Raw genomic sequence first — 72,089 nt, 5'->3', positions numbered from 1 at the left:
GCCCTCCTTCCTTCTTTCACATAATGGTATGTTATTGTACGCGATGCATACAGTTATCAACAGAGTTCTCTATGCAATAGGTGCATACATTTTACTCTGCAGTATTGGAGGTTCAACTTTCTGGCTATTTACTGGTGCATTCAAGAATATTTTAATTCAGTTCAATTCAATTTTATTTATATAGCACCAAGTCACAACAACAGTCACCTGAGATCATTCTGGTTGTATGCCATCATCAACTGGTGTTTCATGGACAGTGAAAGCAGAATATTGTGAAAGCTGTGAGTGTGCCTAACAATATGTTTTTTAAAAAGCTGTGCTTGGCCTCAAACAACATGTTCCAAAGCAACACAAGGGAACCATAGGCCCTGATCAGCTGTTGATAATGCTCAAGGTAGTAATGTTTAGGGATTAGTTTTTCCTGTGGGAAAACCTGGAGAAACCTGTCTGGGTTTAGGGATTTTACTGTCTAGGTAACAAATACTTTGTGTGAACGTGACTTAGAATAAACTTAGCTATGTCTTTGAGCACTAGAAGCAGAATCAAGTGGTTATCCTGAGAAATAACACTGACGTACTTCAGAATCTCAATAAGTGGACACTACCTCTTGACTCCACAGACATGTGTCAATGCAGGGTTCTCCTGCATAATCTGGACTTGCATTTGATGCTCTTCTTTAGTTTTGGGTTTTTCTTACTTCCTCCACCTAAAATTCTGATTGGTCAGCCAGACGAGATCTACAAATGTAAGAACTGGAGAAGTTTTCAAACTTTTCTACTTAATGCTGAGACATACAGTTCCTTCTCCTCCAAGCTGACAAGGTCTTTCAGCAGTGGCTCCAGCGCAGGACTCTATCATTTTCACATCATCAGACTTGCAGAGAATTGCTAAGATGGAAGCAGGATGCTGTAAACGGACCAAACTTCAGTCAGGAGAAAAACTGAGATAATCCATCCACAATACGAGGTTAGTCATTAATATACTGCTGCATGGGCTGGGCTATAGTTATATCATAAGGTTTGAACAACTGAGCTTTAAAACAGAGGCACCATAGAGAGCATCCTAACCAGCTGCATCAAGGGTTGGTATGGAAACTGCCATGCGTCTGACCACAAAGGCCTCCAGAGGACTGTGTGGACCACTGAGCACATTACTGGCAGCTCTCTACCCTGTCAACATGATATTTACGCCTCATTTGTAAAGCCACTAGCACCATGGCTAGGGATGGGTACCGGTGTCATGGCACCGGTTCTGACATAAACGGTAGTAACCAGACTGAAAAGCAGCGCACATTTCGGTGCTCTATTTCAGTGCTTTTTTTTTCCTGAGCCAATTCTAGCCAATCATTTTACGTTTACGAGGATAGTAGGCGGGGCCAGGTACGTACGTTCTTTTAGAGCAGAGCTACAGATTAAAAATGCCCAAGGCGAAGCGGTCAAAAGTCTGGCTGTACTTAACAGCAAAAGATGCAAACTCAGCAGCCTGCAACAAGTGCTTTAAGCTGATACTGTGATACTGTCAAAGGAGGTAACACCTCAAATGTGATAAAACACCTGGCGACGCATAGCGTTTTTTTTTAAGCCGAGAAATGCGCCGTGTTTGATAGCTTGCAGCGAGACCTCACACCGTGCACATCTACTGCGGGTGTGGTGCCTGTTATCGGACCCGGAGTTAGCAACATCCCCCCAAAGACCCGAAGAGTAGAGTCCTGGCCCCTAGCCCTGCCAGTGTAGCAGAAATGATGACGGATGATGATGGCAGCAGCAGCCGTTCTCCTCTGCGTGAGTAGCTTAATGTTGTTCATGTGTAATTAACGTTGAGTACGCTAACCACATTATTACATTACATTGCATGTAAGATGAACTAGCAAACACCGTCGTAGTTACATGCGGCTGTCTTCTTGTTTGATGGCAGATACTCCCTTCACCCTGGCCAAAAAGGCTAAAATGACCAAAGAAAAAGTGGAAAACAGTTAAACATGAGAGGTTTTTGGACAAAGTTTGTGTTTTTTCCATTGTTTAAGCACTGCTTCCAGCCAAGAGTGAGACCATATATGCCCTATAGCTGCAGAAAAGGCTAACATTGCTATCTTTTTACAAAAAAACAGCTGAACATGAGAGGTTTTTGGACCAATTTTGTGTTCTCCATTCTTTAAGCACCGGTTCGAGCACCGTTTAAGCACCGGCACCGTTTCAAAAGTACCGGTTTGGCACCGGTATCGGATAAAACCTAAACGATACCCATCCCTAATCATGGCTGACCCGCATCACCCCTCCCAACAACTGTGTACTCCTCTTCCAGAAGACAACTTTGCAGCATCAGCAACAGGTCGGCAAGGTTGTGCAAAGTTGTGTAGCATTTTCCCCCAAGCAACCCGGCTCCTGAACACCATGTTGCCTTCCTCCAAACTGGACTCTCTTCTCCACACGCTTCTTGGACTACATAACACTACATAACACTGTACATAACACTCTCCTCTCACCTCAAACTATTTTTATAGCACTGTTTGACTCTGTGTACTATTGTATTTATTTATTTATTCTCACTCTATTTCTTATTCTATTTCTTTTCAAGTACAATAATGTTGTACTTATTCTTAGTTTTTCTTATTACTGTATAGTTGTATATATGTGTCTTTTAATGTTTTCATTTTTACTTTTACAGTTTGCACCTTTGATCCAGGAGGACGATATTTCATCCCATTGTATACTTGAGTGTATGTTGTTGGGTTGACAATAAAACTCGACTTGACTTGGGGAAAGGCTGCAATCACAGCATTGTAAGATGGTGAAAGACGTACCCTTAGGCCCCCTCCTCGAATCAGAGATGTTTTTTTCCTTTTAACGTAAATAGCCTCCTTGACTCCCCGCTCAAACCAACATTCCTCCCGGCGCAGGATGTCTACAGCCTCATCATTGAATGAGTGGCCACTGGCCTGTAGGTGTAAATAGACTGCGGAGTCCTTGCCAGAAGTTGTTTGCCATGATTTTGGGGGAAACCAATCCTCCTGACACTACATTACTCTGTTTGTTGGGGAACCCGATTCTCGGTGTAGCTCCGAAATGACAACACAGGCACGGCTTCTTCAAGGCGCCATGAAAAATACAAACATTAGACACAAAAGCTTTAGGATCTTTAGTCAGTTAAAAGTAACACATCTGCTTTAATAAAAATTAACTCATGGCCGCCTGCACTTCGGAGGTCCTAGAAAAATAACCCTATAGTCTTGTGCATTCTAAATTAAGATATAAAATAATTAGAACAACATATATTACAGATTTGCACAATATTACATCATAATTATAACAAATACCTAGGACGGCTAGTAGATAAACCAAACTTCTGCAGATGGCTCACTGAAATTCTTTGCATGTTTTACAAACGCAGTCCTCACAGTCTATTACACCCAAACCTTGCGATAATAGCAGTGCAACAAAAAATAGTTTTTTGTGCCAAAATAAACATGTCTTGTACACAAGATAAAACACATTTGACAATATGGTCCACAGCAATTTATGAGCAAAAAGATTCTAACTGCTGGAACCAAATATTAACCTCTTTTATACATAAGCCATTTCTGGGACACTTACAGTCCCACCGAAATCATTCATTGTGTCTCAATGTGATTTTCTAATGAATGTCAACATTAGAGTCCAGTTTTCTAGGCATGTCAGTCTCAAGTAAAGTCACTACCTTGTGAAAAGGTCTTTCTAGAGATATCAGCCTTGTCAGTGGTGTTCCTTTGTCAAAGGCAGTTTCACTGGTCTTGAACTTCACCTTTGGAACTATGCCATCTGGGCTCTCTATAGCCTCCAGATGTGGGGTGCACAAATTTTTAGCGCGGCATGTTTTGGGGTTTAAAAGCCACAGAGAAGTGGGGTTTTTTGTCTTGTTTTTAAAAAAAAAAGCATCTCCACTGTTCCAATACCCCTGACACATAAGGGATCACTAAGGGTTTTTCCTTAGGAAGCAGTTGTACTTCACTCCTCGAGCTTTCTTTATGCGCCTTCCCAGCTTTGACAAATGTCCAGTTGGGATAACCACATTTACTCAGGGCCTTCTTAATATGATATTCTTCTGCTTCCCTGGCCACTGTGTCTGTGGAGATGGTGTTTGCTCTGTGTTGTAGCATCTTGATGGCATCCAGTTTGTGCTCCAGTGAATGATGAAAGTCAAACCGTAAATACTAATCCATATGCGTAGGTTTATGGTACACTCCAAATCAACGCCGACAAGACAAAGGAGATGGTCATAGACTTCAGGAGGAAGTCACCCCCTACAACACTGGTGAACAGCCAAGGGAAAGACATTGAGATAGTGGACTCTTACAAGTACCTGAGTATTCACCTCAACAATAAACTGGACTGGACTACAAATACAGACATCCCGTATAAGAAGGGCCAGAGTCGACTCCACCTGCTGAGGAGACTGAGGTCCTTCGGAGACTGCAGGACTATTAAGGACATTCTATGACACTGTGGTAGCATCTGCCTTTTTCTATGCACTGGCCTGCTGGGGGGGTGGATGCACGGACAGGAACAGGAGCAGGATTGACAAACTGGTGCGGAGGTCTAGCTCCGTGCTGGGATGTCCTCTGGAGTCAGTGGAGGTGGTTGGTGAGAGGAGGATGTTAGTAAAGCTGACATCCATCATGAACAACTCACATCACCCACTGCATGAGTCTGTGAGTGTGCTGAGCAGCTCCTTCAGTCAGAGACTGAAACACCCTCGCTGCAGGAAGGAGCGTTTTCGCAGATCACTCATCCCAACAGCAGTTAGACTCTATAACTCCTCAATCATGATGGCATAAGTCACGGGACACTGTGAACATCCATGGTCACCACTTCATGCATAATGGACCTATGTGTATGGACGTGTGCAGGTATATATGTATGTATATGTATACATATGTATATTTAGTGTGTACGTGTGTATGTACATGTACATGTACATTTGCTATGATTTGCTATTTGTCAAGTAACATTGCTGCACTCACTATCCCGGGTTTGTTTGTGTAAGCGTTCGGTTGCCGGCAAATCAAACATTCAGCAAATTAAGGCAAATACTCAGTTATAGTGATGGGTCCAGCAACACTGACGCACCGACGCATGTATCAAGCTCACCCAGCGAAGCCTGTATCGGTGCGTGCGTCGCTTTAAGAAAAAGTCACGTGATCGATACAGCTACTGTATCGCTCATTGCCAACGCGCCAAACTGTGTTTAAAAGGTACCACATCCGCATCTGCCAACGGAATGAGTCGCCACCAAAAAACACACAAAAGTACTCTCGCAAAGATAAAAAAAAATACATATCTCTCTACAACAAATAAAAATACACATCTCTCCGTTACAAAATGGAGCCCGAAAGAAAAAGAAATGTTTCTGCTGTGTGGGATCATTTTGATCTTTTAACTGCAAATAAGGTAATAGTTTGTCTGTCTTTGTTTCAGTGTAATCTATCAGAACAGGAAAAACAGCAATGTGACTTGCAGTGTAAATTATTTATTTCATTTTATGCAGGTTAAATGTCGCATCTGTTCTGCATTTCTTACACAAACAAAAGCACCTCCACAGTGTTTAGGCATTACAGAGCCAAACATGAAAATGAGCTGACAAACACACCGAGAATGAACACAGGCCGGCCTATATAGACACTGAACAGCTGTATCATCATTTTTTTTTTTTTTATTAATATGTGTTTTATTATTTTGAAATCAAGTATCTATGAAGATTGTTCTGGGCCAGGCAGTCCTGAATTGTATTATAAAGGACTGCCAACCCCTTAGTATTGTGGAGAGTATCGGAGAGAAACATTCCAAGATTAGAGGATCCTTTAACGTACTGGGGGAATAGGAAGACATCTTATCAGAAACTTTTCCACCTGGCTTTACAGTTTTTGTGTACCCCACCTTCATCTGTGCCTGTGAGTTTTCCAAAGCTGGGGAAATGGTGTCAAAAAACGCAATAGACTGAATGCAAAAACAATGGATAAACTTATTTTTCTGAATAGAAATTTATAATAAACTCTGAGTCAATTACATTTAAATGGGTAATAGATGTTTACATCTGCGCTGTAACTGCAATAAGTTAATCAACCGATTCGCACTACAACCTGGTTTGCCTCTTATCTGTAGTTATTTATATTTAATTTAATAACTGTACAGTACTCTGTTTATAGTAACCATTGTCCTTAATGTAAATATGTAAGAAAAATTGTGTATGTTTCTGTTCTGTGTCCTGTGTACTGTTTGTTTGTATATGTGTCTTTCTGGCTGCTGTTACAACCAAATTTCCCCTTGTGGGACAATTAAAGGATTATTCTATTCTATTCTATTCAATTCTATACTACATTCACAATACTTTCATTTTAATTTTCACTTAATGTCATTCACAATATATTTTAAAGATTTCTACAATATTTGCAATGTAAAAGATATAAAATGATTCCATGGAAAGTACAATACCTTACAGTGTGTACAAGTATGACTAGGTCATTGAATCAGTGTCTGTTGTGAGTTTTAAGTAAGTTGCCTGTAATGATATTTAAGGTCCAGCAGGTGTCAGTATGGAGCAAAACAGCAACACTGTGTCGACACAGTATCGATACAGTTTGAGGAATGTGCTGAAACGCTTCACGAGGCCTCATCTACCCATCACTACTCAGTTACATGTTTCTTTATATTTTATTATGTTACAGATTAAGTCATTTGTTCATGCTTACTTTGTTCTTTCTTTTCAGTCTTCATGTGGGTCAGGTGTGGGGAAATGCCCGCCTAGCACTTCCTCATTTTAAGTCCTGATGATGTCACACATGACATCAGCAGGTCGAACCAAGTGGAGGGGTTTCTTTTTCCATAGAAATGCTTCCTTTTGTTTGTTTCAAGGTCTGAAGGGGTTTGTTGAATCTTTTTTTTTTTGTAAATAGAGCTGTTTAGTTGTGTAAATGTGATAATTAGAAGTGTGAGGTTTTGTCTTTTTTTGATCATCTGTGTAGAGTTTTAGATTCCTCAGTTCAAGTGAGTGGTACTGGCTGGGCTAATTGAAGGGAAATTGATGGCTCTATTTAAAGCCAGTCTCTGGCAGATTCAGGGGAGAGAGGAGAGGTGAGCTATGTTACCAGATCCATGTGCTGTTGAGTTTTGTTAACTGAGTTACTTTGGGGGGGAAGTTTTGGTAAGTTACACATTAAATGGAATTCACTGTAAATAAAATGCTCATCTCTAGAAACCCGAAATGTCTGCTGAGTCTGCTTCCCTACCACCTTCTTTGACGTTCGAGTCTGACTACCTCACACTGAGGCAACGCAAAAATTTCCCCGTCATGGGATCAATAAAGTCTTATCTTAAATGTCCCCCATTACCGATGTAACACACAGTCTAAGAAAGCTAGCCTGCCACTTTTCATATCCTCCCTAATGAATTTGATGTGTTGGTCCACCAAGTTAATGTGATCAGTGAATTGTGGTACGTCCTGAGAGTTGATTTTCACCCAGGTATCATCCACATACCTGAACCAATGACTTTGTGGTGTCCCAGGGTAGGATAACAAAGCCCTCTTTTCCACTTCTTCCATGTACAAGTTGGCCACAATGGGTGAAACTGGGGAACCCATGGCACACCTATATTACTACCTGTAGTACTGTCCATTGTATGTGAAACAGGTGGAATTAAGATACAGGTTCAAAAGCAAACACACTTGGTTGGTGCTGAGAGTGGTCCTGCTGCTGAGGTTGGGGTCATCCTGTAATCTCTTACGAACTACCTCCACTGCTTCAGTGACTGGAACACAAAGAGAGATGTAACAGCTAATGAGCCCATTGTTTCATCTACATCCACAATGACATTTCTCACCTTCTCAACAAAATCCAAGGTGTTCCAGATGTGGTGATCAGAACCGCCTACCAATGGGTTGAGAATCGAAGCCAGAAACTTTGACCGAGTTGATCACTCAGACAATTGGTCTTAAAGGTACACCCTGTTTATGCATCTTTCGTAAACTGTACAGACTTGGTGTAGATTACCTGGGTATGAGGCATTGTCTTGTTCTAACTCAGGGGTCTGAAACCTTTAACACCCAAAGAGCCACTTGGACCCGGTTTCCACGCAAAAGAAAACACTGGGAGCCGCAAATACTTTTTGAAATCTAAAATGAAGATAACACTGTATATATTGTTTTTTTACCTTTGTGCTTTGTGTGAACAACTAAAGTAAGTAAGTAAAGTTTATTTATTATGCGCTTTTCACAGACAGGCAGTCACAAAGCGCTGTACACAAATATTAAAATAAACAATACAATCAATAGACATTATACACAATGTAAAAGATCAAATGTAAATAATGTAAAGAATATAAAATACGTAGATCAACAATAGGCTTGTTTGAACAGAAAAGTTTTTAACTGCTTTTTAAAAGAATCCACAGAGCAACTAAGGTGTGTTGCTTATAAAATCCATGAAGTGCTACAGAGAAAATTACATTTTATTTATGTAATTAACACATTTTGAACTCTTAAAGAAATATAACAAAAGGAAAGACACCCAGCTGAACTAAAATGATCCATGTAGCAAACAAAAACTGTTGTGAGCCACCACCCTTTTAAAAAGTAATTGGAAAAAAAGCACTATGCCGCTAAAAAAAAAAAAAAATAGATATTTGCAAAATTCTGCCTAAATATCTATTTTACCTTGTTAATGTGTGTGGCGGGGCGTGGTCTGCAGTGCCGCTGAATGGGAGTCGGACGCACCTGAGCGGCACCCGCAATCACGCCTCGCCGCCTTAAAGTCTGTGCTCTCTCTGCTGTTGTGTTGTCGGGCTGTGAGCTGAAAAGCTGCAGCCGGCTGTATGCGTACAGCAACCGTGTGTGAAAAGTGGTCAATATAGAGATGCTGAAAAGCATGTTCATGCAAACATCGTTGGGTCTGCCGTGATATGTTTACAATGAGACTTCTGGTCCCGAACCTCTGCTCACAGCGTCTGCAAATCGGGGCTTTCATCTTTAAGCAGGACTGTAAGCTGTCATCTGTGAGGCATGAGCGGTGTTTGTTTTTAACATAGTTCACGGTGGAGAACAGCTGCCGACATAATGTAGATCCGAAGATCCATAATTGGCCTACCTGGGGTTGAAAGTCTCGATAAATGCACGGCGTTTCGGCGGGTACACCGGCTTCCCCAGTGTAACGCTTATTTTGAGCGATGAAAAAAATAATAAAATATTATTTTATTTTTATATTTCAAAATCACAACAGTCTTCCAATATAGAACTACAAGTTTTTTTTAAAAAAAGAACTAAACACAAATAAAATGCACTTCAGCTAAATACTTCTAATTTATTTTCCCAAACCACGCGGAGCCGCAGTATAAGGACTAAAGAGCCGCATGCGGCTCCGGAGCCGCGGGTTGCCGACCCCTGTTCTAACTGCTTCAGACAGTCTGCCACCCTCTTCCTGTAACCACGTCCTGGGTGTCGTTTCAGGGGTTCATAGGGGTTTTTTTCTGTCAGTGCGCCCCAGGGTGGCTGTGGCTACAATGTAGCTTACCATCACCAGTGTATGAATGTGTGTGTGAATGGGTGGATGACTGGTTGAGTAAAGCGCTTTGGGGTCCTTAGGAACTAGTAAAGCGCTATACAAATACAGGCCATTTACCATTTACCATTTTTTTTTGTTTTGTTTTTTTGTTTTTTTAAAAAAACACACTCAGCAAAATTTTCTCATGATAGTCTTTCTGGTTGAGCTAAACCGTGCCCCTATTGTCTGCTGGAAGGATGATAATGTTGTTGTCATTACTAAGTTATGTGAGTGCTTTACTCTCCTGATGTATGTGAACCTCCACATAAAACAAAATGCCAAACAGGATAACAATTCACAGAACAAATTAAACTGCAAGTAGAAATTGAAGGGCTCAAGTCAGGCTTAATAACACAAAAATAATTAATAATTCAATGTTACTACAGCAAAACAGACAAAAAAAAGGGGGGGGGGGGGGGGGGGCAGAATAGAAATGAGATAAATATGTGGTGAGAAAAAAATCTAATCTAAAAAAAAATCTAATTACATGAATAAATAAGTAAACTATTATAAAATTTAAATAAAGTGCAAATGAAAATATAGCCTTACAATCTGTGGGCAAATTTGAAAGTTGGTTCAGCAGTAAACCCATTTTCATTGGCAGAATCAAAGGTTACTCTTTATATTTGAGACAAATGAACAACAACAAACAGTCACAATTGTCAATTTTTTTGGCAAGCTCCAACTCCCCTTCTATGTTCAGCTCTTAATAAGACACTTGAACCTGCCTCTGAGACACGATCAGATCCAGTCTAGGTGGAATGGGTTGCTCACTCTCAGAGTAGCTTCCAGTGTTGCTCTGAGTCCCTTTCGGGCTTTGGTCTTGGTTGTTGCCACAATGGAAAATCCTGATTAACAGAGATATGTAGCTGTGAATGGGAGAAGGAGTTTCACAGCTCTCAGTGCCAGACATGGGTACTCCTTTGACACAGTAATCCAGAAGGAGCCCAGGTCCAGTTTGCCCCACTGCTACTTTACAGTACTGCCGGTGGAAACTTCCAGAAGCTGGGATTCCAGATGTAAGGGCAAAGCAACATCATTTTCAGTGTAATCCACAGAAAATGGATCAAAAATCCACGTGTCCTTCTCTGGGCTCCTCAAGGAAATATTCATGAAATTTCTTTGTCAATTGTGAGAGGTGCTGACAGAGAGTCACTGATCTTCACCTGAGGGGAGTTTTTCAAGATGTGGAAATATGTCCATCCTCTTTTCCTGGGTCCTCTTATTCCACAAAGCAAGTTTCCTCTTGAAAGCTTCAACTGTGTCTGCAACAAGAAACATGTTGCAATTTCTCCCTGTGAGATGTTCAGCTGGTTCAGCAGTGAAAAAAAGTCAGAGTTAGGCAAGCTTACCTGTGAACTTTGAGTTGGCATAATAATGTGCAAGAGGAGATTTTTTTTCTGGGTGACAAAAGAGATGACCTCATTTGTCAGTTCAAAAAACGCTTGAGGACCAGTCTTCTTGAAAGCCATCTCATCTCAAGGCTTTCACAGTGGAGAAAACAGTGGGTCCATTTGTCTTCTGGTGTACGAGCAAGAATCTGCCTAATGACACCGTGATGCCTGCCAGTCATGGAAACTGCACCATCACTGCACACCCCAACACAGTTCTGCCAGTCCAGGTCATTCTCAGTGTTACTCCCCACACAGAACACTGTCCCAGAACAAACAGTCAATGTCTTTGAAGGTGAAGGGAAAATGTCATTGTTACTCACTCCTCCCAGAGCTCCTCAGATGGACTGAATACCACTGGGTCCATTGTCTGGTCGGTCTTTACTGTCATGTCTGGTGAGGCAGACAGCATGGTGTGATGAGATAGTGGACCCAAATGCAGGCACCAAGGTGAGGACAGAATGATAACAAAAAAAACGAGCCTTTATTGTGGCTGGTAAAAATACAAAGGAACAGGAAGGCAACTTGAGATACAAAGATACTAACAAAATCAAAACTGGGATGAAACTAACAAAAGAAGGTGAGCAACACAGAAAATATTACAAAAACCTGAATACCGGGAATGAGAAGCTGAGAAATGAACACCTCGGAGGAAACGCAGAAGAAACACCTGGGATCACAAGCAGAGGCAACATGGAGGATACATGCAGACGGACCAGTAAGGGACAGCACACACGTTGGCTGTATCCCAATTCAGGGTCTGCAGCCTTAAAGGCCGCATTTTAAGGCCGATTATGTCACAGCGACGCAAACGAAGGCTGTCCCAATTCGAAGGCTGCTCGAAATGCGGCCCTCAAATGCGTCCTTCATTTCCCTGAATTTTAAGGATGTGGTGGTGTAGACTTTGTGGCCCAACATATCCCAGACTTCATAGCGCGGCGGTGGGTGTGGATAATTTTGCCGGAAAAAATGGTGGAAGCGGAGCGGCCAAAGAGTAAACTTTTAAAAGTAAGTAATGAATATTATGTCACTTATTTATGTGCAAATGTTTAATAATGAAGAACATTAAAATATTATTGTTGGCCACATGTCGGCAAAGTTATGTGACGTTAGTGATGTTTGTACTTTCAGAGTTTACTTGGTTTTTAAAGCCTTTATTTTAAAATATACGCTGTTCAATAGTTGACCTTAATCTTACAGAGAATGTGATGATTTTATGGATAATTAAAGTCAGTCATATATCCACAAACACAACAAGCTGAAAGTCAATGAATGCTGCTCAGTTTGCAGTCCTGAATATCACGGCACAAGCAGGATTCACTGCACTGTTAATGTTAGCTATGTTATATTGCTGCCTCTGTTCGGTGGTGTCGAGCCAAACGGACTTTAACGTGTGTTTGAACAGCTGACGGTTCACTCGTTAAGCTGAAAGAAAGATGCTTTAATCACAGGAGTCACACATGTGTCCACTGTACCATCTGGAAACTCTTCTTGTTTAGCACTCGTAATAACACAAACACTAAATCCTCCTTCTCTTGTGCTGTTTTGTAGCAGTGTATACACCTGAGACTGTCACCTGTCTGTCTGTCCTGCACTCCCTCTCTTTTTCTTTCTCTCTGATTGTGTAATAAAAGTATGAACATGTATTTATAAGTTACACTTGTGTTTGAATTCTGCAGCTCATCACACATTTGATTTCCACATGTGACGACTGCAAGTGTCCAGAGTGAGGACAGACTGAGGGACCCACTGCTGCACATCATCTGTGAGGCTTTGCACCCCTGATGATCCACCAGGACAAACTCAGCAGTGTGTGAGGAAGAGGAGGAGGAAGAGCTAGCACCAGCTGACAGAATGAGAGAATAGACAGACTGTTCCCTGTTTGTGAAGGACTGCTAGAAAAGTTTAAAATAACTAATTGTCTGTCCTGAATCAGTCTTATTAGGTAATGTTCAAATAATTATATCATTCCAGTGTTTTCAGTGAGCGAGAAAGTACTCAGGGCCTTCAAGTTAAACACTGTGAAAGGCAGTAACTAGTTTAATGTTCAGAAACCAAAGTATGTATCAGCAGCAGAATGGACCTAAAAATAAATGTTTGTTTCAGTTCTATGAAGCTTTGAGTATTTTGGATTAGTAGTACTGGTGTGTTTGTTGCATCATATTGCTGTAATTGTTTATATGCTTTATATATTCTGAGGTAAGTTGATCTATAGTGTTACATCATATTCTATAAGGATGTTATGTGTTTGTATACTTTCTGCCCAGTTTGACCCATTTAGCAGAAGTCAGCCTGTTTAAGGCTCTGATATCTATTCTGTATGACTTATGACATGGTATGATTTTCTCACCCAATACAGGAATATTTAATATATCAGTCTACTCTGCATTCTATGAGAAACAGTTATCACACCTCGTACATTTTCTTTTTACACATATATGTAAGCACTGAGCCAAATTTAGTAATGCCAACATATTAAAAGAACAATATTTGTCTCTTATATATAATACATCTATATATACACTGTCAAAGATACTTGTCTTTGAGTGAAGATTTAAGGTGATAGGACATATAAATAAATGCAACTTGAATCTTTACTGAAGCTCAGTATTTGACATGGAGTTCAAACTCACTGCTGTAATAACTAATAATGATTAATATAATAACTATAATATTGGCCATATTATATTTACATTACCAAAGTGAGATGACTTTAGTCTCATGAACAACATTAGCTAAATGTTATTTACTAACTAATCTTAAAATGACTGTTCAGTACAGAAATGAAGCCCAACAATCATGTTTTACAGTCCTGTGGTCTCAGCCTCAGATACTTATCAAATCACACAAAGCTCATGTAGAAACAAACAAACAAATGAACAAAATGTGTTCTCCTTCATTTCTGTCAAACAAAGCTGTATGACACGTTTCCAGCGGTTTCATGGTTGCTAGGCACCCTGGGCAGCGCGACGAAGGCTAGACCGTCCCATTTCAGAAGCCTCGCACGTCCGGCCTTAGCGGTCTTTGAGTACGCGGCCCTTGAGGACCGTTAAGGCTGCGTACTTTAAGGCTGCAGACCCTGAATTGTGATACAGCCTATATATACACACCAGGTAACAAGGGGGAATGCACAACAGGAGGAAGACACGGCTGGGATTAATCTGACATAATGAGCCACAGGAAGCAAAGCAGGAAACACTGACATAAGACACAGACTACCAAAGTAAAACAGGAAGTACAGGACAATTCACAAAGACACAGACTAGACACTGAGACGTGAAAACATGTGTGAGTACAATAAAACAATTATTAGAATATAATGTGTTAAATTTGCTTAGATGAGAGGGCCCAGCAGTAGATCAGAGGAATAGGGAAGGATTTGTCTGTGTGTTTCAGTTTGGTTTAGCTATAGGCCTGAGAGTGTGTGTAATTGTGTAGAGGGAGAGGAATTTATGAACACTGGGGGTCTTTCTGCCTATCATAAAAGGAGACAGGAAGCTACAGTTGGGGGATGCTGATGCTGATGCTTGTACCTGAATGTAATAAAAGCTCATAATTGTCATTACTTAGAAGTAGGTTTGCAGGAGACTCTCCACATGCTTAGCTGTAAAAGTAAGACAACAAGAGGCCAATGGCCCAGTGGATGCAAAGTGGGGGTCTCAGTGCTTGTAATCTGTTAACTATGTTTTGTATGTTTTGTAGAGGAATTTGGTGTAGCTTGGGTGAGGGGAGATGGACTTTTATGACCGGCAGGAACTCACATACACAGAGACACACACAGCGCGTCTCTGTTATGACTCACACACACCCACACGCACACTCACTCACGTGCACTCACATACACACACAGGTACGCGCATAGACAGGCACTCACGTGCTCGCACTTACATACACAAACAGAGAGTTTACAACACACCATGTGGGTTTTACAATGGGGTCACTTCTATAAAACTGGTTGTAACAAACAAAGAAGTGAAGATCTGCAGAGGGACACCGGCCTTGCACGTCTTCCCTTCTAGAAGATGCATGCGTAACTGAAGATGAATAAAGGTTTTGTGAAATGACTACTGAGTCCGGTGCCGTCTCTGGATGCCCAAGGAATAAAAAAGAACCGGGTTGAAACTGCTTTATGTTAACACATGACAGACTCTGGAACAGAGGGAACATGAAGCACAGAGACAAAAGTAACCAGACATGGAACATAGGGAAGACATAAAGACAGAAAACTTTATTGTTTAACAAATTTGCAAAGTTATGTGTTGATGTACTTGTTCACTTCATCTGCACATTTGTTACACTAATTCCAGTTGCTTTAATGCTATGATATATTTTTTAGTCCTTACTATCAGCTTGCTAAACATAAGGATACCCCTCAGGTCCTGATTATTTGGTCTTGTTTAAGTTCTGAATATTGTGGGGCATTTGTTTGCTGTTTTTTAAAAATTATTTGTGCAGTTCTGAGGTAAAACAATTATTTAATTATAAGAATGTATAGTTTAATAAAAAGCAGATTTGATGGTTCGCTTGATGTGGATTTCTGATTCCCTTTTGCTCTTTTTTCCAGAATATATATTGGATGGGTGTGTGTGTCATAGGTGTTTCAACACACTTCCACACAGTATTTCATTCACAGAAGTATGATGGAACAATACAAAATATATAATGATCATGTTTGATCTCTGAAATCCTAACTTTATAAAGAATTGCAAGAGACTTTGATATTTTCCCTTTAACTTAAATAATGTGTCAAGAACTGGGCAGAGGTAGGACTCACGTGCAGCTCTCCCTCTCAAAGTAGAGTGCTTTTGTTTACGGTGAATAATAACATTTTTAAAATGATAAGAGTAGTAGTGAGATTCCCAGACTCTCTCTCAAAACCAAACAAAGACTGCTCATCGCTCAGCGACAGGGGGTTCTCCAGGCAAACCTGAGTACAGGAAAAACTCGGGTATCTCTCTCACAGGTAGGTGGAAACATTAAATCAAGGCTTGGAACTGGATTGCACTAATTGTTGAAAAAAAAAAAACAATCCAGGGAGGAATGAAGAGCTGCCACTCCCTTAAAAAGAGGTCGCAATGAGGACATCAGGAACAGGTACATGACTAAACCAGGTGTGTGGAGAAACCAGAGAGTCCTGCTTCTGCACCCAAACCAGAATACACCCACAAAACAGAGCAAAGAGAGATTGGCGAATTAACTGGTAAGGACAGAGGGACTGTGACAATGTGGGGTATTCAGGTTCGGATGTATCATCACCTCCAAGAATTTTATTTCAGCTACTTTTTCTAATTCTATGTTATTTATCATCCATTTCCTAGTGATAGAATTTCTAAGATTCCTGAATATTATGAATTTTTTTTTTTTTACTGAAATTCAGTGTTAATTTATTGTAGTCAAACCAAGGCTTTAGTTTAGTGATACAATTTATTATAAAATATTTTTTTTCAGTATCTTAGACTGTGGAAGTAGAGAGATGGACCCTTAATTTGTGAGATGTTCATCTCCAGCTTCATATGGCACAACCCTTGCAATCTATGTCTCACAAGGAAATAAGACAGTATGTAATGACAGATTTCAAAAGTAGGTAAATGGTTTCAAAGTACATTTGATTATGTTTTTGATGAAATCCATGTAAATGCCATCACAGTGATTTAATTTCTCAGAATTTTATGATGTCACTATATGGATAATTTCTTCTTCATCTGTTGCCTTGTAAACATTGAGTTTGCTACACTTATATTTTGGGTTAAATGGTCTGATTCTTATATAGCGCTTTTCTACTCTCCCGGAGTACTCAAAGCGCTCTATACAACACGCCACATTCACCCAGTCACACACATTCATACTCCGATGGATGCATCGGAGAGCAATTTGGAGTTTGTATTTTGCCCAAGGACACTTGACATGCAGACTGGAGGAGCCTGGGATCAAACCTCCAACCTTCCGATTAGTAGGTGACCTGCTCTACCTCCTGAGCTACAGCCACCCCTTATAGACTTTTAGAAAGGTTTATAGACTCTTAGCCCAAATATATTGGCTTTACTGAAAAAAATGCTTTGCATTAAATTAAGTTTTTACACAAGGAGAAACTACATTTATTAATTTGTATCAACACAGTGTTAACCAATTCAGTATAAAAATTAAGATTACAATAGTAGTCTTTGCTCAAAATAACATATATATATTTATATTTCTTTCTTGGAGTCTAACATAAAACTCTCATTATATGCACCTTGATTATTTATCTCTAGGTAAAATAATTTGTTTCTACAACTTTTCTTGTACTTTAATTATACTATATTTATTTGTGATTACACTATTAAAAACACTCTTTCAACAAAACTAAAAGAAAACACATTTCAGTGTTCCAGTATATCTTTTTATTTTTGACAAAACATTCAAGGGTAATACTTGAAATGCTCATCCATCGATCCATCTATTTTCTTCCACTTATTGAAGGCCTGGTCTGCGAGTTAGGAGCTCAAGCAAGGATGCCCATACCTCCCTCTCCCCAGGCATCTCCTCCAGCTTATCCCAGGGAACACTGAGGCATTCCCAGGCCAGCCAAGAGATGTAATCTCTCCGGCGTGTCCTGGGTGTGCGAAGGGGCCTCCGCCTGGTGTGACATGCCGCTGTGCCGGGGGCGTGGTATTTGGCCTGCTGCAGAGGAGGGATGACGCAGTGAGCTCACAGGGCGGCACGGAGGTAGGGAGGAACAGGTGCACAGGACTGTTTGATTAGAGAGACCTTTCTTATGTCGTTGCAGTGAGAAGGAGCGAGACACAAACTGGGAGTGACAGAGTGGCTGCGTCTGGCTGGTGCCAGAAACCGCAGGGGAAAAACGTTACATTAATAAAAGCACAACTGTAAAAGCAACCCAGAAGTGTCTGTGTGTGGGTCCTGTGTCACAGCCAGCTTGCCAAGTAAGCATACTTCAAGATGTTCAAACCACTTCAATTTGGAGGAGTACTGATTCTACTCCAAGCTCCTCTCAGAAAGTTAATCTGTTCACCTATCACTAAGGGTGAGGCCAGCCACCCTTCAGAAAAAGGTCATTTCTACACAGATGCTCAGTTCTGCAGCTTACTGCAGCCATAACCCCAATCTGTCTATCAATCTCTCACTCCCCTCTTTCCTTACTTGTGAACAAGACCCCAAGAAACCTTAATTCCTCTGCTTGGGGCAGCAACTCGTCCCTGACCCGGAGTGGGAACTACATCCTCCTCCTCAGACTTGGAAGTTCTAATTCTCATTCCCACCACTTCAACATTGGCTGCAGGGCAAGCTGAAGGCCACTATCTGACATAGCTAGTATCTGCAAAAGGAAGAGATGAGATTTGGATGCCACCAAAGTAAAAATGTCATTCCACCAAATGACAGTTCAGAGTACCCAGCTTTCTTGAAATCACTGAGTCAGGGGCTCAGGGGTATTTCATTTGGTGAATCTGTTGTCCTGCTGGGAGACTTTAATGCTCACTTGGCATTGACAACAAGACCTGGAGCGGTGTAACTGGGAAGAATGGCCTGCCTGATCTGAATATGTAGTGTTCCGTTTGTGGTCTTCTGTGCAAAAAACAGCTTGCCCATGGTATATTAGCTATTTAACAGTCACATCAAGGCAGGCTGGTGACATTGAGTCTGAATGGACTTTGTTCCACACCTCCAATGATGAGGCTGCTATAAGGAGCTAAATTTGTAAGGTGGTTGGTGCCTGTCATGGTAGTAAGCCCTAAACCAAATGGTGGATAGGAAGGAGCTGGAGGTGAAGCGATCAATCAAGCTTGAGGAGGAGCCCTTTCGGGCTTGGTTAGCCTGTGGGACTTCAGCAGAAGCTCACGAGTACTGTCAGGCCAAGTGGAATGTGGCACAGGCATTCGCTGAGCAAGAACTCAGGTATGGGAGGACTTCTGTGGGGCCATGGAAAAAGACTTTGGTCTGCCTTGAAGCGATACTGGCAAACCATTGGAAGACTCTCTAGTTGAGTGGAGTGCTGCTGATTTCAACTGAGGATAGTCAGGCGTTATAAGGAATACTTATAACTGAAAAATATCTCAGTAAAAATAAGAAAAATTATTTCTTTTAATATTTTCACCTTCAGTTCTGTCAAACAATGATGCACACTAATGTAAATGTTCCTCGCCATTAGTGTCATGTTCGCTAGGCAACCTAAGTATAGATTGCTTTGTCCCAATGTTTCATATACTTTACCAGTTGACAAAAATAAATAAATACATGAAAAAAAATTTGGGACCTTTTTCTTCTCCTGGGTTGCCACTCATTATTGTGATCAGTTTTTTGTTTTGTTTTGTTTTCTCCTAAAAGGCAGGCATACTTGTTTATATGGGTATGAACAAGCCCCTAAAAATAATCTGTGTTCAGTGTGGGCCTAATTACCACTCGTGTTATGAGTGTTAATTAGGCCATTATTGTCACTGCTGAGCCAGCAGTTGTGTGATGTATTGAAGGAGGACCGAAGTTGCAGACAGTGTTGGTGATGCGAGTGAATTTTATTTACAGTGTGGCAAAGCTAGAAACCAAACCTGAAATCATAATATATGGAGACACACGGGATGAGGAGCAGTGAGACGCTGAGAACACCAGACTATACAGAATTACACAGATGAATCCACGAGGAGCAGAGGTAGACGCACACTATAAGTACAGACACAAGGTAATCAGGAAACAACACACAAGAGGAACACACAGCTGAACTTATTGGGCATGACGAGACACAGAACTTCAAAGTAAAACAGGAAATCACAAACTGTTTTACAAACAAACTCAGGAACACGAACACCGCATCGGGAAAGCACACAGGTAGGAACAACAAAACACTAAGAACCAAAACCCTAAGAACTGTTGAACAAAATACCAAAATCAGAATAAACTAGAACACAGGATAATAATAGGAACAGTAAACACAAAACGCTGGGTCTGACGACCCAGGACCATGACAGTTATGTTATGAGCAGATGCTCATAATCTGTGGTTGCAGTATTTCAGCATCTACCTAGCCCCACAGAAGGAGCATAAGTGGAGTAACATTTTTTTAAATGACAAATAATTTCAAATGCAATGTTTCTATCAGCTTAGCAAATATCAGCAAACACACAAACTGTTTTTGTGCAGTTTGTCGCACTCTGCGTTTGCTAGCTCAGGTAGAGCTGCTTCCCAGAGAGAGAAAAACAGTGCAAGCAAACTTTACTCAGAGATGTAGAAAGATGGGAGAGGAGAGAAAGACGGGAGAGGAGAGAAAGACGAGCGGTAATATTTAAAGGAAGGACTGCTCAGTGGTATTTGATAAACTGGAAATCTAAAGTTTACATGTAAGTTCTCATTTTTAAATCAGATATTGGATTTGACTATGATGTTTAGTTATGTTAATATGAAAAAAAAAAGTTAGTTTTTCATATTTTGAAAAACATTTTCAAACTGAACATGATTTTCATTTGGGATAAACAGGTTAGCTTGTGATGGATTTAAAGTAAAGAATAGTGTGCTGGGTTGGTGTACAGCAGCTGTGGTGTTCCTGCTAAGAGGTTGCATCAAGGGTAGCAAAGACTGATTTGATGATGCTTAGATCGATTCACTCAATACCAACTTTATACGTTCTGGTATAAAGACAGCAACAGTGTACTGTCAGTGTAGGGGAAGGAAATCAGCCAAGACAGCTCATGAAACATCTTCTTACACCTCTTTAAATTCAGACATGTAAGTCCACAATGAACAGCAGCAGCACAAATCAGTTGATCACAGCCTGTACAGAAAGAAAACCTCATTAAGTTCACAATAGAAATTCTTGTCAGCTGGCGTTCTTTCCCCCACGCTTAGTCAACCCCTGACTGTACTCATTTTCTGTTTATATATGGAGGCAAAGTCAGCATCTACAATATAGGCAACAGAAAACAGAGCCCTTTTGAAAATTCTCCTTATTTTTCGGTACTCGTGTTCTATATAATTGACTGAAGCTGAATGAATTCATTAGAATTAAAATTTAGACTGAATTTTTTTTAGGTTTTTCTTACCTGTTAGAAGACAACTAATAATGGTCATGAATATGAATAATGGCAAGGTGTTCTAAAGACAAGATATATAGATATATAGAGAAATACCTATCTATCTATGAATGTTTTTAAATTACTTCTAGTAGTTACCCGTGTTTCCATTGTAACTACAGCCACTGCAATAAATCACTGGAGCTGAGCTGTGATGTCATCATGCCCGCGCCGCAGAATGACTGAGCTGCGTCCTCCCATGGAAGTCTACACTCCCGAGTGAACTTATCAAGTACAAACTAGCAGGGCTTTGGAGTTGACGTCACGCCGCAATGCATTGTGGGAGCGCGGCGCCATGTTCGGGGTCTACGAATCAAAACGGACACTGTGTTGGAACGACGATGACAAGAATCATGCTTAAAAGCAGCTCCAAAGAAAACGGATGGTATAGAGACCGATTGCGTCCAGAGGCGAAGCAGCGGTACTTGCAGAAATAGCGTACATTGGAAATGTGGACCCGAATGAAACACAGCCGTGGAGTAGAAACCCTGAAGACCAAACCGCTATTGACGTAGCCTGACATATTTTCGTACCTTATCTGTGGAGTCAGCGCTTACAAGTCGTCATTCAAACAAAGGTAAGTCAGCTCAAGTACTGCGTGTGAAATGTGTTTGATTTCCCTGCAAACATTCAGATTAGTGCAGCATAAATTCATTCATGAGGGGGAAATTACAGTGAGAACATGTGGAGGCTGTTAGAGGGATAACATAGTGAGTTCAGTGCATTGATGTGACATTGTCCTGAAGGATTTAGTTATTCTTTATGGTCAAAGAAATTGCAATGATTTATTCATATTTATTATAAATAATTCTAATTATAGATCTTGCTTCAATATTTGTATCTTGTGTCACTAAAAATACATTTTATTTTAGTTTCATACATTGATTAATGACCTGCAGAATCTCCTTATCATATTAAGTGATTCATAATTGTCACTTTATGCTTTCTCCATCTCTAAAGTGATGACATCCTTACATTACATACTTTAGGTTCATTTTCTGCAGGCAGGTTTCTGAGAGAGAACAGGCAGATTTAGAATATAAAATGCAGCGTTCTATAGATGGATGCATAAAGAAATGAAAAATTACATGTATGTGCTAACTTTCTAAACACTGTTACATTTATGATAAAGTAGACAAAACACATTTATGTCGGCCTTGGCTCATTAGTTCTTGTCTTTAAATGAACTTTGTCTGTGTGTGTTTCAGGTGCTGCACTCTCAAAGACTGAATGAACCAGCATTGCAGCCATGGGTCACTGTGAGCATCACAGGGAAGGTTGAAGCCGCCCACTGCAGCTGTATGGCCGGAGTCGTGGAGACCTGCACCCATGTCGCTGCTCTCCTGTTTAATGTAGAAGCAACAGTGCGGATCTGTGGCACAAGGACTGTTACAGATGAACCTGCATACTGGGTTTTGCTGGGTTATGTGACCAAGATACAGTCAGTGGTTGGCCATAAGATAGACTTCTCCTCTTCAGCTGCCCAAAAAAAGGCTCTTGATCAAAACATAAACAGACCATCCGTATTGAAAGGTAAAAGGAGCCGTCCTCAAAAAAGAAAAATCCCACCTGCTACTGTGGAGGAGTTGTCACTGCTATAATGCCATAATGTTTTATATAGGGGTCTAGATTTATACCTGTAGTGCACTGCCATGTAAATAATTTGCATTTACTGAATATGTACTGACTGAGTACCACTGTTCAAAAGTTGAATAAAGAAACAAACAAATTTTTGCCTCTTTTTTTTATTATTAAAACCACTTTATAGAACATCACATCAGTTACAATGTAGAATCCATGTCATTTATAGTTTACAAAAGACAAAATGTTTACATAAAAATCACCCACTACTAACATTATTTACTGTATCTTTTTGAAAAAAAAACCCCCACTATTTATACAGCAAAAGACTTAAGAATATTTAACAGGAGCAAGTTTCATTTTCCCTGGTTTTACTACCACACTGTTCACCAAACGCAGCAAACCTTCACCATCTTATCCAGAAGGGTCACCTCTTCACCCTCACATGGAAGAAGTAATCTGATTGGCATGGTGGTATGTTTGAAGCAGGTCCCTTATGTAGCGCTGGAACCCAGTCACGATGTGTTTCATCCATTTCATAGGCTGGTTTGCTGCAATAATGCCAAATAATTAGAAACTCTATAAAGAGAAGGTAGTTCTGCAAAATCACTCAGTAGGATGTTTGTTCTAATTTGCTATGACCTCAGAGTGCATCGAAAATAAAACTAATAGGCTATAAAGAGTGATATGAACATATTTAGAACTTACCGGAATGAAAATGTCTGGAGCACACCAACAGATATTTGGAGATGGAAGAGAACTGGATATCAGCTCGTCTCACAGCTGCTATCCAGGCTAGACGCCTTCGTTTGGTAACATCGATACACGAGCTGCCTCATGTTGCTTCCAGGTTGGGAAAGAATGAAAAGACAAACCCTTTTCAAGCTTATTCTCTTGCCGGTCGTGCGATCACACATTGCAGCCGACCACACAGCAAATACGAACCATGGCTGTTGTGTGTGCCTTCGCTCCCTTTTCACTTGCGCTAGACCCCCAACATGGCGGATCGGGCCAAAATCCTTTCCACGCCCACCCCTGTGACATCACGTCACGCGACATCACACAGGGGTGGGCGTGGAAAGGGTTTTGGCCCGATCCGCCATGTTGGGGGTCTAGCGCAAGTGAAAAGGGAGCGAAGGCACACACAACAGCCATGGTTCGTATTTGCTGTGTGGTCGGCTGCAATGTGTGATCGCACGACCGGCAAGAGAATAAGCTTGAAAAGGGTTTGTCTTTTCATTCTTTCCCAACCTGGAAGCAACATGAGGCAGCTCGTGTATCGATGTTACCAAACGAAGGCGTCTAGCCTGGATAGCAGCTGTGAGACGAGCTGATATCCAGTTCTCTTCCATCTCCAAATATCTGTTGGTGTGCTCCAGACATTTTCATTCCGGTAAGTTCTAAATATGTTCATATCACTCTTTATAGCCTATTAGTTTTATTTTCGATGCGCTCTGAGGTCATAGCAAATTAGAACAAACATCCTACTGAGTGATTTTGCAGAACTACCTTCTCTTTATAGAGTTTCTAATTATTTGGCATTATTGCAGCAAACCAGCCTATGAAATGGATGAAACACATCGTGACTGGGTTCCAGTGCTACATAAGGGACCTGCTTCAAACATACCACCATGCCAATCAGATTACTTCTTCCATGTGAGGGTGAAGAGGTGACCCTTCTGGATAAGATGGTGAAGGTTTGCTGCGTTTGGTGAACAGTGTGGTAGTAAAACCAGGGAAAATGAAACTTGCTCCTGTTAAATATTCTTAAGTCTTGTGCTGTATAAATAGTGGTATTTATTTTTCAAAAGATACAGTAAATAATGTTAGTAGTGGGTGATATCATGTAAACACGGTCATGATTTTATGTAAACATTTTGTCTTTTGTAAACTATAAATGACATGGATTCTACATTGTAACTGATGTGATGTTCTATAAAGTGGTTTTAATAATAAAAAAAGAGGCAAAAATTTGTTTGTTTCTTTATTCAACATTTGAACAGTGGTACTCAGTCAGTACATATTCAGTAAATGCAAATTAATTACATGGCAGTGCACTACAGGTATAAATCTAGACCCCTATATAAAACATTATGGCATTACAGCAGTGACAACTCCTCCACAGTAGCAGGTGGGATTTTTCTTTTTTGAGGACGGCTCCTTTTACCTTTCAATACGGATGGTCTGTTTATGTTTTGATCAAGAGCCTTTTTTTGGGCAGCTGAAGAGGAGAAGTCTATCTTATGGCCAACCACTGACTGTATCTTGGTCACATAACCCAGCAAAACCCAGTATGCAGGTTCATCTGTAACAGTCCTTGTGCCACAGATCCGCACTGTTGCTTCTACATTAAACAGGAGAGCAGCGACATGGCTGCAGGTCTCCACGACTCCGGCCATACAGCTGCAGTGGGCGGCTTCAACCTTCCCTGTGATGCTCACAGTGACCCATGGCTGCAATGCTGGTTCATTCAGTCTTTGAGAGTGCAGCACCTGAAACACACACAGACAAAGTTCATTTAAAGACAAGAACTATGAGCCAAGGCCGACATAAATGTGTTTTGTCTACTTTATCATAAATGTAACAGTGTTTAGAAAGTTAGCACATACATGTAATTTTTCATTTCTTTATGCATCCATCTATAGAACGCTGCATTTTATATTCTAAATCTGCCTGTTCTCTCTCAGAAACCTGCCTGCAGAAAATGAACCTAAAGTATGTAATGTAAGGATGTCATCACTTTAGAGATGGAGAAAGCATAAAGTGACAATTATGAATCACTTAATATGATAAGGAGATTCTGCAGGTCATTAATCAATGTATGAAACTAAAATCAAATGTATTTTTAGTGACACAAGATACAAATATTGAAGCAAGATCTATAATTAGAATTATTTATAATAAATATGAATAAATCATTGCAATTTCTTTAACCATAAAGAATAACTAAATCCTTCAGGACAATGTCTCATCAATGCACTGAACTCACTATGTTATCCCTCTAACAGCCTCCACATGTTCTCTCTGTAATTTCACCCTCATGAATGAATTTATGCTGCACTAATCTGAATGTTTGCAGGGAAATCAAACACATTTCACACGCAGTACTTGGGCTGACTTACCTTTGTTTGAATGACGACTTGTAAGCGCTGACTCCACAGATAAGGTACGAAAATATGTCAGGCTACGTCAATAGCGGTTTGGTCTTCAGGGTTTCTACTCCACGGCTGTGTTTCATTCGGGTCCACATTTCCAATGTACGCTATTTCTGCAAGTACCGCTGCTTCGCCTCTGGACGCAATCGGTCTCTATACCATCCGTTTTCTTTGGAGCTGCTTTTAAGCATGATTCTTGTCGTCGTCGTTCCAACACAGTGTCCGTTTTGAGTCGTAGACCCCGAACATGGCGCCGCGCTCCCACAATGCATTGCGGCGTGATGTCAACTCCAAAGCCCTATAGGGAAATTGCGTACTTTAGTTGGTCAGATTCTCTTTACGTTGCACTTCTTAGCCTTTGTTATTTTTCCAACACACCTTTCCTCGACCTTGAGCTTTCTTGATGTTTTTTCGATCGAGGTCATGGAAAGGTGGATAAGAAAAGGAGATAAGAGTTAACGTTTTGGACTGCTTGTCGTCGGTACTACCGGAAGTTGAAACACGAAACTCCTCGACAGTGAAGCGGAAGAATGACAGTCGGTGTGAAACATATGTTTCTGTCTGTCAAGTCCTTAATGATACTGGACAAGTTTGAAAATTTGAAAACCTAAAAGGAAACGACATACTGCATGCATTAAGCTACTTTCCTGGACAACGTGTCGTCGGGAGACGAATGATAAGACGGTGGTATGTCTTATTTTCCATTTTATCTTATTTGTAGTTTGCATGATTGTTAGCTATGAGACAGTGGCATTTGCAGAAGAGACGCAGACGCTACGTGTAGTCTAAGTAGAGCTGCCTGGAAAACATTTCGACACTCAAACCAACGTTCCAGATCAACTGGCGTTTAGATCAACTGGCGTTGGTCGAACAGATGTGTGGCAGTCTTGCGTTTCAGGAGCTGCTACCGACAAACCAGCAAAAAAAACGCCAAATGTGTCATCTGTGACACTTGTGAGGTTATCTCAAACACACTCCGTCAGTCTTGATGCCGTTGAACAACAAAATGTTTAAAAATGACGCGAGTTTACCTGGTGATATCCTCATGCGCGACGCGATCGCGAAAACAGCAAACAATTAATACCACGCCGGTGTTGTTCACAGGACAGGAAGAGTAAACGATCGGGAGCAGTAGCGGTTTTTGATACGGGCGACACGGGCGGTTGCCCGGGGCGGCATCACGGGCATGGGGAAAAAAAAAAAAAAAAAAAAAAATTGCTCGTACTCATGCTGCCCCGACATCAGCCAGCGCATATTGGGAATGGCATAGGCAGGGGCGGATCTAGAGAAATTTTCTTAGGGTGGCATGAGGGTGGCAAAGAAATCAAATGGGGTGGCAAAATCAAAGCCTTTTCCCCCCCCCCAAACACATATGCAGGTGGTTACATATGGTTAAAATAATTCAAATGCACTAAGTATACACGTTTTTCATATAAACATAGTCTATAACTTAATTATTGTCTGTAGCCCACATAATTACACACTTTAGTTACATAAAACATGTGAGTTTTGATGCTATGTACTGTATAGCCTGTATGATAAATAAATATGTAGCCCAATAAGTATAAAATCCAGAAAGCTACACAACATGGGGCGGTTCATTTACAAACACAAGTCTAACTTAAGTTTCACACTGTTATTTGTTAGAAAACAATCACATTGTTACATGCTTAAATTACACAAAATGTCAGAAATCTGCTCTGTCATGAACAAAAATTTAAACCTAATTTTTCATGATTTGGTGGATTAACCCACTGAGGTCTGAAATACAACCGGCCATTTTTGACTCCTTTTGAGTTTACGTTTGTATTTCACCCTCAGATTGTTTCATTTTATTTTTTTCCCCTTGCCTTGTTTGGTATCATTCTTTTCAGCTCAACTGAATTTAGCTGTTTTTTTCACTGACATACTGCATTAGTATTACTGATCTGAAATCACACAAAGAACTTAAAATCCTAGTAGTATTTTTTTACTGTAAAAAAACCCACAGGCATGTTGACTAAATTTTTATAACTTGAAATGCAAATATAAAATGTACATTTTGTAAACATATACAACTATTTATCTAAAAATGCAGCCAATACACCTGCCGTTTTCTTCATTTTGTACAACCATTTAAAAATATTACTAAAACTAAAATGAGAGAACAATCAGGTTTCGCAATAAGATGCCCGACAAATGATGTGTGCCAGTAAAGAAAAGGTTGTCCACCAAACGACAGAGGAGAACAGCACAGGGATAAACCTGCAGGCCTGACAACAGGTGGTGTATCACTCCGCTGGTTTTCTACTTAGTGACAGTGTTTACACTGCAATGTGCCTTAGTGACGTTCATTAGTGCCCTCACTGACACACAAAACAAAACGACTACACAACAGAACAACTACACAAGACCACACAACACACTAAGTATACACTCCACACTAAACGTCACAAATCTCCCATATCTAAAAACTCTCCCTCTCTCACTCGCTCGCTCTGTCTCGCTGCCGTTACCGTCACTCCCAAAACTCTCCCCTCTTCCTAAACAACCAAATAACTAAATCTCACGTGTTGACTTTTTTTTAATTGGTCGACATGGTACATTTTTTCCACTGATAGGAAAGAGGTGCCTTTTTTTCCTTTCTTTACTGTTTTTGCGCTGTCCTTAGAAAACGCTTAAAACACACAGACAAAAACGTGACTACAGTAGTTAGAAAAAAGCGTGGCTTATATATATTATCATAACTCTGGATTTACTGGCCTGTAATTAAAATTTAAAAACTTTGAAGTCCGAACTTTTAATGTGGGCTGAAACAGAGACTCAGCGTGGCTGCAGCTTGTTGCTATGTCATCTTACATTAGTCATGTGATTTGGAGGTGCAGCGTGTCCGTGGACCACAGAGGGTTAATAACACTCACCTTCCTTCCATTTCCAGAGTGTAACATCCAACCATCTGTGTAAAATCTGAAATTACCATGGTGTTGTTCAAAATGTGCTCTGGCACAATCATAAGCATCACTTGCTACTGAAAACAAGCAAAAAGCCGGTCCCTGCTATGGGCTGAACCATTTGTTAATGGTGGAGGGGGGGAACACTTTGCAATATATTCAGTTTTTATATTTATATTCACTGTTGACTGTAACTACGCTCAAACTGTTAATGCTATCTTATTTTAACAAACAACACTGTCATATGCAAAACTGGGGTGGCACTTGGGGTGGCAAGGGATCATTTTAGGGTGGCACTTGCCACCCCATGCCACCCTTCTAGATCCGCCCCTGGGCATAGGCACCGATCGGTTTTCTATCGCCCATTTGCTGGGAGTAAGGGCGCCCTCCGTTTGCGAGGTGCACCTGCTGCTTGCGGCACAGGGAGGAGAGGGCGGGGCGGCGGGGGATTCTCTGGCTGGCTGGAGCAGCATCTAATAATCAACTCGCAAAATAAAACAAGATAAAAACAAACCAACAAACACGAAAACACCAGACATTATGATACAGACTTATAATTTGCACCGGTGTTTTTTCCAAATTCAATACGCGAAAAGTGAGCGCGAGAGCCCTCGGTGCGCCTGCTTGCTGCTGAAGTCAAAGTAAACTTTATTGTCATCTCCGCTACATACAGTACAGTATATAGAGAGACGAGACGACGGAGCTCCAGTTACAGCAGTGCAAGTAAACAAACAATAAATATAAGAAGAGTAAGAAAATAAATATACACTTTAGGACTAGGGGTAAAGGGATCAATGACAATTTAAAATTTATAATTTACAGTTTGATGATTTAAAGTCTCACACACAACGCGTCGAAAGGGGAGGGGGGCTGGCTGCTTCCAAATAGAGCACATTTCATTCATAATGATGTAAATCCAAGCCCATTATGTATTCATGATTTGAATCCTGGGTTGTGTGAAATCCCAGAAATACACCTTAGACAAAGTGAATCTGTGAACTAAGGTGTAGGTCTGTTAGGTTATGTTGTGGTGATCCTCGGGTTGGGGGATTTGTGTTCATACTGGAGTGCAAAATTAAAACTAATGGAAGATGGACAAGAAAAGTTCCAAGCCATCAAGTGCTTAGTTTAGAAAAAAGAGAAAAGAAGAGGAGGAGAAACGAGCAAAAGATACAGATAAGCAGATCTGTGATTGGATAATGGCAGGTCATCCTGAAACAATCAGAATCAGAATCATACTTTATTAATCCCTAAGGAAATAATGTGGATTACAGTTGCTCCAATAAGAAATGGTAAAAATAGTAACAGTAACAGACTAAATTCCAAACAATACATTATGTTACAGATTTTAATATTAATTAGTCATTGTCAATTGTTGATTTGTCCTGTTCTCATTGTATGATGAATTATGATGGCTGTTTGGTAGCTGTTTGCATACAATGCATACTCTCTCTCTCTTCATATGTGTGTGTGTGTGTGCGTGTGTGTTTCTCTGGCGAAATTCAGTATGGTTCCGACAACAGTTTTATGTTAATGTTTAATCCTTCATATGTTTTATGTGTGTGGGGGGTGCCAGAGGGAGTGTTCGCCCGGGGCGCCAAACAGGCTAGGACCGCCACTGATCGGGAGACTCTTGTCGTCGTTATCGTCCCCCTCGCACGTTTTATTTCTCCGGTTTCAGCGTTTTTGCTTCACAACTAAAGCGTGCAGTTTACTTTGTGTGCACTAACATGGACTCGAGTCAGCCAGCGCCACCTCTGGCCAAGTGCCACAGCCAGATCAACTTGTGACACACATCTGCACCACGTTTGAATTCGTTTCATGCACAATACATTTGTACCTTTCAATTGTGTCTGTTTGTGCGTCATGCAAATAAACCTTTGAAAAGAATGAAATGATATCATATATTTATTGTGGCCTACATTTGTACAAAATTCCAAATTATATACACAAAGTCATAGAAATCACCACTCCAATTGGTCATCATGATTTTAATATTCTCTTTTTCCATAACAGTGAAATACGCCTTGGACAAATATGACACATCAATAGTTCATTGGTGCTGTCACATCACATCCTGTAAGCATCTTCTGTCTGTGTCTTTTCTCTGGAAATGAATATTTCCAGCCAATATAGGCAATCCATCAACATGGCTGGAGAGTTGGTAGTTATATACAGTCTGTATAAGTGTGGTTAATCTAATGAACATTTGTAAGGAGATGGCAGTTACTGTGAATGTACAGCAGGTGATTAGTAATAAACAGTCAGACAATGACCCTGACAATCTCATTCAATCTTGCAGATTGAATGCACCTTCTGCGGAAAGTGGTACCACACAGTGTGTGTGGACTTCCCCTGTGCAGAAGGCGACTACAAATGTTGTGGGTGCTAAATAAACAGAAAAAATTGATCCCTGTTGTCTTTGCTTACTGATTGTTTTTAGTGTTGACAATCCACATTGCTGGGATTGCATCTTTCAACATGTTTGTGGGTAGATTTGGATGTACCAGGGGTAAGTGCAGCCACTCAGCCTCTATTCAATGTGATCATGGCAGCAGGTGCAGATGTGTCACAAGTTAATCTAGTAGTAGGCTATGGCACTTGGCCACAGGTGGCAGCAGTGGACTGACCTCCATTGGAGACTGCTCCAGCCGCTATGTGATAGTGGATCTGCTACAAATTGAAGATCATATGCACGTTTTGGAAATTAACCCTTGTATTATGTTGAAAAACAAAAAAATGACATTGATTTTGTTGTGGGTCATTTTGACCCGTACTGTGTAAATCCACTCAGAATTGTCAAGAAACTGCAATATGACAATAGCAACTTTATTTTCCATTAGATAAACATGTAGAACACAGACATACAACAGTTAGACTTTCCATGACTATTTTAGAAACAATTTGGTAAAGGTTTTTCGTTCTTACAAACACATTTCTGGGCAAGTTCTTTTGAACTTGCCCAACGTTCTCAGTTTTTCAATGTTCAACATTTTCAATTTTGTCCACATGATGAACAGAATGTAACTGTGTGCTTTCTGCAGATGTACTTCTTGCATTTCTCACAAAAGGTGCTTGTTTTAAAACAGGAATCTTCCTAACTTAGATTTAAAACAGAAGATTTCTACGTCTCCTCCAGACTCAAAAACAGATGACAAACCAATCGACACACCGGAGTCACTGACTTTCTTCAATCCACTCACTCTCACTGGCTCTGTTTATTACTAATCACTGTGTAACTGCTGTAAATTGTTTATTTGTTACCATTTGTTACCATTTGTTGTTCAACGGCATCAAGACTGACGGAGTGTGTTTGAGATAACCTCACAAGTGTCACAGATGACACATTTGGCGTTTTTTTTGCTGGTTTGTCGGTAGCAGCTCCTGAAACGCAAGACTGCCACACATCTGTTCGACCAACGCCAGTTGATCTAAACGCCAGTTGATCTAAACGCCAGTTGATCTAAACACCAGTTGATCTAAACGCCAGTTGATCTAGAACACTGGCGGTCTTTTCACTACTGCAAGTCATAGTTAAAAAATAGAAAATAAAAAATAGTTAGTTCCAAAATTTACGTTGCGAACGTTGCCTCATTTGACGTTGCCGAATTTCTTTATTTAACACAGTTGATTTCCATTTGCATGGATTTTTGTGTTGATGCAGCAGTGAATAGGGAAAATCTTGTAATTTCTAGGATGTAATAATTTCAAAATGCTGCAGCTAGAAAGCTTGAAAATGACCATGGATCCACCTGAAGACAGCATGAACAAGAATATAGGGTTAATAGCTGACAGTTGACAACAGATTGGTTATTATATTCTTAGAAATACCAAAATATGTCAAAATAAATATGAAGGCTATCACAAAGGGGGGCGGTGACGTGTTAACTAAAGAAATCTTTTGGAATTTGATGATAAAACATTAGACTAGTTTTGAGATTTATTGTTTTGATTTTAGCGACCAGGTGTTGTGCCAAAAAGTGATTGTCTGCCAAAACCTGATTTCCAATGTTTCTGTGTATTTTTTATGTGTAATATCTTTATGTATGTTCGTAAATAGACTTCGGTGAACAGGGTTTACAAAGGGGTTACATATAGAATTAAAAAATTTTCTGTTTTTCAAGTATCTTTACAACTCTGTGTTATTGTACTTTGACTTACATGTATTACATGTATTAAATAATTTCCCCTAGGGATCAATAAAGTATTCTGATTCTGATTCTGATTATAACCAATCCGGTCCTTTATCCCCACTTATCCCCTCTTCTGTGGAACCAGCTTCCAGTTTGGATTCGGGAGACAGACACTATCTCTACTTTCAAGATTAGGCTTAAAACTTTCCTTTTTGCTAAAGCATATAGTTAGGGCTGGACCAGGTGACCCTGAATCCTCCCTTAGTTATGCTGCAATAGACGTAGGCTGCCGGGGATTCCCATGATGCATTGAGTTTTTCCTTTCCAGTCACCTTTCTCACTCACTATGTGTTAATAGACCTCTCTCCATCGAATCATATCTGTTATTAACCTCTGTCTCTCTTCCACAGCATGTCTTTATCCTGTTTTCCTTCTCTCACCCCAACCGGTCGCAGCAGATGGCCGCCCCTCCCTGAGCCTGGTTCTGCCGGAGGTTTCTTCCTGTTAAAAGGAAGTTTTTCCTTCCCACTGTCGCCAAAGTGCTTGCTCATAGGGGGTCATATGATTGTTGGGTTTTTCTCTGTATTTATTATTGTGCGATCTATTGTACAATATAAAGCGCCTTGAGGCAACTTTTGTTGTGATTTGGCGCTAAATAAATAAAATTGAATTGAATTGAATTGAACTTAAAATATTTTTACAGAACTATTGTAATATTTGCTGGCATTTCTGCTGTCCTGTTGGCCAGCTTACTCTTACAAAAGACATTTTTAATGTTAATGAGATTTTTTTTAACTGCATAAATAAAGGTTATATAAAAGTCACTGCCAAAAAGTGATTGCGGCTTCTACCTTGTTACACGAATGTTGTTTGTGGCTCAAGATGACTTTATGTCATCCATAAGGGATGCATTTGACATATGTTTAACATATTATAGCCCAACAAGTTATTTATAGCAGTTTAAATATGAGCGATCAGTTTTTGGCAAATACCGGAAATCAGTTTTTGGCAGACAATCACTTTTTGGCACAACACCGGAAAAGGATAAGCGGAAGAGAATGGGTGGATGGATTTTATTAAACACTGCAACAAAAGGAACAGCAACGTGATTACAGTTATGTTTATCCCAACAAAGGAAAATTAACTCAAGAAAGTCTTTAGAACAATTCTATGTCTTTTTGGAGTGTAGAGTATATATTTACGAGGTGCACATAAAGGCACCATAAATTGCCACCGCATACTGACCGATATATAACCACGTAGGTGCAGCAAAATATTTTTAAGAGTTGGTGGCCGCACTGCGGTACATTGGTTGAGCAGAAGTAATGATACCCGTGCTTACAAAAATCAACATTTTAATTCAAGCAAAAGTGAAAAAGTACAGGCTCTGAAATGTACTCAAAGTAAAAAAAGCAAAAATCAGCTCCTTGAAGGACAATCTACTGGCTGTTTTGATGCAAAGGTAACTTAACCTTGTGGCATGTTAACATGACAATAAAATAATATTAGTAGTTAAGGAAACAAATGCATGTAGATGTATATAGATGTAAGTTTGTTTTTGCATCAGTTGTGTGACTTTATGCTTTAACTGTTAACAGAAAACTTCCCAAGACAAAGAAGCAGCAGAAAAGGATGAATCTCCTCCCCCGCAGGTTGGTGATTAACTGAACCTTGATGCCTAGTGACTTAAAGGCCCTGGCATAGTAGTAGGGATGTACGATATACTCGATATATTTCTAGGTACAATGGTTTACTTGGAAAATCATAAGCTGTCCTGCAGATAATTCACTGTTAGTTATTTTTCCCACACACCACAAATGCATCATTTTTTCCCCCCTCCCAACTGGAAAACTTTTCTACCTGGCACACTGTTTATATACTATGCTTGTTTATATACTACCATATAGGGAAAAATATGGCGATAGCGGGGGTTTCAGAGCGAGGGAATGAGACTCACTGTCGTTTGGATTCACTGCTAAAGGTAACAGTACCGTGAATTTAGAGCAGGTCACTTACTAACCGGAAGGTTGGTCGTCCAATCCCAGTCTACTCCAGTCTGCACGTCAAATATCCTTGCTATTTGACATGCAGACTGGGCTAACCACCGGGCCACCGTGCTGCCCTAATCAGGGCTATCTTATCTTAATGACCTTATAGTACCATATCACCCCATTAGAGAAATTGGCTCTCGCACTGCAGGCTTACTTTTGTTGTTCCTGGAGTATTTAAAAGTAGAATGGGAGGGAGAGCCTTCAATTTTCAGGCCCCTCTTCTTTGAAACCAGCTTCTAGTTTGGATTTGGGAGACAGATACTATCTCTGCTTTTAAGATTAGGCTTAAAACTTTTTTGCCATATAGTCATATAGTCAGGGTTGGATCAGGTGACCCTGAACCACACTGCGCAGAGTCAACGCAGCTGGTCCTGACGGTGAAGCCGTCGGTGTAGAACACAGTGAGGTGGTTGAATGACTACTGCATTAACTTTAACACCCATAATTACCAAATGCGTTGAGAAACTCATCATGTTGCACATTAAAGCTGCCATCCCTGCAAACCTTGATCCATACCAGTTTGCATAAAGGGCAAACAGGTTGACAGAGGACACTATAATAACAGCTCTTCACACAACCCTCACACACCTGGACACACCTCCTCCACCCTCATTCTGAACGTAGGAGTCGCACAGAGGTGTGTCCTCATTCCCCTCTTATACTCACTTTTAACCCATGACTGTTCTCCAATCCACGCCAGTAACACCATTATAAAATTTGCTGATGACACCACTGTCATAGGAGTGATCGACAACAACGATGACTCAGCCTACAGACAGGAGGTTCAGCATCTGAAGCAATGTTGTGACAACAACAACCTGCTTCTGAACATAGCCAAGACCAAGGAGATGGTAATCGACTTCAGGTGAACAAGGCGATCTGAGCACTGTACCCTCTACATTGATGGGTAGCAGGTAGAAAGCTTTAAGTTCCTCGGAGTCCACATCTCGGCTGACCTTACCTGGTCCACAAACATTTTCCACCAGGTAGGGAAAGCACAACAAACGCTGTACTTTCTCAGGAAGCTGCGTCAGGCCCAATTACCCCAGAGACTGCTAGGAAACTGCTAACGCTCCACCATCAAGAGCCTTCTGACCTACTGCTGCACACTTTGGTTCAACTGCTGCACTATAGAGGACAAGAGGAAACTGCAGTGGGTGGTGAGGGCAGCAGAGCGGGCAATTGGTATTCACTAATCCCCCTCAGAGACATTTATAGTGGCAGACTTCAGCGGAAAAGCAGTATCATCATCAAGGACCCTTCGCACCCTGGACACTCACTTTTTCCCCCCTTCCCTATGGTAAACGCTACAGGTCCATCAGGTCAAAGACAAACGGACTCAATAGAAACTACTACCCATAGGCAGGCTGTCAAACATGCCCTATATCCACCCTGATTGGAGGGTAACTGAACTGCCAACATTCATGGACATTACACTTTATTTATAAACTGTATTTTTATTTATACTATAATGCAACCAACAATCCTACCTCTATAAACTGTATTTATTATAACTGTATTTATTATAGTAGCAACAGCACCCCCCTTTACTCAATGTGCAGTATCATTGATCACACTGCACCACACATTGCGCGTGCGTGCGTGCGTGCGTGCGTGTGTGTGTGTGTGTGTGTGTTGCCAAAAGCAGATCAACAAGCTACTGAATCGAGTGTACTTATGTACTTACTGATTTACACGCTGCTTCTGCATTTTGGCTTGTTAAATAAGTAGTGGAATGTGTGTAAACTGCTAGAACTTGTCATGACTTAGGACCTGTGGCTACACTCATAGAAACAGACTTTGCTAAATGTTTCTGTTAAGTGTGTGAAAAATGTGCAAGAAATTGAGTTATATTAGGCTGTGTAGAGACATTGTCCATACAATGGTTGATATGACTATTTTCCACAATGGGATGTAGTAAAGAACCACCATCTACTTGTGGCAAATGTAAATGCAAAGTATTATGCAGAATAATATTAATATACTGTTAATTTTCATTTTATGAATTTCACCTTTTTTGTAAATGACGACTGGTGTCATTCATTTAAACTGCTTCATATTTCCATTGTTTTCTTTGTGTATAATAAAGACTCAACAGAATTCTTAGGAACCTTGCAGGAAGTTTCTCAGAGCAAAAGTACACAGGTTTCATTTGTGTTTATAATACTTGTGTGCAGCTGCGTAAAAGTCAGTGCTTTGGAGGTGTAATAACTTATATCTGCTGTAATATGCAAACAGCAGCTTGTTCATGTTATTCCTAAGCGTGATTATCAGACTTTGCAGTCGTCTGTCTCTTCCTCAAATACGAACCATGACATAAGGTAAACAGCATAGTAATGAAAGCAAGTTGTGCCCTTTGAAATAAGAGGAATGTTATTCTCTGTGCATTTGTATTTTATTAAAATTGTAAGCAACAGCTAAACTAATCGGCATGATGCATTATTTTTCCAGACAGATGAGTCATCTACTCAAAACATGGATGTGGCAGATGGGAATGGAGGCTACACCCTGGCCAGTCTCTGGTTTTTACTGCAGGAAGTTTACGACCTCAAACTCTTCAGAACCAGGTGCACACCTCAGTTCATTTTCTCAGTTATTGTCTCTTAAATGCAATATCAGTCAGTTGTTTGGTAGTAGTGTCACAGTACTTTGTAGAACAGTGCAATGATGGTATTTCCACGTTGCGAAATAAAGCCTTCAGTACTGGCCTCTAGCCTTTTCACTTTTTACAAAGTTGTTTTCATTGTACATCACTTAGCCGTAAAAGACTGATGGGGTGTTCTCGTGGGAGGGCGACATGAACACCCAAGTTTGTGAATGCATAACTAGGGGTCAAAGCGGCGTAGGAGTTTCAAATGGATACCATAGGTATACAGTACTGTGCAAAAGATTTAGGCAGGTGAGAAAAAATCCTCCAGACTGCGAAATAGCTTTTTCCCACAAGCCATCAGACTCTTAAACTCATTACCGGCTCTCCCACTCCCCCCCACCACACACACCCACACCCAACTGTTAACTGACTCTATTGCACTCCCCTTACACTGCCTTTGTAATGCAGATGCTGCTTATGGACAATCATTACTCTCAAGAATTCTGCTCATGTTTACAAGCTGCTACACTGGTCACTTTAAATCACTTCAAGGTGACCTTAAGCATCAAACTATAAATTGAAAATTTCAAATAAATTGTTACTGATCCCTTTGCCCCTAGTCCTAAAATGTATATTTATTTTCTACTCTTGTTATATTTATTGTTTGTTTTTACACTGATGCAGCTGGAGCCTTGTCGTCTCGTCTCTCTATATACTATAAGTGTATATAGCGGAGATGACAATAATGTGTACTTTGACTTTCACTGCATTTTGTTGATTAGTCAATGTACAAAAGCAAAATCTAAATCAAATCAAGATTTGGTGTGACCACCCTTTGCCTTCAAAACAGCATCAATTCTTCTAGGTACACTTGCAAACATTTTTTGAAGGAACTCGGCCGGTAGGTTGTTCCAAACATCTTTGAGAACTAAGCACAGATCTTCTGTGGCTGCAGGCTTCCTCGCATCCTTCAGTCTCTTCATGTAATCCCAGACACACTCGATGATGTTGCGATCAGGGCTCTGTGAGGACCATACCATCACTTCCAGTACTTTTTGTTCTTCTTTACACTGAAGATTCAATTCAATTCAATTCAATTTTATTTATATAGCGCCAAATCATAACAAAAGTCGCCTCAAGGCGCTTCATAGGTACAGAGAAAAACCTAACAATCATATGACCCCCTATGAGCAAGCACTTTGGCGACAGTGGGAAGGAAAAACTCCCTTTTAACAGGAAGAAACCTCCGGCAGAACCAGGCTCAGGGAGGGGCGGCCATCTGCTGCGACCGGTTGGGGTGAGAGAAGGAAAACAGGATGAAAGACATGCTGTGGAAGAGAGACAGAGGTTAATAACAGATATGATTCAATGCAGAGAGGTCTATTAACACATAGTGAGTGAGAAAGGTGACTGGAAAGGAAAAACTCAATGCATCATGGGAATCCCCGGCAGCCTACGTCTATTGCAGCATAACTAAGGGAGGATTCAGGGTCACCTGGTCCAGCCCTAACTATATGCTTTAGCAAAAAGGAAAGTTTTAAGCCTAATCTTGAAAGTAGAGATAGTGTCTGTCTCCCGAATCCAAACTGGAAGCTGGTTCCATAGAAGAGGGCCCTGAAAACTGAAGGCTCTCCCTCCCATTCTACTTTTAAATACTCCAGGAACAACAAGTAAGCCTGCAGTGCGAGAGCGAAGTGTTCTAATAGGGTGATATGGTACTACAAGGTCATTAAGATAAGATGGGGCCTGATTATTTAAGACCTTGTAAGTGAGGAGATGGGGCCTGATTATTTAAGACCTTGTAAGTGAGGAGCAGGATTTTGAATTCAATTCTGGATTTAACAGGAAGCCAATAAAGGGAAGCCAAAACAGGAGAAATATGCTCTCTCTTTTTAGTCCCTGTCAGTACTCTTGCTGCAGCATTTTGGATTAGCTGAAGGCTTTTCAGTGAGTTTTTAGGACATCCTGATAATAATGAATTACAGTAGTCCAGCCTGGAAGTAATAAATGCATGAACTAGTTTTTCAGCGTCACAAAGAGACAGGATATTTCTAACTTTAGAGATGTTGCGCAAATGGAAGAAAGCAGTCTTACATATTTGTTTAATATGTGCGTTGAGGGACATGTCCTGGTCAAAAATGACTCCAAGGTTCCTCACAGCATTACTGGAGGCCAAGGTAATGCCATCCAGAGTAAGAATCTGGTTAGATACCATATTTCTAAGATTTTCAGGGCCGAGTACAATAACCTCAGTTTTATCTGAATTAAGAAGCAGAAAGTTAGTGGCCATCCAGGTCTTTATGTCTTTAAGACATTCCTGCAGTTTAACTAATTGGTGTGTGTTACCTGGCTTCATGGATAGATAGAGCTGGGTGTCATCTGCATAGCAGTGAAAATGTATGCTATGTCTTCTAATGATCCTGCCTAGGGGAAGCATGTATAATGTAAACAGAATTGGTCCTAGCACCGAACCCTGTGGAACACCATAATTGACCTTAGTGTGTGAAGAGGACTCTCCATTTACATGTACAAATTGGAGTCTATTAGATAGATATGATACAAACCACTGCAGCGCAGTACCTGTAATACCTACAGAATGTTCTAATCGCTCTAATAGGATATTATGGTCAACAGTATCGAGGTCTAGCAGGACAAGCACAGAGCTGAGTCCACTGTCAGAGGCCATAAGAAGATCATTTGTAACTAGGGATGGGTATCGTTTAGGTTTTATCCGATACCGGTGCCAAACCGGTACTTTTGAAACGGTGCCGGTGCTTAAACGGTGCTCAAACCGGTGCTTAAAGAATGGAGAACACAAAATTGGTCCAAAAACCTCTCATGTTCAGCTGGTTTTTTTTGTAAAAACATAACAATGTTAGCCTTTTCTGCAGCTATAGGGCATATATGGTCTCACTCTTGGCTGGAAGCAGTGCTTAAACAATGGAAAAAACACAAACTTTGTCCAAAAACCTCTCATGTTTAACTGTTCTCCACTTTTTCTTTGGTCATTTTAGCTTTTTTGGCCAGGGTGAAGGGAGTATCTGCCATCAAACAAGAAGACAGCCGCATGTAACTACGGCGGTGTTTGCTAGTTCACCTTACATGCATTAATGTAATAACGTGGTTAGCCTACTCAACGTAAATTACACACGAACAACATGAAGCTACTCACGCAGAGAAGAACGGCTGCTGCTGCCATTATAATCCGTCATCATTTCTGCTACGCTGGCAGGGCTAGGGGCCAGGACTCTCCTCTTCGGGTTTTTGGGGGATGTTGCTAACTCCGGGTCCGATACCAGGCACCACACCCGCAGTAGATGTGCACGGTGTGAGGTCTTGCAGCAAGCTATCAAACACGGCGCATTTCTCGGCTTTAAAAAAAACAACGCTATGCGTCGCCAGGTGTTTCATCAGATTTGAGGTGTCACCTCCTTTGACAGTATCACAGTATCAGCTTAAAGCACTTGTTGCAGGCTGCTGAGTTTGCATCTTTTGCTGTGAAGTACAGCCAGACTTTTGATCTCTTCGCCTTGGGCAATTTTAATCTGTAGCTCTGCTCTAAAAGAACGTACGTACCTGGCCCCGCCTACTATCCTCGTAAACGTAAAATGATTGGCTAGAATTGGCTCAGGAAAAAAAAGCACCGCAATAAAGCACCAAAATGTGCGCTGCTTTTCGGTCTGGTTGCTACCGTTTATGTCAGAACCGGTGCCCATCCCTATTTGTAACCTTCACTAAAGCTGTTTCTGTGCTGTGATGAGCTCTGAAACCTGACTGAAACTCTTCAAATACGCCATTCCTCTGCAGATGATCTGTTAGCTGTTTGACAACTACTCTTTCAAGGATTTTTGATATGAAAGGAAGGTTGGAGATTGGCCTATAATTAGCTAAGACTGCTGGGTCTAGAGATGGCTTTTTGAGTTTAACTACAGCCACCTTGAAGGCCTGTCGTACATAGCCGATTATTAGAGATAGGTTGATCATATTTAAGATCGAAGAATTAATTAATGGCAGGACTTCTTTGAGCAGTTTTGTAGGAATGGGGTCTAAAAGACACGTTGATGGTTTGGAGGAAGTAATTATTGAAGTTAACTCAGAAAGATCAATTGGAGAAAAAGAGTCTAACTTAACATCAATGGTACTAAGAGTAGCTGTAGATAATATTACATCTGTGGGATGATTATTGGTAATTTTTTCTCTAATGATAAGAATTTTATTTGTGAAGAAGTTCATGAAGTCATTACTAGTTAGCGTTAAAGGGATGGCTGGCTCAAAAGAGCTCTGACTTTTTGTCAGCCTGGCTACAGTGCTGAAGAGAAACCTGGGGTTGTTCTTATTTTCTTCAATCAGTCATGAATAGTAAGATGTTCTGGCTTTGCGAAGGGCTTTCTTATAAAGCAGCAAACTATTTCTCCAGGCTAAATGATGATCCTCTAAATTTTCTCTAAATTTGTGACACGCCATTTCCTCTCCAGCCAAAGTTATTAAGATAGCTCTTAATGACTTTGGCTGTATGTTTGGGGTCGTTGTCCTGCTGCAAGAATGCATTTGGGGCCAATAAACAATCATTTATATTTCTGAAAGCATTCTTTGTTTACAGCATTTTTTCACACCTGCTTAAAACTTTTGCACAGTACTGTTTATACTAAAAACATTTGAGTAGTTTGGATCTCAGTGATCTCAAACTCAAGGTCAGAGTCCAAAAAGGAAGGGGGAAAAGACTTTTTCACAGCACTGTACATCAGGATAAAACAGATTAAATGTGATCATTATATTAAATTAATTAATAAGGTGCCTTGGTGCTGGACTACTGACTCATTACATTTCCACTTAAATAAGGTTTCATCACATCTGAGAAAATCTACCACTTAAAGAATAAAAACACCTCCTTTTACTTTCTCTCTATAGACCCGATAGAGATCCACAAGAGAAAACTCTTCCTATGGTTTAGCCACCTTCCTCAGGAGGAAAAACAGTTTGGAGGTTTCTTCAGCCCTGAGACCATGCATGTCGACCCACTGATCCTAGAAAGAGATGCTGAGGAGAGGGCAGGACTGCTCTGCTCTCCATTCCAAACCCAAACACACTGTAATCGCTCCGTAACTGTGGAACAGCTGTTTCAGCACACTGATACCTGGAGTGAGGGCCGGGGGCTCAATGTCCTCATCTATGGTGCTGTGGGAACAGGGAAAAGTACAGTGGTCCGAAAGCTGGTGCTAGATTGGTGTGCTGGCACCACTCTGAGCCACTTTCAGCTGCTGATTCCTTTCTCTTGTGAGGACCTCAGTCAGCTCTCAAAGTAAGATGTTTCTCTTACTTTTTTATCACATGTAGAGAATTTATAGAGGCACAACTTTATTGATTGGGATTTAATGTACTGGTTGTTATACTTATCGTTTTTATTTTCTTAGGTCCTAATATACATTTCAAATCTCTGACAAACAGTGTTTTAGTTTGCACATTACATCTATTTTCTCTTATTTAGTTTGACAGAATGCTTTTAACTCTGCCTCAATGACCTTTCAGTTAAAGTGCAGGAGAACTCAGCAGGAAAACAGGTAGTTCTCTATCTACTATTAGCTTCCCTTGTAATCATGTTTGGGGCAAGCCAGCATCAGCGCATTTATGGTTTCAGACTAATTTAAACTTGTTGCAAAGATTTTATTGCACTTGGTCATGGCTAACAAATGACCACCAAATTGTTTCTTTGTTAACCCTCATGCACTATTTTGAATTATCCTCCACACTCCTGTACACACGCACACATACACATTGACATCAGGAGATCAAAATTATAACAAAAACTAGTACAATTACTAGGGTTGTCAGTAAAATTGATACTTGTATACTGATGCATATTATAAATTATAATGGGATCAAATACAGACTGTCTGCATGAGAGATGCAGCCACACAGCAAATACCGTTGCTAGCAGATGAAGTAGTTCACAACACTGAACACTTTATAAGGAATGGGGAGATGTAAGTACATTTTCATTTATATTTCATTTCATTTTTTCATTCGGTCCTGTCTGCCAGCTTTTGCAATCAGAATTATGATCTGAATGCACTGTTGTGCAAGATGCATTTTGGTTTTCCAAGATGTATAAGTGTTAGCCTACCTTTTGCTACTATTTGATCAGTAAATACCAAGTCTCTGGAAGCATAGCACTACCTGATAAATCCTTTTTTTTTATTTTTTTCTTGTATTACCTAAGATAATATTAAAAATTGTCATATAGTCTATACCATAGATTTGCGGTGATTACATTTTTGCCATCGGTGAGTGCATTTTTGATTTACATAGATTTTTTCTGCAATCAGTTTGCTCTTAAAACAACAGGAAGACATTGAAAATAAGCTAGAACAGGAGTAATATAGTCATAATAGTCATAATACTTTTGCTTCCATCTACCTGCAATAATGCAGATTGTCATTGTTAGGTGACACTATTTGGTCAGTGGCTATTCATTTGCTGTCTACCTTTTTTTTGTTTCAATTTACTTTTGCCTTTTATTTTCACAACTACCATTTTACATGCTGTGAACGATGCATGACCGACCCGACCATATTTCAATGCTTTTCAGCATTCTTTATTCATGGTTGCTGATATCTACACGCGGCTGCAGCTTTGCAGCTCACAGCCATACACAACACACACAACAACGGTAATGACAGGACCCAGTACAGACTCTCTATGCCGGCGAGGCATGAGCTGTGTCCGCCTCCCCTGCAGTGGCACCGCAGGTTTACAGTGCTACTGAGGATGAAAGAATAACAATCATCCGCTGTCAGTCCAAAGCATATGGCCAACCCTGAACAGGAGCTCGGTCAAACTTGTTTGCCCCAAGAACCACCTCACCTCTTTTTTTTTTTTATTGGTCATGGGACGTGACAGCTGCCCGCCCTCCAAGTCATAACCCAGATACTGAACTTCTCTCGGTTTAACCGTACATTTCTTTATGTGGGCTGTGAGCTCTGCCTGCCTCAGGGACTCCAGGACTGTGGTCAACTGCTGCACATGCGCCACCCAGGCGTCATTATGGCTGATAATGTTATCCAGGTAGGTGGTGGCATATGCAGCATGCATATGCAGTAAGCATATGCAGCACCCAGTCTATGAGACGATGGAAAGTGGCCGGGGCTCTGAACAAGCCGAATGGAAGTGTGGCAATTGAGTACAAACATTACGGAGTGGAGAAGGTCGTCTTTTCCTTGGGCTTTGGAGACAAGCAAAACTGCCAGTAGCACTTGGTCAAATCCAGTGTCCGGAAAAGACGAGCAGTGCCTAATTGGGCCAGGAGCTAGTTAACCCAAGCATAGGATAAGCACCAAATTGTGACACCTGATTTACCTTGATAAAATCATCATAGAATCGTAGAAATCCTTTTTTTTTTTTTTTTTTTCTTTCACCAAAAAGACAATGGAGCCTTCACCACGTGTTTTGTGTGACTCTTTGATTATTCCCATTTATAGCATCTCAGCCAATTCCTTCTGAGCAATTTGTCTTTTATGTTCAGGTAACCCAAAGGGCTGTTAATGCATCGTCACACCAGGAAGTGTTTCAAATCTGTATTAAAGTGGTAGGACTAGGTGAAAATTGTCCCTCTGTTGTACAGGAGCTGCTGATGTTACTGGGCCTGGAGCACATTTTCTCATGATAACCTCCCCAGTGTGCGTAGCTTTGCGTCCAAAACGCAAATTTAGTTGAATTTAATTTTTCCCTGGGCTTAGACCTTCCCCCCCAGTTTTTCCTAATTAGGTCCAGCACCCCCTGCAGCTTCCTGCCAAATTGAGAATTCAAATTGAGAAAGTCCTGTGGACACATAGGTTGCCTCCTGCACTGCAAACATCCTTGTGAATGAACTTAAGAATCATGGACTTAAGTCTTATTCGGCCGTTCCACTACCCTGTCAGTCCCGTACAGCTCCTTTAGTATGTTAGACATGAATAATGTGTCCTAGTCAGACAGTATCTCTTTCAGAATGCTGACTTGGGAAATGACCTGAAACAGCACCCGCGCTACACTCTTTGCAGGAATGGTGTATCGTGGCACTGCTTTGGGATATCACGTTGCATAATCCACCTGAACTAATACAAAGCGATATCGACGTGTACTCTGGTGAAATTATATCCGATGTGGTCCATACTGATGTACTCAAACAGGACGTCCATTAAAGGTAGTGGGTGCAAGGGCAGTTTTGGAATGGTTGGCTCATTCACCAGCTGGCACTCTGGCAGGAAACGCATCCCCTGAATGGCTGAGGTCCTTACACCATGACCCAGAGTCGGCACTGCACCCCTTTCTGGGGTGCATTTTTAAGCAGCAGAAAAATTCCAAAAGCAAAATTTCTATGAGCTTAACAAATGTCTGTTAAGGTAGTTTATCAACAGTTTGCCAGATGAACTATAAGTTCTCATTTGTTAAATTAGATATTGGATATGAATATGATTTGAAGTTTTGCTTTTTGATATTGAGAAACGAATTGATATTGCAAAACAAACTGAATTATACTAACTTTGTGTTTTTCATATGCTAAATGAAAATACTCTTCAGTTTAGTGCAGGACAAACAGGTTGGCTTACTGTACTGTTATAGATTTACAGTAAAGCACTGTGTTGGACTGGTGCACTGTTGCTGCAGTGTTTATGTTAAGACTTAAGTTGAATCAACTGTAGTAGAAATGAATTTGAATTTAAGCTGATAATGCTCAGATTCATTCACAGTATAATGTCAGTGTAGTGGATAGAAATAATCTAGGAAGACTCATTAAACATCTTATGTTGAATTCAGGTTTTTAAAACCACAAAAACTAAACCTCAGAGCACTACAAGCAGAAGCAGGCTAGATGATCACAGACAATACACTAATCTATTCTCAGTGATTTTTGCACAAATTCTCAACAGAAACAATTGTCCAACAGGCTTCTAATTAGTGGATGACCTGGGCTAAATGCCTTTTCATCCAGGCCTGCTGAACAGGCCTTTGTGGGTGGACATCATCTAAATAATATGTGGCAAAATGTTTCTTCTGCCTGAAAACACTATGTTGAGATAAACTTCAACAACAACTTCAACTTCAAAATCAGCTGGATGATTGTGCTTGCATGTTAAAGCAGTACTGCTGCATGATTTCAAGTGCCAACTGTTATCAGAAGACAGTCATTTCTGCGAAAGAAGCGAAATGTTGGCCTTCACCATCTCCAAGCCTTGAATAAAAAAAAAAATCAGTTATGATTGGAGCTTTCCTCTAGCAAATATTTCATTTTTCATCATCCTCGTGGTCTTTTGCATGCTTTTTTAATTTTCCAACAGCCTTACTGGGAGTGTGCTAGTACCAAAATAATCTGAAAAATACTGCAAAATCAATCATTTTTTTTGTATTCTTCTATAATTTAATTTGATTGATAAATTTGGCAACCCAAAGTGTCACACTGCTTTTTATAATTCTAAAAACTCAGATTCTCTTTTACACAGGGTTACATCTCTAAGAGACCTTGTAAGCAGGAAGTACCTACACCTGAAAAAACACCCCCTTCTAAGTGGGGAGGGAAACCAGGCCAAGAATGTGCTCTTCCTTTTCAACGGAATGGAAAAGATGCAACTGGATTTCCGAATTGGAGCCTCAGAGCTTTGCAGTGATCCTAATGAGGGACTGCCTCCGAGTGTAGTTGTGGTAAACCTGCTAAGAAAGTATCTGTTGCCTGAGGTAAGAAAAAAAACAAAACAGGTTAACTAAAGGTAGTGATTAAAAAAAATGGCTAAAGCTAATATGTACCAGCTCCAGGTTTTTGTTTGATTTCAAATCTGACCAGGTTCTTGTCTTTTATTTAAAACTACAAGCAAAATAAATAACAGTAACATTTAGCAAAAGAGTGAGTTTGGAAAAGTATGCTAATAATTAAAAAAAAAATCTTATTTTTTAAATCTTACACATATTACACAGAACACATGCAGTTTTTAATCCACTATGTTAGTTAATCCCAGGAGGGATTTGTTCTATTACTTTTTACATCCAATGATCATTCTCTTAGTATTTAAGTATGAACACAAAATAAAGATGAAAACAAGCACAAAGCGACTTTAAACCGATCACGGAGTAATTCTACTTTAGAAACATGAACAGGTAGAAATGGAGGCTGCACCCTGACTGTTCATCCGTTTGGTACCTTTAAGACCTATGCTTGAGATGTTATGTTACTGGCGGCATGTGTCTGTTTGGATTAATCAAACAGTTAGGATTGGAAAATTTCACCAGTCATGGCCTTAAGTCCAACTTTGACATCAAAAGTTAATCACGTCTATCTAGTACTGGAATATTGAAGTGCAGAATTATTGGGATTATTATTTCAAACCCTTTTCCAGTTGAGAATAAAAGATAAAAACACTTCAAATACATCATGTTCTTAAGAAAGTATAACAAGTAATTCAGATCCAGATAGCTATGTCGTTTCAAACGCCGTGAGGCAACTTGTTGTGATTTGGCGCTGTATAAATAAAATTTAATTAAACTGAAGTGTGGTGTGAAGTGAATTTTCAGCCTTGTTTGTTAGTTTGTAAGTCCCACTGTTTGTAAATGGCACTTATTGTCTACTTTATATGTTTCACAGACCAGCATCTTGATTACGACAAGACTGTCTGCTTTGGACTGTATCCCTCAGAAGTATGTTACTCGTTACGCACAGATATGTGGTTTTAATGACCCATCACGCCAGCGGGCGTACTTCACCAGTCGCCTTCTAAAGCAGAGTGACACTGCATATAACCAAGAGGCCCAGGATCTTGTAGAACTGCTTTACCTTAACCTCCAGAGAGAAAGCCAACTTGCTGCTGCATGTTTCCTTCCATCGTACTGCTGGCTCACTTGTGCAACTTTACACTTTCTGCATTTTACCAATACCAAAGCCCCCATCCGCACGCTAACTGGCATTTACACAAGTTTCCTCAGGCTCAATTTTGGGGGTGAAGTGCTGGGTACAGGAGCAGGGACGAACATGCCCATTCAGGAACACCAAAGTTCTCTGATGTTATATGTTGTCCGTACAGTAGGTAAGCTTGCATTTGAAGGTGTGACATACAAACGCACATCCTTCTCAGAAGCAGAACTAGAGCAGTGGATAGGAGGGAAGACAAAGACAGATGAGGAGCTTCGTCAGCTGGCCATGTTCCGCACTGATGTGCTAGACTTCTTTTTGGCTCCTTCCATAGAAAGTGGTAAATGTATATCACAAGACCTAAGGGAAAACAATGAGAGGCAGTATGTGTTTGCTGTCCCAGCCATGCAAGAATACCTGGCAGCACTCTATGTAGTTCTAGGAGAGAACAAATCCGCTCTTGAAAAGCTCACCAACAAAGTGTCTGTGGCCATTGGTCAGGCAAGTGAGGATGTCAATGCCCTTGTTAACATCTTTTCTAAGTTCATTCCCCTCCGAATTTTTGCAGTATTTAATCTTCTTAAGCTTTTTCCAAAGCTCTATGAGAAAATCAGCAGTCTCAACAAAGGCAGTATAGCCAGAACCATGGCAGCTGAGCTGTTCCGCACTGAGGATAGCTACAACGAGGATGTTCTTGACCAGGTAGAGCAAAGCCTTTTAGGAGTCCATGGCCCACAGCAACAGCAGTACAGTGAGCGTCAACCTTTTGAGCTGTACCCTATCTTCATGGGTGGGCTATTGCACTATGGTAACCGTGTGCTTCTCCAACAACTTGGCTGCAGCATTCAAAGCACCACTGTGGCCCAGATCACCCGTGCCATTAGGAAATACCTTGTTAGAGGTAAAAAACAAAAAAACAAAACATGTTTTTCTATATAATAAATATATTCATGTTTAGGTAGCTCAAATTGTTATTTTTATTTGATGTTTGAACTTTTTCATAGGTTGAACTTAAAAATGTTTTAAATACCCTTTAGATAAACCTTTCATCTAGATGTGCACTGATCAATGGGCCAGTGACCACATGATTTTCAGCTGAATGGTAGTCAGGATCAGATATATCTGATCTGTGCTGCTCAGCAATAACCCAATCATCAACACAACAACAGTGATTGTTCTGCTTGGTCTCAAAATACCAAAATACCATGCAAATATGAAAATTATTATAAATCAAACATAGTTATTTTTAGATATTTCTTTTGTGAAACAAAGTACTTAATCTGCCTACAGAGTAATGTTCTGTAATTGCTAAAGCTGCAACAGTTACAAAACAAATACTTATCGTTAGAACTTTACAAAAGTATTAGAAAACAAGAAATTGAACATAAAACTCAGATTTACTTGTAAACATTTATGTGATATGGGATAAATGAACTCTAAAGATAGAAATTGTGTCTGTAATTGGTGTATGGCAACCTGTCTTGCATATTTTCATGTAGTATGTGTTCTTTTGACACTAGAGCTTAACAAGCCACAACCACCAGAAGAGCTGATGGATCTGTTGGTCCTTCTATATGAGTTCCAGAACCCCAGACTGACTGCAGAGGTTCTAACTTCAATCAGAGCTATCCGCCTTACCAACATTCGAATGACTTCACTTAAATGTTTCATACTGAGTTCTGTGCTTTCCTGCACCCCTGCAAGGTAAATTATTATTTGAAGGAACTGGATTAGAGATTGACTGACTGTGTATGTGTATGTTATGTCAAAAGAGGTGGAAATAAATCTTTTACATCCAAGAGATGGTAAAAGAATCAGAATCAGAAAGAGTTTTATTGCCAAATGTTGAGAAGGTATACAACATTAGGAAATTGCTTTGGTACTTAGTGCGAAACATACTGTAAAACAAACACTTAAATGAACCTAAAAATTCAAATTAAAAGTGCTAGGGAGATAGATATATACATAAATGCAGGTGAAATGCAGGCAAAAGGTCTCTATTTGTGCTTTTGCTAATAGTAAATAATTTGTGTTATTAATCAAAGATATCAACCAATGTACAAGTCTCAATAATATATTAAATGAGACATGAGTTGTGTAATGAAAATTATTCTCATGTCTGTATTTTATCTGCATAGACATGACCCAACTTCAACCTTGGCAGATTAGTGTCTCTGTGGTTGCAGGAATGTGGAAGACAAAAAATGTGTCACCAACCCATTATGCATAATTCTGAATAAGAGAAATGGTATTGTAAGTGTTGTAATTTGTGACCACAGAAACATAATTCATATGCAATTTTGCTGATAGTTAATTATGGGTAATTGCTGAAAACTGATCAGAGTATAATCGGGTATAACTTTAAACAATATAACAAATAAGAGAATATAGGCCTAGAATAGGCCTCTCACTGAGAGCTTGACCTTGGAAGCTGTGTATGCATGTGGGTGTGTGAGAAGGATTGGGGGGGTTTAGCAACACCAAGGAGCCACTAATGTAAAAGAATGTCTAAGGTGTCAAATATATGATTTAATTAAATAAATTGTATTGTGTGGTGGGATTATCAAACACAAAGTTATGAAGAGGAAAAAATGAGAAAAGGTATGTATTTGAATAAAAAAGGATTATGCTAAAATGGATGTTTGCTTGAGAATGAACTGAGGATAAATCTAATGGAAGATGAATTGCATGAACCGAATGAAACATAATGTGAAGTATATTCACATGTGACTGAATGTTCATATGTAATAGAATTTTCTATGTTGAGAATAACATAGAAAACAAGAAAATGTAATGAAGTGATTTTAAAGTTAAAGTTTTGTTCGAAATCATAAAAGGTCAGAATGATAGAGAGGATGATAAGATGTGGCTGGACATCGGGTGATTAGATCTCAGCAACGTGATTGGATGTCATCTCAGAAGATGTGAAGTCTAGAAAGAGAGGGGGGAGGTATGAAAGTTCGATGAAAAGGAGATTTTGGGTTACTTCCTCTAGTTCTTGCAATGAATAGCAGACTTCATCTGAAGATTTGGCCTAGGGATTCTACAGTCTACAAAACTGGTTTTATATTTTTTGGCCTCTGACCTACATCTGTTGATGACATTGCAAACTGTGATCACAGACAGTGATTTCTAGAATTCCTGAGTCTAACCCAAACCTCACTTATGCCCAGATGTTTTGGGTAAACGGCAAAAGAATGAGATTTCATATATAAGCAGCAGAAATAGGGCGAAGAGCTTTATAGAAACCTTATCTGCCATAAGGAAAGAGTGAAGAGTGCAATCATTCGACAATAGAGTCACTACACAGCATCCCAAAATGTTTGCCATTGGGGTCATAGTTATTACTTCAGTTTTAATAGTGTATATTGTATATGTACTGCTGATATGAGACTGTGTATGTGGATACAAAGGAGCTGTCTATTTGTTTTTCATTATTGATGTCTTTTCAATCATCGTGTGGTGCTTTGTTACAGTTACTACCTTGAAGAACTGGACCTATCCTCCTGTCTCCTGACTAATGACATGCTTCAGATGCTGTGGCCTGCCTTCAGACAAACATACAGCCTCAAGTGAGACTTGAAAGTTAATATATGATCTTGTTGCTTGCAAAATAAAAAGCAGCCTGAGTTCATGATGCATAATGCATATTGCATGATGTTGAATGTTGTAGATGGTACTATAATAGCTACTAGAACTGCTTTTATTTTGTGTTGGACAACAGCATGATGCACTGCAGTTTAGCTGCCCATAAAAATCACAAAGATCACAACCCAATGGTAGTTCTGGTAGTTTCACTTTAATCAAAAGTCAGATTCAGAAAAATAAAAAACATGCTGCAAAAAAGTCTGAAATATTTGATCCCCTGAAACTCAGCTCCCCTCAGGGTACCCTGGCTGTATGGTACTGTTTCTCTTCTAAGGGTACAGGATGAGTTGACTCCATTGAGGGCACAATAGATGGCGTTATTAACCGTAAAATCTTGGACCTCGTTACGTCAGCTATAAGACTGAAAATGGGTTATGAATGGGTCCAGCATTACACTGACCAGCATTATACATACCATCAAGGAGCAGAGGTGGCAAAAGTACAGACACTCTGTACTTAAGTAGAATAATAGATATTGTATTGAAGTAGTGGTTCAACTTCAAGCTTTTTTGTAAAAAATAAATAAATAAAAATAAATAAATGAATAAATTGAAACATACTAGTACATTGGAATACAAAATGTATTTCAGTCTTAATTTTAATTCTAATGAATATATGTTTATGTGTGTATATATTTGTGTGTGTGTGTGTGTGTGCGCTTGCTTGTAATTGTTTCTGTTGTCTTCAGTCTGCAGTTTAACATCCTTGGTCCTGAGTCCTGCAGTCTGCTGAGAGACCTACTGCTAGACCCCAGGAGTGTTATTAGATCTCTGAAGTAAGACTATACTTTAATTCCAGTTTTGATATTTTTAGCCCAAATGTAGGTAACCAAAGGAGTCATGTCTTTACTTTGCCACTGTCTTTTAATTTTAAGTATTCAAAGTTAAGAGATTTCAGAATTTGATTGCATAATTTGAAAATGCATAAATATTGGAAAAATGAGGAAAAAGTTGTGCAACTTGGTTTTACATTGCAACTGCAAACACGATACAAGTTAGAACACTACCAGATTGTCAGAACATCACTTGAAACTTGAAATCCAAGGAGTTTAGGGGTGGGACTCTATTAAAAAAGTAAGGCAGATAATTATGGGTATAGTAATTAATTAATCCGACAAGAAAATTTGTCCCAAAGCGCAAATGTTTTTTTAATTAAAAAGGGTTTTAGTGGGCGACAGAATCATGGACATGGTCATGAATATTATAAACTCAAGTTCTTTAAACTGCATTTCAATTCAAAACAGAGAAACAAAAATAATGTCCCTGGCCAAAATAGGGCAGACTTAAAAATAGTGTTATTTTAAGTAGTTTAAGTACATTTTCAAAATGCTATTGTATTTAAATAATGATAATATAAATTTCAACATAAAGTGCAATTTTTCTTCTTAAAAAAATAAGGCAGAAACATAAAAGGTTATTTGAACAGCTTCACCTTTAAACTCTGAGTAACCTTAGCCAAAATTATTTTGTACATTGTTAAAACAGTGTGATCACCATTTTAGTGCAAAAAAAATAACAAAACCATTGGACTCAAATAAGCTCCATGCTTATTTACCGTCCATCTCTTTCAGCCAGTTACTTAGACAAACTAGCCTATTCACATTTTCAGAGCTCAAGGCAGCTCTCTTTTTTGTTACTATGTGACCTGCAAGTTAGAATAGTCTCTCTTACATGGGACAGAAGTGGTAGGACTAATCAAATACTTGCGGGCTATGACAGACAGCTGTGGGTGGGTCCCTGCTCGACTGGACCACTGCTGCAGCAAGCAGTCTTTCTCGCTGATGGTGGATTCTGCTCTGTACAAATTCAGGGCCTGTTTTACAGGGCTTCCTCATCCTGAATCAGTCTGAAGACAATGAAGAGAGGAGGAGGCTCTTTGTCTTTGCTGGTTTCTTTGTGGTGGCATCTTTACACTGTTCCTGCAGCAATGCCTCGAGCCTGGTCCAAACCTCTTCTTGCTCTCCCCTTTCAAGACATTATAAATCCTTAAAGCGTGGGTCGAGCACAGTAGCTATCTTGAGCCACTGATGGTTGAGTGTAGCTGCACGTTGGGATAGGTCTTTTGTGAAGGCAGTATAAATTTCACCATGTGTTTGAGTCATCATCAAAGACCTCCATGATGTGATGCAGGTGGCAGAAAGACGATAAAACCACTGAACATGAAACATATGTCTCACCTCCAAGAAGCTCAGTCACAAACCTGTAGTAGATAGTTCAAGAAAGTAATTATTAAACTACACAATAACTTTTTGAAGAAACAGTAACAATAAGTTAAAAATAGTTTTATTTACCTGCATGGCTCAAGAACAGTCACCAGCTTCTGGAGCTTTACCAGCTCTGATGGAGTTAAAATAACTAGCTTGTGCTTTTGTTTGTCTAAAGCAGCAAAAACAGCCTCTTGATTCTTTAGTAGACCAGAAACTGTATCCAGCGTTGAATTCCACTGTGTGGAAAAATCCTGTGCGAGTGGCTCTTTCTGTTGCCACAGTCTTGTTTGCTCCTGGTGTAGTTCCTCCATATGAGCAGGGCTGTCTGTAATGCATCTATTTTGCTTGCTTTTCAGTGTGATAAAGCTGCTGATTTTTACTTGAAATAGTCTTTTGGCTTGGCAGTTGGAAAGTTAGATCACCTGACGCTAACTATAGCACATTTTCTAACCTCCTATCTTCTACGACTGATAGTGGTCTACAGTCCAGAGTAATCCATTTTGCAAGAGAATTTGTAAGTTTGTCCAATGTTGGCTTACTAATTTTGTTCCTGAAGCCCGTCATTTCATCACGTTTGGGCTGATGACACCTTTTGTTGGTACTCAAACTGGGACTGCTAGCGCTAATAGCTCCCACAGTTTGTGTGCTCGCTGCAACATGTTTTGCATTTAGATGGTACCGTAAGGTTGAAGTACTTTGGTGGTATGCAAACTCTTTTTTTGGACACTTTGCACAAATCCATGCTTTTATCAAGGCTTCTGTCAGGTAGTCTTTTGAAATGAAATTTGCCTCCGATCAGTCCTAGCAACGCACTTTCGTCTGGTTCTTTAATAAATTTGCATGCTCAAAACAATGTTTTGTCCCACTCCCATTTCTTATTGTAGCATGTTGAAGCCCCACTTGGAACCTTGTTAAGATCCAGCCATGCAAAATATGATTTTTTGCCATTTTTCAAGTGGTCTTATGCTTTTGGTCAGGACTGTATAGGTCAACCTTTGTTAAGCTGTCTTATGCTTTGTTTGACAGCTGTTTGTTATGGGTTTTTTAAAAATATCAAATTATATTTTATTATTTGGCACACATAAAACTAAAAACTACCAGGAACGTGAAGGAGAGGACAACCCAAGCAGACATGGAGTCTCATAGATGAACTAAAAGCTATCAGCCTAATCTGGGAGACGGTCAAAATAATAGACAGAATTAAGATTTCAGCTAAACTAAGCTAAATAACAGAGTCATAAATTTAGTGAATACAATCATTCAAATTACTTTTTAGTTCCATGTTTTCCCTTGTTGTCTAAGGCAAGTCTGAAGACAATAAAGAGACTCACCTGTGAGATTACACTTAAACCTGTGACTCACCACAGGTTTAAGTGATATCTTTCTGAGTTGTTTGATGTGTTAACACTAATTTGCTGGGAAGACTTTTAATAATGACAAGCACCGTGTTCATTTTCTTTTTGTTTTGATTTCTTCTTTTTTTGTTTGTATTTTTTTCTTCTTCAAAACAATATAATGGTATCCAATCAGACACACAAGCTGGACCTTGATCCACAGTTTAAGGGTGCTCTACAGTGTAATAGTAAAGTGGAACTTCACCTTCCAAAAAGAGTCAAATTTGTCAGTCTATGAAATTTTATATCTTTAGATATTATATCTTTGAACATGTCAATGGTTATTAATCAAATTTACTCTGAACATGTTCTTTTTTTCTCTTTTTTATGAATTAATGGTTTAAAAGAGCAAACTAACATCTCCATTGACATTATTTTCAGTTTGCTAAATGTCTTTCTTCCACATTAATTATGTATGGGAAAAGTTTATCACTGTGTAGCATTCCCTCTTCTTTTAACAACAGTGTTGTGCTATTTTATTCATATTCATTTATTGTTACATTCAGTGTTTATTGCTAATGACCTGACCATTGGATTGTGGTTTATTTATTATTACTTTTTTCTGATCATCAATTAGCTACTGACCACAGTTACAGTCCTTAGCCTGTAGTTTTGCTACGAAGCCCTGGTTAACACCTCCATTTGCACATGGAGTTTATTCTTGGTCCTAGACCAAACCAGAAATGCCACATTATTCCATTGTGTTCTCCAGATTGTGTGACAACCCTCTTCTGGAGTCTGGAGTCCAAATCCTGGTGGAAGCCCTGCCAGAGAATCAGTCCCTGACAAACTTGTCCCTGATGCACACTGGGCTGGGGGATGAGGGTGTCCTGGATATGGCTAAGAGGCTCCAACAACACAAAAGACTCCAGGAGCTCAACGTGGCCTATAACAATATTGGAGACGACGCAGCTCTATTTCTGGTAGATGCCTGTAGAGAACATCCCAGCATTCAGACTGTACAGTAAGAAACGTCTCACTATATCCAAAGATCATTGAAAACATTTCTTTGAGGTGGAGTTGTGCTATAATGTTGTATGGCATAGACTACATTATAAATAAATTCTGACTCCACTGTCCTTTTTGCATTATAAATATTTGTTTTTGTATTTTTTTTTTCAAAGAACACTGAAAGTTTTCATAACATGAAATAAGCACCTTACTTACTGTTTGGCAATATATTGAATCATAAACCCTGATATTGTTTTGATGCATGCACAATGTAAGTTGTAAGTCCAGGTAAGTAAATCCCAAAAGGTTGATTCTGTTCAGCTGGACGTAGCGTTTTCAGTGGGAGAAACGTTTTGTCACTCATCCAAGTGACTTCTTCATTCTGAAGAAGACAAAATGTTTCAACCTTTTGGGAACCCTGATATTGTGTCATCAGATAATTGATAGAATTTATCAATTTATTACTCCTATGAGTGAGACCAAGAACATTTTAAAATGGGCTACCAATGGTGAAATGCAAAAGGCCTCAGAGACACACTAAAAGCATGCAGTCATTCATGTAAGCCCTGAAGAATTTTTTTTTGTCCATGTCTTTGTGCAGTTTATATTTGAACCCTCTCAGTAAAGTGGCGAAGCAGTCCCTGTATGCCCAAGGTGTTCCCCGTAGCCACAGTGGCCAACGGGTCAAGGTCCTGGCTTCTGTCACTGAAGGGACAGACCTCTCTGAGAACTGGCATCCCATTCTCAGTGTTATACGAGAGAACGCCTCATCCTGGGATCAGCAGCATGTCATACAGCAACTAAAGGTATATACATACAGTATAATATAAATGTAAAAATGTATATAAAACATGTCATTTAAAAAAAAATAGGATTCATACTGTGTGGGTTTTTTAAAAGCCTGTTTTGTTTAAATAATAGGTTGAGCTCAGTATTTTTAAGATACTTGTGTTTAAGTGTTTATAAACAAGACATGAGAGACCAGCCAGCTGGTGTTTTTCACCTGCTTGTCCAGTTGTTTGTTGTTTTTGTATGTTAGAGCGCACCCCAGCACACAGGAGCATACAACATTAGGTCGGACAAGTTGCAGGAAACAAAATATGCTAAGAATTGCGCTGGGAGACACTTAAAAGAAGTGGAGGATCTATCGGTTTTGTGAGAAAAAAAAAGATGAGAGGTAAGTGTGTTAGCCTAACTATTAGTCTAAAAATCCGTCATCAGTATTATATGAATCAAGATAAAACACACCTACCATGTTTTGGGTTCCTGCAACTAGTCCGTCGGGTTATTGTCTCCCCAGAAACACTTCTCTTGTGCTTATGGAAATCAGTTTTTTCCTATTTCCGTTGTTGTTTTTCCTATTTCCATTGTGTTTTGTGTGCTTTTGCAGCATTTTTCTTATTGCTGGTGTTTTCTTAAGTTGCAGTCCGTTTGGCCTCTCAGGGCCACCGTAGAGGAGGACAAAAGGTTTCAAACTTGTCCAGGCCTTAAACCTCATGTACATTCTTCCTAGCAGTAGCACATCCATAAAAATAAGGCTTTCATGAAAACACTGAATAGAAAATTGCTTTCTTGAGAAAGACTCAATTTATAGTTGAGTATTAAATTTTGCATAAAATAAATTTTACAAAGTATCTTTGAATGGCAGAGATGCAGAAATGTCTGCAGAGCCATGGCTCAGTGTCTGAGTGTCTAAATGAGTCTCACAGGCCTGAATGTATGCCCATTTATATTTTTTAAATTGTTTACATTTGGACTTCTATTGTATTTTCATTAAGTTTTACTGTAATTTAACAGTTACCCTGTTGAACCCCAATGGTCCTGGTACCAGAGGGGAGAGGGAGAACATCAGTTTATTGGGATGTACTGCCAGATCTATTGTTTAAATATAGACATGTGTGGTATCCACAGAAATGTCAGAATCTCAGCTAAAAGTTCACAAAACCATTTCAACAACCACAAAAGAGGTTAAACAGCAAACGATTAAAGAGCAGGTAAACAGATTCTGCAAAAAGATGTACATGCGTTTCTCCATGTTCACCTGACGTACAAGGACATGTGGTTGAGTGCTGACAGATTCTAAAACTGCAAGTTTTATCACTCACAAGGAACATATATGCACCTTAGATTTGTCGTTTCGCTTAGGTTGACTTCAGTTAATTTACTTACGCTAGCTTACTCACCCGCTGAGTTTTCACAACAGTTCCAAACCAAACCTAGTCCAGATACGAGGCACAAAAGGCTCCAGTGAACACCTCACAAATAGTGACTCGGGCCAAAAGCTTTAAGAAAGAAAATATAAAACAAAACTTTTCCAAATACAAAATATGTTTAAATAACTTACTTTACTTATTCTTGCTAGTAATATTAGGTAACCTCTTCACAGGATAGATAGCAAACAGTTAAACATTAGTATCATATACTAATGGCATTAACAGTGACAGCATTAACAAATAATTTTCAGAAGATAAAAACTATTATTTAAACATTTGTTGGGCTCAATACCCAATGTAAGCTAATAACCAGTGTATGACAATACACTACTCCTCTATCTTTATAAACAGTTAGTGCTGCCTTTTGTAAGAAAGTTAAGAGAAAGTGAATCAAGTTAAAAGCACGTGTATCTAAAAATTGTTTGAGGATAATAAGAACATAGTAACCTTTTGTTGAGTTAATGATTTCTCAGGAAAACAATCCTTTTTCTTTTCACTGCCAGTCTCACAAAACAGTTGAAGAAAGTTTGAAAGAAATCTCTATAGCCATTAGTCAGTATTACCTGGGTCAGTTTACTACTGTAAAAAGAATTTACTGTAGGAATAATTACAGTAATATATATTTTCTCTTATATATACTTACTGTTGAATTTACTAAAGGTGTGTACAGTGTTATTTATGCTATTTAATACTGAAGAAATTTAACCTTTCACAATTTATGCCAAATTGCAAACACTTATAATAAATATACAAAACGCTATATTTCTAAAAAAAAAAAAACCCAAAAAAACCCTCTGTAACTTGTAAAGTTTCTGTTTTTAATATTCTATTACAGACATTTCTGGAGGAGGGTTACAGCTACAGTTTATAAAAAAAACAAACACAAAAACTGGAGACCCTGAGCAATGAGCTACCACAAATTTTTCTGTCATTCTACACATTTATTTCTTATGATTTAAGTCCAACGAGTCGTGCTGACAGCTTCCTTTTTTACAGCAGCTTTTTCTTTATCATGTAGAAAAACAGTTAAATATGTAACTTCTTTACACTGACAGAATGGAGAATTTACTGGTCCGGCTGCTTAAGATCAAAGTGGGCTGTATGTTACCAACAAGTAAAATGAGTTTGACACCCCTAAGGGGGGAAAAAAAAGTTTTCAAACGGTATATGATATATTGCCAAGAAGCATTATTATAACAAACAAGTAACCAAATACAAATTTCTTTGCTTTGTGTGCTAAGTTTATATGTAGCATTTCCACATTTGTATGCATATATTTTCATTATTACCTCAAGCCTACCTTCTAAACTGGAGTTTCTGACACATGAAAACTCACGTAAACATGCTTATTTATTCCCTATATTGGCACAGTAACTCATTGTCAAGAGATTAAAATGTGCGACCCTACCATCCCGATAGCTGACAATGAGCGGTCTAAACAACAGCAGCTGGTTATAAGATAACATTTCTCCATCTAACGTAAGGCCTGAATGTCCTAAAGATCCTACTTTCCTTTTAATAAACAGTTTGATCAAATTTTCACATCATATGAAAGTTTATTTGGATAGTGTTTAAGTCTTAACAAGTCTGTTAGATTCAAGTTTTTCTTACACCAGCTAACAATGTCAATAAACAAGTGTTATGATACTTGCCATCTAGGTAAGGAAATCCCATAAACCCCAAGTAAATTCATCTAGATATTGTCTTTTCAATGGAAGAAACATTTCCTCACTAACCCAAGTGACTTCTTTAGTGATTGTCAGGTGTGTGTCAGTAAAACCAGTGGCCCGTTTGTTCCTTTTTGCAGGTCTTTCTCGAGGATCTGGAGTGGGGGCATCAACAGCAGCAGAGCCTCTGGAAGAGGCTACATTTCCGCAGAGTCGAGAAGGGAGTCCGGAAAATTCTAAAGATGCTTGAGAACAATTTACCTCCCTCCAAGAAGTAACCCAGGAGGTGATCGGGAAATGACTGTTCAAGTTTGAATAGGATGTATCCAGATAGGAGAATCTTCAAGCAGCAACGACTAATAGTCTAAGACAGGGGTTTTAAACTTAGACCAGCGGACTATATCAGTCCCACAATGCAATTCTTTCTGGCCAGCAAGATAATTCAATATGGCAGTTATTGATGTGGTCTGTATGTGGGAGCTGAATCTTCAGCCCTGCTGAGAATTCATGCAGACAGGGGTTGGAGTTTATTTTGATGGTTACACCATGCAGACAATCATGTGTTACATTCCCCTGAAAGGTCCAGGGGTTGAGGGAAAGTAACAAAAGTTGTCCAGATTGAAAAAGGAAGATGGGGAGGCCATTCATACTATGCAAAGTAATTAAGCAATAAACAATCAAATGACAGAATAGTTTCTGTTTTTCACTTTCTACTATAGAAATTTCTGGGTTTTTTATGACTACAGTTTAATTTAAAAAAAAAAAAAAAAAAACAAACCCCAAAACCTGACAGTTTTGGGTTTGAGCTACCCGAACTTTCTCTGTAATGGTACACATTTATTTCTTACAGTTAAAGTCCAAAGACTCATGCTGACAGATTTCTTTCTTTGTCACAGCTATTTTTCTTCATTATGCTGCTTAAGATCAAAGTGGGTTGTATGTGACTCTTGATGTAAAATAGTTTTGACACCTCTGGTCTAGGAGATATAGTTTCATCACTGTAGAAGAGATTTTACTCTTGATTCTACAGTAACAACTACACTCCAATATTCTTAACCATTTAACCATTCTTAACCAAACACAATCAAGCTGCATGGCTTTAATGTGTGAGGTGCTCCACATGTGACTGGATTGTGAATATTCAGTTGAATAGTTTGTCATTTAAAGTTATTTTTAAATAGTACATTTTTGATTTATTTCACATTGATAATTGAAATGAATTTCCTTGTATTACTATATAAGCACAAGAAAGAGAGGTGAATGGCATGCAGCTTTGTCATTGTCATATGAGGCCAAATCATTGAGACATTTGGTTGCCTTGAGTGAAAGTCTATATAAGAGAGTATTATATAACATCTTCCTTAAATTAGTCTTTTTTGCACAAAATAAGCCAACGAAGTAAACTGCAGTAAAACAAGCAACTATCAGCGTCAAACAGAATGTCTGCAAGAGTATTTTACATGTGATTAAGAACAAAAAGGAATATTTTGAAAAGACATGAATGCTAAGTAAAGGATTTCTTGATAATATACAAGACTTGATAAATGGCCAAAATGCATACAGTACTGTATATATTGTATGTAGTACAAAAAAAAGAGAGAGAGAATGCATTTCCTGATTGAAATGCAGTGTGAATGCTGATAGCTGAATGGGTTGAGCTGAAATGTAATAACTGCTGAATCTTTGGCCTTCGGGTGAATGATTCGGTGGATTTCAGCTCATTCAACATTTTTTCAACAAAGTGCAGACCTGTTGAAAGCTGAAGTTCACGCAAAGGAAGTTTCAAAGTTGGAAAGTATCTGAACATCTTTAAAATCCACATTAGAAAAGCCGACTGATAACAAAAGAAAATATAGAGTCAGAAAACATCTGAATGATAATTAAAAGCTCATCTTCTAAACCTCTTAAAGAGTGAAATTGGAAAGGTGTAATTTCTTAAAAGTGGAATGAAGTATTTTTAATGTCTTAACTCGAGGATCACAAATGTAAAAACAGAATGTTTGCAGAATATCTGCATTGTGTGTGAGTTTGCACGTGTGTGTGTGTGGGCATGTGTAAACATGTATGTGTGTGTGTGTGTGTAAATGTGTTAAACTAAAATAAAAAGGTTATTCTTAGTTAAACCTAGAGCTGGGCGATAGAACGATAACGATATGTATTGCGAAATAACTTTTTCTCGATAGAAAAATTTAACTATTGCGATAGGCCTCATCTCTCTTGTCCTCTTAAAAGAAAAAAAAAAAGAACAGCCAATCAAAATTAAGTAGCGCAGAGCCGAACCAATCACAGCCGCAGCGTCACGTCACGTGACTTGTTACGTACAGCACAAGTGCCAAGGCGCACATGTGTATTTGTTTGGGAAGCAGCCAGCCGGGCTGCCCAGGTAATGGAGGAAATGAGTGTGCCGACTAGAGAAAAATCAACCGAGAGCGTGAGCGAAGGTTACCGAAGAAAAACCAGATGATGGTTCCAATGCCGGAGAGCTTGTCGAACGGAAGGGCCATAGAAGTTCCGTAGTGTGAAGGTATTTCGGCTATTTCAAGTCTGACAAAAAACAGAGTAACGCGCACTGTAAATTGTGCCGAAAGCAAGTCTGGAAATACAATAAACCGGTGCATGCTCAATCTCTGACTGAAAGCGCTAATTCGTCATTCGGCTTTTGTCAGACTAAAGCAGTGGTTCCCAAAAACTTTTTTTGCCAGTCCCCCCTTTGTTTTACAAGAAAAATGTTCGCGCCTCCCCACCGCACAAACACATCCTCCAAACACACACACCCATATTTTGCTCCATTGCGGTTTATTTCACACCTCAAACATTTAGTAAATAATTAAGCAAATACAAGTAAACGGCAATAAATTACAGGTAGTAATAAAATATACTACTAACTCTTTTACGCTGCGTTCACACCTACACGGGTATTTTTGAAAACTCAGCTGTTTCTATGCGTTTGGGTCTTTCGTCCACACATAAACCGCGTTGCGATTCACCGAAAACGGAGATTATTTAAAACTCATTTTTTGCGTTTATATGTGGACGAGGAATACAGAGTTCGTCACACAACGACAAAAGTATGTGCCTCTTTTCACGTCACGCTGTGCGCCACGTTATTGTTTACATGAGATGAATTGCAGAATGGCAGATAGAGACAAAATACTGTTACTGTTAATCTGAGTATCTTCAGGTTTTACACGCTTACAAATACACACGCAGTTACTGTCTCTCCATTTAGAAAGGCAGAGGCGTCATGGTGTAATTATTTTACGTGTAGTTGGTTTTTTTTCCTGTGTAATAATTTTCAACATTGCTATCAATACATTTTTCAAAAAATGCCTCTCTGTGCAAAATGGTTTCAAAAACAAAAACAGCTGTGGGATACTGTTAGTCCGTGATTTGAACCGGGGGAACAAATTACGGCAGGATCAGCCTGATATTATTTGCATCCCGCTGTAACTTTACTGCATAAAGAGCTAACATGTCCAAAATGTCAGGAGTAGTTAGTCATTACAAGAAGTGTTTGTGAACTAAAAATCAAGAATGTGGAATACTGTTTGTCCGTGATTTGGAGAGCCCAGCGCGTGCTCCCGACGCAGGGAAAACTAATTATGCAGGGGAGACCTACCTTGGCACTTGTGCAGGTGAAGCCAAAGGGCAGATATGCTTCACCATATTTTCTAGTCTTTGGCTTGTCAGGAAGTTGGTTTGGAAACATATTTGGCGATGCTTCATCTCCTGCTTTGCGTTTGTGTGGGAGCCCCATCAAAAACCTGTCCAAGCTTTCTTTTTTGTTTTTTTTTTCTTTTCATACCGCGTCCCCCCCCCCTGCAATGGCTCTGCCCCACACTTTGGGAACCTCTGGACTAAAGTAACTGTTAAAACTGTTTGAAAAGCTAAGCTATACAACAAGGAGAGATTGAGAATTTCCTTTTAGTTCTCAGTTTATTTGATATTGACAAAAGTTAGTCAATTTTGTCTGTTCTTCTGTAAAACAAACTAAGATTTATTTTTAGAATTAAAATTTTGTTTCTAAGTGGAATTGACAATTTAGTGGTCTGTTTTGTTTTTTCTGTTTTGAAACTTAAACGCTTTAGCGGCTGCCTTTTGTGTAGTTTGCAATATTTGCCTTTATTTATCTGAAACTGAAGTCTCATGTTCCTTAAGTACATCTACCCTGTTGAACTTATTATGGGAAATAAATATTTAAATCAAAACAAGCTGCTGATTATTTCACATTTTACTTGTGAGCAACGGCACATTTAAATCTTACAAATATAGTTATTTGGCTTATATCGTGATATATATCGTTATCGCCTGAAATGAAAAAAACATATCGTGATATGGTCAAAGGAGTTTGCAAAGAAAAGCGTCTGGACTTCTTTAAGTTGCTTGAAGACGTTTCACTTCACTTCACTTCACTTCAACTTAAAGAAGTCCAGACGCTTTTCTTTGCAAACTCCTTTGACTACGATGACCTGGATGAATGAGAACCTTCACAGACATATCGTGATATGAAAAAATCTTATATCGCCCAGCTCTAGTTAAACCGGTGCTTTTGTAACAGTGAGGATGGGGAGAGTTGGAGGCTGCACGGCCAGATCTTTTACAAACTCTCCACCTAGGTGAGAGACGGTCATACAGGAGTGAACATCCCTGAGAGAATCAGGTGCGTCTTCACTTCAGCAGCCAGTGTGGGCAAAAATGACATTCTCTCTGACTCCTGGTGCGACCCCGAGATGGGGCTCCTTCCTGATCCACCAATTTAAAATCGAGGTCCCCCTAGCTTTTACCAATGAGGAAAAACCACTAATCAATAAAGCAATATGGTCATGGCCTCCACCTTTGCTCAACTCCAGCGACCCCGAGCGACCGGAAGTTTTCGCCAGAGTTGAAAGATTGCACCCCGAGCAGGACTCCGCCCAGAGGTCTGGCTACTTTCAACCACTACCAATAAGATAGCGTGGGACGGTTTCGACACAGCCAATCAGGAACAGGGCCGAATTTACGACCAGCTACCCAGAGGTTTTAGGAGGTGAGAGGGTACCGAGGTCTTGGGCTTTTGGGTGGCCCCAGAAGTTGCCTCGCTCGTCCTCCAACTGCTGACTGACCTGGATGGGGGTCACTTACATAGATGGCCATGTCTTTACTTGTCAGCATACATCTGATGCTTCTGAATAAGCTCATCCCAAGTGATTGTTTATTTGCCCTAGCTGAATGGAATAGTATCATATTTTAGCTTTCTTGAATATACAAGTGTTCTTTTGTATTAATTGTTCTGATTGCTTTATGTGAACATGATAGGTAAATGGTAAATGGCCTGTATTTGTATAGCACTTTACTAGTCCCTAAGGACCCCAAAGCGCTTTACATATTCAGTCATCCACCCATTCACACACACATTCACACACTGGTGATGTCAAGCTACATTGTAGCCACAGCCACCCTGGGCCGCACTGACAGAGGCGAGTCTGCCGGGCACTGGCGCCACCGGGCCCTCTGACCACCACCAGTAGGCAGCGGGTGAAGTGTCTTGCCCAAGGACACAACGACCGAGACTGTCGGAGCCGGGGCTCGAACTGGCAACCTTCCGATTACAAGACAAACTGCCAACAAGGTAGACAACTTGTTTCTAATAATTGGTTTCTTTAATTTAACATATATGTTCTTGCCTATACAGAGTAATTAAATTAGGCTAGATGAGTTGACATGTAGGAGAATCCACTCCAGACAGGTGCAGTTGTGTTCAAAACAATAGCCGTCCAACATGACTAACTAGATCAGTCAGTGTTTTTGGTACAAATCATATTATTACATGGCAAATAATTTACCAGTAGGTGTAGTAGAGTCAGAAAAACAAACAGACCTGACATTCATAATATGAATGCACCTGAGTCTGTGTAATTAAATAATTAAGTGAAAGGGGCGTGTTCAAAATAATAGCAGTGTGGAGTCCAATCAGTGAGGTCATTCATTATGTGAAGAAACAGGTGTCATTCATGTGGCCCTTATTTAAGGATGAAGCCAGCACAAGTTGTACATCCATGTAAGTCAAAGGAGAGTGTTGAGGGTAGAAATGGGTGGTGTAATGGAACTTGCGTTTGAAAAGGTGGTTAATCAGTTAAGTCATGATGAAGGGAAAGGAGTGGTTTTTCGTTTTTTGAGAAATACTGGTCTCATCAAGAGGATCTAAGGATTCGGAAGTGAAGTAAGAATAAAAGCCAGAAGATGGCAGTAGTGCAACATCTTTGGATGCAAGCTACCGTTAAACATGAAAGAAGAAGAAGATGTTGTACATGCAATTCTCTCTGAAAACCTGACAAAGATAGGTCATGCCAGACATTGTTCAGAAGAACAGCGTGCTTTAACCAAAATGTTGATTGGAGATGGTAAAACATATAAAGAAGTGCAGAAAATGACAGGCTGCTCAGCTAAAATGAACTCCAATACTTTAAAATGGAAAGCCAAACCAGAGAGACGTGGAAGACTACCATTCGAATGGATTGGTCATTAGCCAGAATGGCAAAGACTCAGCCAATGATCAGCTCCAGGGAGATCAGAGATGGTTTGAAGTTACCTCTGAGTACTATGACAATTAGAAGAAGCTTGTGTGAGTTTATCGGCAAGAAGCCCCCGCAAAGTCCCACTGTTTTTAAAAAAATGATGTGCTGAAGAGGATACAATTTGCCAAAGAACATATCGACTGGCCTAGAGAGAAATGGAGAAACATTTTGTGGACTGATGAAAGTAAGATTGTTCTTTCTGGGTACAAGGGCCGCAGACAGTTTGTCAGTGGACCCCCAAACACTGAATTCAAGCCACAGTACACTCTGAAGACCGTGAAGCATGGTGGTCCAAGCATCATGATATGGGGCTGTTTCTCTTACTATGGTGTCGGGCCTATTTATTCCATACCAGGGATCATGGATCAATTTGCTCATAACAAAATACATGCTGCTTTATGCTGAAGAGGAAATGCCCTTTAAATGGGTCTTTCAACAAGACAATGACCCCAAACACACCAGTAATTGAGCAGTCTGTTGGTTCCAGACCAACAAAATTAAGGTTATGGAATGGCCAGCCCAATCCCCGGACCTTAATCCAACAGAAAACTTGTGGGGTGACATCAAAAATGCTGTTTCTGAGGCAAAACCAAGAAATGCAGAGGAATTGTGGAAGGTTGTCAAATCATCCTGGGCAGGCATAGCTGTTTACAGATGCCAGAAGTTGGTCGACTCCATGCAGCACAGATGTGAAGCAGTTCTCAAAAACAGTGGTTATACAACTAAATATTAGTTTAGTGATTCACAGGAATGCTAAATCTTAACTTTGTTTTAGTTTGAGTAAATGTTTGAGTTTGTAATGGAAAAATGCAGACACTGCTATTTTTTGAACAGCCTAATATCATGTTTGCCTTCATTTTCTGTAAAGTAATTGAAATATTGATACTCTTTTTTTTTTTTCACCTTTTGATGTAAAATATAATGTGCAGTGTTCCCAATGAATGGACAAAAATATTATACGACTTTTGAGCTTTACTCGTGTTCAAAATAATAGCAGTGTGTTTTAAAACAAAACTGTAAATAGTTTCTGTTCTGATCATCCAGTCACAAAAGATGATTTCAAAAGTCATCAACTGACTCAAACTGCCCAGATTTAAACCACCTATCTGCTGAAGACAAATCCACCAATGGAAAATAAGCCTAAAGTTAACTGGCCAGTCAGAATGCTCTATCCAGTGTGCCTGCACTAACTACTGACTGATTCTGTTTCTCTGTGGCAAATCACTGTCAAATTTATCTCGGTGCACGTGTTGAAAAACTGCTTCTAAATCAAAAAAATTTGAACTTCATGAAAATACTTTTTGAACCTTGATGGTCTTAAGCACTACACCCAGGTTCTACACAAGTGTGTTCTTTATGTTCCCGCTGTCAAAATTGTGGCCACAGGAGTGATTTAAAAAGTGGGGTCTTTCCTGCTGAGACAAACTCCTCACTGAAAATACAATGTATCTCTATTGGTCAGTTTAGAAGGTACTCCCTAGACGCGGATCTATGCAGTTAAAAAAGACTCCTGTAAGACTCTCTGCAACAAAAGAGTCCTGCAGGTGTGTTTCTGTTAGGCACAAAACATCTGCCAGACACAGTTAAAATCAGAAAAAATCTGAATGAATATTGAAAGCTCATCTGCTTTAAATAACTTTTAGGAATACAAATAAATATAAAAATAAATGTGTTAACATTAACTTGAGATGAACAAACATTCTGTAGAACAAATTTTAAAATACAGCATAATGTGTTCCAAACATATTGTGTTGTGATGGACCGAGCAGCGAAGGAAACTTAGGCACAGGTTAAAGTCCAAAAAAAGGATTTTTTATTTAACCCAAAAACACAATTCGTTAAATCATGCAAAAAGAATCAAAATCTTGGGCCCATAAAAGAGGTCAAAATAACAGAACTCTACTCAAAGTTGACAACAATACTGATAACTCAAACAAACCAACCTGTGACCTAACTTAACGAGACAAAGGGGAAACTTAAATAGTGGCTGATCAGCCCACAAAAACACAAGGAGGGGTAAAACACACAAAACCTAACTAAAACTAACATAATGAACTCCAATTCCCCCCCATGGTCCCAAGTTATGGAATGAGCCAATTTGCAGCTTCCATCAAGGCTCGCTCCGCCCCTTTTCCACCTCTTGGCTCCTCAATCAAGGGACTGGAGCAGCTGCAACTAAGGTAACTCAGAAAACAAAGATTAATCATACATAACAGTGTAAACTAAAATGTGCACACTTATTTTAGAATGCAGTGTTATGTGAATATGTGAATTAATTCTAAACCAAAACTAGTTATTTATTGTCCTGTAAATTAATTCCTATATTTAAAGAAAGACAAATGTGAATGCAATGTTATGTATAAGCCTCTACACTAACATGGTGAATATTACCACTGTGTGGCTGTAAGTGCAGCCATCACATGTGTATATATATTTTTTTCATAGTATTACAGACAAATTTATTTGTACAAGATGATAAATGCACTGGCTGAACCATGGTAAAAGTAAAGTTCATTAAAGTTTATGTTCCATTGAAAACATTTGTCCAAAAATATAATTGTATACTTTTGAAAAAACTTATAGTTAAATAAAACAAAATCACTAACATTTTTGCAAAAAGAATAGCATTTCCAATTTCACATGCAGACACACAAACTGGCTTAGCTGTCATAATTGCTGTGATGGGCTTTTTAAAAACACAACCTGTAGCCTGTGTTGTTCTCTCAGAACGAATGAGGAAGCTGTTTAACCTTTATTTGCTGTGTGGGCAATCCTCTGGTCCACCCTCCCTTCCTCCCAGTCACAGTGAGACTGGGGCAGCTTGGCAGGATGTTGAAGTGGAGAGAGAGAGACCCAAATGCAGGAACTGCCTTAGATGGGATGACGAGCTGACGAAACAATTGGAAAACAAGACACAATACACACAGGGCAGGGACTATCAAAGTAAAACAGGAATTACAACAGGTATGCACAGTCACGAGCTTACCACTAATGTAACCCAGTCATAGATTACATATTGTTATAATTACACAAAATGTATTCTTTATACCTGACTATTAGGACCTTCAAGCCTGTAATTATATTCATTATCAGTTAGAGCCCCTCCTCATTGTTCTTCTTCTTCTTTGGTGCAACCCTATAAATACAGTGTACCCCTTTGGCCTCTCCCCTTTTCTACAATTCCCCTGTGGGAGAGGTGGGTGTCATTTCTTTCCAGACCCTGTACAACACACATATAATTCATATTTAGCCACCCTGATGTTTCTGATTGCGATTTTAGTTCAATTATTGTCATCATTATGCCTGTGTTTTTTGTTACATGCTATAAATGTGTAGTATGTGTGTGCCACACAAAGTTTTAGGTGCCATTAACACTAGTATGAATATATAATTCTGGCTAGGTTGGAAGTTGTGATGGGTTGAGCTAACCCTCTCCCCCACTGTTTGTATTTGGTTGAAGGAGCTGGAGTGAGCAAGTTATTTACTTGGAGGTCTTTCTTTCTTTTACCTTTCTTTGTCAGGTATGTCGGATTTTGTGTTGGTGTGTTTTTTTTCTTATCTTATGTCAAATATGTTCCATTTAAGTTCATATTTTATGTTTAATGTAAAATATAAATGCAGCCCTCTTTCTACAATTCCCCTGTCGGAGAGGAGCTGGAGCGAGCATGTTATTTACTTGGAGGTCTTTCTTTCTTTTACCTTTCTTTGTCAGACACAACGCAGAAACACACGGGTTACACTAAGACACCAGACATGACAACAGGGAGGGAGCACAGAGACACAGAACAGAAGGAGAGATGAGTTGGGGCCAGAGTTACCAAATTCCGCCATTCCTGTCTCCCTCCATTACGATAACACAGGCCCAGAGAGCAGATGTTGCTGCATTGCAACAGCATTTTGCAGACGTGTTCTCCCCCTGCTGGGCTATATGAATCTCATGGAGCGCCATTGTGAAACGCGGCCTGGTGTGAGTAATAGAAGAGTCACACGGCGTGTGGTGTTGCCCCATAGTTCTTATAGTTCTTGTAGGTAGAGAAAGATGGGTCTATACGGTTCTGTGTCAACTACCTCAGGGTCAAAAAGTTGTCACAGTTTGATGCGTATCCCGTGCCCCGGGTTGACAAGCTCCTGGAGTGGTTAGGCATGGCTCAGTTTTTCAGAGCACTGGTTTTCACCAAGGCCTACTGGAAGATTCCTTTGTCTGTAGAGTCCAAGGAGAAAACCTTCTTCACTCCGTACGGTTTATATCAATTCATCACACTTCTGTTCGGAGCCCTCGCCACATTCCAGCGCCTTGTGGACCATGTGCTATGGCCGCATACTGCATATGCTGCAGCCTACCTGGATGATGTCATCATCCACTGTAACACCTGGGCAGAACATGTGAGGGTGAATGCGAGAGAGAGAGTAAGTGTCTGTGTACATGTCTTTGTCACAAATCTACTTAATAATGAGGGTGGGAAGCCATTTTTCACCAGGCTGTCAAAATTGAGGAGATCAACAGGTTTTTGAAATAGTTGTGGCATTTAATTGAAGCAGTAATAAGGGCAGGTCCGAAAGCTTAATATTACAGTCCATGATTAAATACTTCCTGTACTGAGTTTGTAGGTTATTACAGTAATATTGTCTGTTTGTAGAATTTCTATCTGCGAGGTTTCTCTTGACATGGAAGATCTGAGTGTAATGTTGTTCTTGCCTATTTTATTGCGTGTGGAATCAAATCTTGCTTCATAACCTTTTGCCCTGGCTCCATTGTTGGACTGTCCACTGTTCAACAATGGAGGACATCAAAGTATCAAATGCAATACAAAAAATATATAAAAAACTATTGTTCTGTTATCACTAAAAGTTGTAAAATGTTGTATCACTAAAATATCATTCTCAGTCAGTTGTTATTCATTATGTGTTTACAGCACCCTCTGTGGTTGCTCCAAGTAATGCACTTAGAAACGGCTTTATTTTGAAAAAAACTTTATTGAACAGGAAGTCCACTCAGTCAAGAAAAGCGAGTGAGGAAAAAGAAGGGAAACATATCGACACACAGTTTATGGTGTCCTGTTGGAGAAAATACTGTCCACATCTTCTGTTTATGGTTGTATCGCCGGTATGTACAAGGTGGTATATAAATGCAT

At 39.7% G+C, this 72,089-nt stretch overlaps 1 protein-coding gene and 1 long non-coding RNA gene across 3 annotated transcripts; one reads left to right on the top strand and one right to left on the bottom strand.

Annotated features, from left to right (window-relative positions):
• Window positions 1-25,061: 25,061 nt before the first annotated feature.
• On the bottom strand, window positions 25,062-26,824 carry LOC109194599 (uncharacterized). The gene is made up of 3 exons (XR_002056383.2): window positions 26,779-26,824; window positions 25,715-26,045; window positions 25,062-25,084 (listed from the first exon to the last, which is right to left on the bottom strand). It is a non-coding gene; the product is annotated as an uncharacterized LOC109194599 (long non-coding RNA).
• Window positions 26,082-61,156, top strand: nlrx1 (NLR family member X1). 2 transcript variants are annotated; one of them, XM_019345047.2, is made up of 12 exons: window positions 26,082-26,434; window positions 34,409-34,462; window positions 37,313-37,428; window positions 42,360-42,750; window positions 46,928-47,159; window positions 48,061-49,225; window positions 49,845-50,028; window positions 51,801-51,896; window positions 52,661-52,747; window positions 56,285-56,536; window positions 57,125-57,329; window positions 60,544-61,156. In XM_019345047.2, exons 2-12 carry the CDS (start codon window positions 34,443-34,445, stop codon window positions 60,679-60,681), a joined length of 2,886 nt encoding a protein of 961 aa, XP_019200592.1. In that variant the 5' UTR covers window positions 26,082-26,434; window positions 34,409-34,442; the 3' UTR covers window positions 60,682-61,156. The 2 variants fall into 2 exon arrangements, with proteins under 2 accessions (XP_019200592.1, XP_019200594.1); XM_019345049.2 differs by lacking the exon at window positions 42,360-42,750 and having other exon boundaries at window positions 26,083-26,434.
• Window positions 61,157-72,089: the final 10,933 nt, after the last annotated feature.

Source organism: Oreochromis niloticus, linkage group LG14 (genome assembly GCF_001858045.2).
Source record: "Oreochromis niloticus isolate F11D_XX linkage group LG14, O_niloticus_UMD_NMBU, whole genome shotgun sequence".
Taxonomy (NCBI): domain Eukaryota; kingdom Metazoa; phylum Chordata; class Actinopteri; order Cichliformes; family Cichlidae; genus Oreochromis; species Oreochromis niloticus.
This window is presented reverse-complemented; position numbering and strand designations above follow the sequence as displayed.

Coding starts and splice junctions, on each gene's coding strand:
- nlrx1 (XM_019345047.2), top strand. CDS start 34,443: ATGAATCTCCTCCCCCGCAG. Junction 51,897..52,660: donor AGACAAACATACAGCCTCAA/GTGAGACTTGAA, acceptor TGTTGTCTTCAG/TCTGCAGTTTAACATCCTTG. Junction 52,748..56,284: donor AGTGTTATTAGATCTCTGAA/GTAAGACTATAC, acceptor TGTGTTCTCCAG/ATTGTGTGACAACCCTCTTC.